This window comes from Oncorhynchus mykiss, chromosome 23, assembly GCF_013265735.2.
Source record: "Oncorhynchus mykiss isolate Arlee chromosome 23, USDA_OmykA_1.1, whole genome shotgun sequence".
In the NCBI taxonomy this organism is placed as follows: domain Eukaryota; kingdom Metazoa; phylum Chordata; class Actinopteri; order Salmoniformes; family Salmonidae; genus Oncorhynchus; species Oncorhynchus mykiss.
In genome coordinates, this window is record NC_048587.1 from 3856878 (window position 1) to 3928966 (window position 72089).

Below are 72089 nucleotides of genomic sequence, written 5' to 3' on the forward strand. Positions count from 1 at the left end.
ACACTACTTTTGATGACTGATGACATAATGCTCCCCTATCCATGTCATTACACTACTTTTGATGACTGATGACATAATGCTCCCCTATCCATGTCATTACACTACTTTTGATGACTGATGACATAATGCTCCCCTATCCATGTCATTGCGTTGTTATTTGAATTTAATTAAGAGGGAAGACAAAACATCCAAACTGAATTTGTGTGAAGTTGACCGCCTGATGTTCACACTGTAGTGTACAGTTGTAACCAACCTGGTTTCAAACCCAGATGTTATCCCACTGAGCTAAAGCCTGATCGTAGCTCTTGAAGCTGCCATGAGTCGTCATGTCTCGGAGGCAGGGTTACATTACCGAGAGTTGTAGTGTACACACGAACCAAAAGCACAAGCCCTGGAGCAGGATGCTAGTTCAGTATCCTCTCTGTGAGGTTAGCTAGCTTTAGCCTGCCCTGTCACCACAGTGCGTAGTGTTGTGTTACAGAGAGACAGGCAGGATGCTAGTTCAGTATCCTCTTTGTGAGGTTAGCTAGCTTTAGCCTGCCCTGTCACCACAGTGCGTAGTGTTGTGTTACAGAGAGACAGGCAGGATGCTAGTTCAGTATCCTCTCTGTGAGGTTAGCTAGCTTTAGCCTGCCCTGTCACCACAGTGCGTAGTGTTGTGTTACAGAGAGACAGGCAGGATGCTAGTTCAGTATCCTCTCTGTGAGGTTAGCTAGCTTTAGCCTGCCCTGACACCACAGTGCGTAGTGTTGTGTTACAGAGAGACAGGCAGGATGCTACGTTTTTCTACAGCATTTCATCTCAGGTGTTGATAAGAAAAAACAACACTCACATCCGGAAAACACGTCCTGTCTTCACAGGTAATGACGCCCCTGTGTTTCTGATATGGACCAACAGAAAGTACCTCATCCATGCATTAAAGCCATCCCTTATGTGAAAAGAATCTCAGGTATGGTGTATGTCATTTAGCAGAAACTGTAATTCACGTTAGGATCGGGGGGCGAGGGGAGGGCTTTGCTGTCATGTCTGCAACACAAACCTCCAAAGAGTTCAAATGGAGACTCTTGCCATAACTTCAGGCAACAGAGATTATGAAGTGTGTTGCCCTTTTAAGGATGGAATGTGTTGCCTTTTTAATGATGGAATGTGTTGCCCTTTTAATGATGGAATGTGTTGCCTTTTTAATTACAGAGTATTTTGCATCTGTTAGCGGTCAGTCAAACTGTGCAAAAAGGGAAATCGAAACGTACTTTAGGCAGTAACACTGAGTGGTTAAGGTCAGGGTTTGGGATAGGGTTAAACTTAAGGTTAGGCAGTAACACTGAGTGGTTAAGGTCAGGGTTTGGGATAGGGTTAAACTTAAGGTTAGGCAGTAACACCGAGTGGTTAAGGTTAGGATTAAGGTTTGCTAGATTGAACCTGCGATGCTCAGAGCCGTAGCTAGCAGTTTAAGTCCATCTTCAACAGGTAACAGGCACTCTTGTTGCCCCTAGTGGATGGTTGGAAATTGCCATGAAAAGAAAATGCCAGGCCATAACATAACTTCACTATTCCAGAAATGTCTGGACAGTGAATAATCCAGCCTTTTTGAGAAGGAAAAGCATCATTTTGAACCAAAAGGAACCAGAGAGGAGAGTTGTTGTGCTTTGCATAGATACAATCTGATTCAACCCTCTCTCTTTCTCTTCCCCTCCCCTCATGCTGTTTATTGACACAGCAGGGTCTCTGCACTGAAGAAGCTGTGACACAGACCTGAGGAGATAGAAGTAGCGGAGAAGACAGACAGACAGACAGACAGACAGACAGACAGACAGACAGACAGACAGACAGACAGACAGACAGCTAGCTCTTGATGAAAGCCACAGACTCAGGTAGCATAGCAGAATTTCTCAGCAACTCAGTCATCAAAGAGAAAGCGAAAAAGAGTGAAGCAGATGAGAGTAGGAGTGCCGATCTAGGATCAGGTCCCCCCCCCTGTTCACATCATCTTATTCATTATGATCTAAAGGACACAATTGATCCTAGATCAGTACACAACTTCAAGACTCTTTGTGAATATGGGTAAACACATTATAATAGCAATGATTTAAAAGGCAAAACTGATCCCAAATCAGCTACTCTGAACTTTGTGAATACAGGCCCTGACCTGACTCAACCTCTCCTCAGGGGAAGGGGTGGGCGAGGGAGATGTATGTGACACGGGAAAGAACACCATTTTGTGTTGACATCATCACAATCTCGATGTGTTTGAATCATCACTCTAGGCCCTACAAAACATTTTGTGACATTAGCCAGGTTTTCATACAATTGGCAACAGATATTCTTTCAAATAATAAAAAAAATATGCGCATTTCCACTAAACGGACTTCTTGCAGATAAAAATCAGTGCGTGATGATGTAGGTCACACAAAATGTACTTTTTTCGCTTAAGTTTTCATGTACCGAATAACAATCTAACTTTCAATGTGTTTCCATCACATTTTGTTACAGAAAAACGTCTGTGCAAAATATCAAAGGTGCTTCTGCCTACTCTGTCTGGGTATGTGAGTTCTAGCCAGGGTAGGCTCTGTGGGTAGGCTCTGTGGGTAGGCTCCATGGGTAGGCTCCGTGGGTAGGCTCCGTGGGTAGGCTCCGTGGGTAGGCTCCGTGGGTAGGCTCCGTGGGTAGGCTCCGTGGGTAGGCTCTGTGGGTAGACTCCGTGGGTAGGCTCTGTGGGTAGGCTCGTCTACATGAAGACATTATGGATAAGAGCAAGAATGTATTTATTTGTCTAAACGGCAGTCAAGCATCGATCCTCATGCCACCATTGATCCTCATGCCACCATTGATCCTCATGTCACCATTGATCCTCATGTCACCATTGATCCTCATGTCACCATTGATCCTCATGCCACCATTGATCCTCATGTCACCATTGATCCTCATGCCACCATTGATCCTCATGCCACCATTGATCCTCATGCCACCATTGATCCTCATGCCACCATTGATCCTCATGCCACCATTGATCCTCATGCCACCATTGATCCTCATGCCACCATTGATCCTCAAGCCACCATTGATCCTCATGCCACCATTGATCCTCATGCCACCATTGATCCTCATGCCACCATTGATCCTCATGCCACCATTGATCCTCATGCCACCATTGATCCTCATGCCACCATTGATCCTCAAGCCACCATTGATCCTCAAGCCACCATTGATCCTCATGCCACCATTAATCCTCAAGCCACCATTGATCCTCAAGCCACCATTGATCCTCAAGCCACCATTGATCCTCAAGCCACCATTGATCCTCAAGCCACCATTGATCCTCAAGCCACCATTGATCCTCATGCCACCATTGATCCTCATGCCACCGGTATAAGAACCTCAGCATTGATTGGAAAGGAGCATCAAGCTCCTACTGTGTCCTTCCACCACCCTGAGAAGTTCATTATACCTTATTTCATATGTAGCCTAATTTAAACTGTATGGTTTCCAGAGTGGTAGTGGGACAATGTCATCACATGACACCACGTTTACTTCGATATGATGGTTATTATATCAATAATTGCGCATAAAAATCCTTTCCACTGTCAATTCCCGCATAATACATTTGACCTATACAAAAAGATCCCACCATGTCAAACGAACAAAATTATCTGTTGGCATTTATATAATTGTACTGAAAATTCATGGTTCCCATCACAGCTGTGCTGATTATGTTTTTTTATAAGGTATGACTTTAGTCGCATAAAAACTGTGGATGGAAACGTCTTCCAGTCAACGATGACAAAATAACCTTAGGGAACTGAGGCTAGCCTAGGGGATGACTTTGGCAACAGTATTTAATAGAAAGCATTATGGGAAAGCTTTATGTTGAGTCATTTTACATTGGATTATGGTGCCTCATTTTTTACGTTTAAAAATGTAAAAACAAATTCTTATTTACAATGACGGCCTTCCAGGGAACAGTGGGTTAACTGCCTTGTTCAGGGGCAGAACGACTGTTAACCCACTGTTCCCTGGAAGGCCATCATGGTAAATAAGAATTTGTTTTTAACTGACTTGCCTCGTTAAATAAAGGTTACATTTTTAAACGTAAAAAATGAGGCACCATAATCCAATGTAAAATGACTCAACATTTAAACGTTCTTATTTACAATGACGGCCTAGGAACAGTGGGTTAATTGCCTTGTTCAGGGGCAGAAGGACAGATTTCTACCTGCCCAACGCTCTAACCACTAGGCTACCTGCTGGTTACTGGCTCAACGCTCTAACCACTAGGCTACCTGCTGGTTACTGGCCCAACGCTCTAACCACTAGGCTACCTGCTGGTTACTGGCTCAACGCTCTAACCACTAGGCTACCTGCTGGTTACTGGCTCAACGCTCTAACCACTAGGCTACCTGCTGGTTAATGGCCCAACGCTCTAACCACTAGGCTACCTGCTGGTTACTGGCCCAACACTCTAACCACTAGGCTACCTGCTGGTTACTGGCCCAACGCTCTAACCACTAGGCTACTGGCCCAACGCTCTAACCACTAGGCTACCTGCTGGTTACTGGCCCAACGCTCTAACCACTAGGCTACCTGCTGGTTACTGGCCCAACGCTCTAACCACTAGGCTACCTGCTGGTTACTGGCCCAACGCTCTAACCACTAGGCTACCTGCTGGTTACTGGCCCAACGCTCTAACCACTAGGCTACCTGCTGGTTACTGGCCCAACGCTCTAACCACTAGGCTACCTGCTGGTTACTGGCCCAACACTCTAACCACTAGGCTACCTGCTGGTTACTGGCCCAACGCTCTAACCACTAGGCTACTGGCCCAACGCTCTAACCACTAGGCTACCTGCTGGTTACTGGCCCAACGCTCTAACCACTAGGCTACCTGCTGGTTACTGGCCCAACGCTCTAACCACTAGGCTACCTGCTGGTTACTGGCCCAACGCTCTAACCACTAGGCTACCTGCTGGTTACTGGCCCAACGCTCTAACCACTAGGCTACCTGCTGGTTACTGGCCCAACGCTCTAACCACTAGACTACCTGCTGGTTACTGGCCCAACACTCTAACCACTAGGCTACCTGCTGGTTACTGGCCCAACGCTCTAACCACTAGGCTACTGGCCCAACGCTCTAACCACTAGGCTACCTGCTGGTTACTGGCCCAACGCTCTAACCACTAGGCTACCTGCTGGTTACTGGCCCAACGCTCTACCACTAGACTACCTGCTGGTTACTGGCCCAACACTCTAACCACTAGGCTACCTGCTGGTTACTGGCCCAACGCTCTAACCACTAGGCTACCTGCCGCCGGTCGGTGTTCCTTCCAGTAACATTAGTTAGGCAATAATGGATTGGATATTCATTAGCGGGAAATAGCCTCTTATCACATAGACAGAAGGGTCATAGGTCATGTACAGTCACATCTAATAAAAACAAAACACTAAAGACTTCAGAACTGTTTTGTAATTGTTCTTCAATATAAGCTACCAGAATAGAGGAACCTGTCTAAGTCTTGAATCAACCCACAACCACAATGTGGAAGCCAGACAGCTACATCATGTTTGTGTTGTAAATTGCACCCTATTCCATATCAGTGGTGTAAAGTACTTTAGTAAAAATACTTTTTGGGGGGTATCTGTACTTTACTTTACTATTTCTATTTTTGACAACTTTTACTTCACTACATTCCGAAATAAAATATTGTACTTTTTATTCCATACCTTTTCCCTGACACCCAAAAGTACTCATTGTGTTTGAAATGCTCAGCAGAACAGGAAAGTGGTCCAATTCACACACATATCAAGAGAACATCCCTGGTCATCCCTACTGCCTCTGATCACCGAGGTAAAGCTAGTTTCAGATTGGATATTCAACGGATATTCGCCTGTAGTTTTCCTTACGTTCACCAACAGCAGTTAGGGACCGTCAATATAGTGACAAACACATTTTTCACATTTCAATAGCTCTTTCACCATTATTCCTAAAACTTTAAAAACTGGATCTAGCTAACCCAATGGCATAGACACACATTGCGCTCACTTGTTTTTGTCGATTTACATCTCGCATAATTTTAAATTATTTATTAAATTTTTTGAATTTCAATAGCTCTTTTGTCATATGATCTACTGACTTCCAACAGGGTTCAGAATGTCCACACAGTGGGCCTACACATTGTACATCCTTTAGTTTGTCCATTTTCCTCTCACACGTTTCTACGTTAATTTTTCAGACTTTCAATTTTCAATAGCTCCTTGGTCATGTAACCTACTGTCTTCAAACACGGTTCAGAATGTTTCACTGACTACCCTTATATAGTCAGTGGACTATAGTTATTCCATTGTACTGGATCTAATACCTATGAGCATTTTACATACATTCATAAGTGTAATAATTTGTTATGACATACTGTGAAAAACTCTCTTGGCTGCTGACTCTGTCACTTTCAGACATGCGCAGAGCAGACTGAAAGGGGAAGGGTAGCTCTTGACTTGAACCACAGGGGTTCTCTGTAAAGAGAGAGTAATCCAAAAGGCACAGACACACCCCTTGACTTTCAAGGGGCACCATTGACCTGTATGTATTCTCTCCTGATTGGTCTCCGTGGTGCTTAGCCAATGGGAACACCGTTGCCGGCCCCATCATAACGTATTTACACAGTCTGACAGTCTGACTAAAGTGCCAGATGTATGAGGAGAGACTAGAGGTCGACCGATGAATTGGCATGGCCTATCAACTCCCGAGATTAGGCTGGTAATACTAAAGTGCCTATAGGAAGATCCAATAGTCAAAGGTACTGTATAGGAAACACAAATGGTACTGAGAGACATAGTCGACGCGTTATAATTCCTATAATAACTACAACCTAAAACTTAACTGGGAATATTGAAGAACTGGGAATATTGAACCACCAGCTTTCATATGTTCTCATGTTCTGAGCAAGGAACTTAAACGTTAGCTTTTTTACATGGCACATATTGCACTTTTACTTTCTTCTCCAACACTTTGTTTTTGCATTATTTAAACCAAATGGAACATGTTTCATTATTTATTTGAGACTAAATAGATTTTATTTATGTATTATATTTAGTTAAAATAAAACTGTTCATTGTTCATTCAGTATTGTTGTACTTGTCATTATTACAAATATACATATAAAAATCAGCCGATTAATCGGTATCGGGGTTTTTTGGTCCTCCAATAATCGGTATCGGTATCGGCGTTGAAAAATCATAATCGTCTGACCTCTAGGAGACACATTCTCCTTTGTATTTATGGGAACAAACATTTCCTGACACTTTGGATCCTATTCTTGGGCAGTTAGAAGACACAATACTTTGCCCTTTTCCTTTAAGGTTGATATTAACGATGAAAGGAGATATTATCTGTCTCTCTCCTATTGTGTACCGCTGTTAAATACTGTGGCAAAATAAAAAACGGGGAAAATAAGTACTTAGAACTACCAATTATTATGGATAAATACTAAAGAAAAGGGTTAAACACAACACTGGACTGAACCCCTTAATTGTCAAACTAATATTCATGTACAACAATATAGAAGATACATGACTAGAGGTTATGCAATATGGGTGTATATCCACTGCACGCTTCTTAGGTGTGTAATTGACATGACCAAAAAAAGACGTTACACTGCATGATTTTACAGTACACAAACAAGAGTGTGCAATATATAAGGCTAGTCCGTGGACATTCTGAAGTTTGTTTGAGTCCAGTAGGTCACATGACCAAGGAGCTATTGAAGTTTTAAATTCTGAAAAACGAATGTAAAATCGAGTGAGATGAAAATGGACAATCTGAAGTGTGTGCAATGTGTATGGCCCACCGACTGTACCTTCTGAACCTTGTTTGAAGTCAGTAGGTCACATGACCAAGGAGCTATTGACATTTTTAAGTTTGAGAAATTCATGTAAAAATGTGTGAGATGAAAGGGAACAAACTAAAGGGTGTGGAATATAGAAGGGTAGTCAGTGGACATTCTGAACCTTGTGTGGGGCAAGTAGGTCACATGACCAAGGAGCTATCGAAATTCAAATGTAGAAAAAAAGTTTGTACTTTGTTTACGCTCCCTAACTAATTCAACTAGGAATACAAAATGCTGCTCACATTTCCACGTTTATTAGCTTTGGAAAGTGATTTAATGTCCAAATCGTGAAAATAAGACCTGTGCAATGTTGTGCACAATTTTTCCAACATCATGACACTTATTTGGAGTCTGTGGCTCAGGTGGTTTGAAAGCTATTGAGGTTTGAAAGTGCGAATATCTGTTGAATATCCAACTTAAAACTGTCTTTACCTCGGTCCTCTGATCTGACTCACTAAACACAAATGCTTTGTTTCTAAATTACGTCTTGAGTGTTGGAGTGTGTTCCTGCCTATCTGTAAATTACGTCTGAGTGTTGGAGTGTGTTCCTGCCTATCTGTAAATTACGTCTGAGTGTTGGAGTGTGTTCCTGCCTTTCTGTAAATTACGTCTGAGTGTTGGAGTGTGTTCCTGCCTATCTGTAAATTACGTCTGAGTGTTGGAGTGTGTTCCTGCCTATCTGTAAATGATGTCTGAGTGTTGGAGTGTGTTCCTGCCTTTCTGTAAATTACGTCTGAGTGTTGGAGTGTGTTCCTGCCTATCTGTAAATTACGTCTGAGTGTTGGAGTGTGTTCCTGCCTATCTGTAAATTACGTCTGAGTGTTGGAGTGTGTTCCTGCCTATCTGTAAATTACGTCTGAGTGTTGGAGTGTGTTCCTGCCTATCTGTAAATTCCGTCTGAGTGTTGGAGTGTGTTCCTGCCTATCTGTAAATTACGTCTGAGTGTTGGAGTGTGTTCCTGCCTATCTGTAAATGATGTCTGAGTGTTGGAGTGTGTTCCTGCCTATCTGTAAATTACGTCTGAGTGTTGGAGTGTGTTCCTGCCTATCTGTAAATGATGTCTGAGTGTTGGAGTGTGTTCCTGCCTATCTGTAAATTACGTCTGAGTGTTGGAGTGTGTTCCTGCCTTTCCGTAATGTAAAAAATAAACAAGAAAATGGTGCCGTCTGGTTTGCTTAATATAAGCAATTTGAAATGATTTCTACTTTTACTTTCGACAAGTACATTTGAGCAATTACATATACTTTTGATACTTAAGTATATTTAAAAGCAAATCCGTTTAGACTTTTACTCAAATAGAATTTTACCGGGTGACTTTCACTTTTACTTGAGTCATTTTCTATTAAGGCATCTTTATTATTACTCAAGTATGACAACTGGGTACTTTTCCCACCACTGTGTACTCCTTTTGACCAGAGTCCAACGAGGCTTCAACTCTATAGGGCCCTGGTCAAAAATAGTGCACTACATAGGGAATAGGGTACCATTTGGGATGCATGCCAAGAAAAGAAGAAGAAGAAAGTGTTTGAAAAAGCATGACTGGATATTTGGACAGTGGGGTGGTTAAAAACACCGTATCCATTTACCAGAACATCAGGCATTGCATCACCACAGATGACTATTGCCCCATCCAAAGACTGGAATGGTGAACACTGGTTTACTGTAAATCATGCAATAGGCAACTTATAAGGTAAACAAGAAAAAAAAGTGAGCATGAATATAACCACAGTAGAGCTACGGGATTGGCTGTCTGGCCTCCAGAAAGGACAGACTCACGAGGACAACATCTTGCTATTGGTAAAAGATACTGTCAACATTGTTACATTAGGGCCGACATGTAACGATCTTTCCTATTTCATATCTTAGATCAAAGGAGAAGTTGCACTTTAAATTATTAGGCTCAAATGTCATTCAAAAGGTACAAGAACAAGGGCAAATATATGTATATATGCAAATATAATATGTATATATGCAAATATAATATGCATATATGCTAATATAATATGTCGCCTGACACAATTAAGTAATGTTTTTGTTTCAGAGATTATGGCAAATATGAAATACTGATTATTTAGTCCACTGGGAATGAGCACTAAGTATGTTGTTTCCCATTCGATACAATCAATTGCAAACTTGTCTAGAATAAAATAAAGATTTTTATTAAGAATTAATTGCATAAAACATTTAGGAAAATACCACAGAAACATCATCAGCTTACAAAATGTTGTTCATGAAAATAATAACTTTTTAAGACAAAAACCCATCAACATTTATACACCATACATACAGTATTTATAAACCATACATACAGTATTTGGGTAAATTATGACATGAAAAGTAACTGATGCATTTGATGTGGAACCACGGTCAGCATGCCAAAGTGCACCTTATCCCCTATGCCGTGCACTAGTTTTGATCAGAGCCCTAATATAGTGCACTAGGGAATAGGGTGCCATTTGGGATAGTGTTCCGTAGTGTTGATTACATCACAATGCTCTGAGAACTCTGGGATAGATAGCACACGTGATTATTAATATGACATAGCCATTACCAGGGAATACCACAGTGCTACCTACCACTGGTCCTGTTGAAATACTGCAGAAATGCATTCTTCCTTCCTACCTCACCTGAAGTCATCACGGATCTCAAATGGTTGGATTGGTGGAAGTAATAAGGTGGTCACCTTGCTTTCAGATATACTATCACTTGTAGCTCAGTGAGTGACAGGATAGGTCAAGGAAACAAGGAGGCATCTCTGAAGTATTCCAACAGTGACTGACTGGACACTCCCAGAATCTTCCTCTGAGGGAATCTGAGTACCTCGCCACTCTTCAGAGCTATAGCATTTGTAGAGATTGAACACGCTAAACTCTCAACTGGCTTTATTGTAGATGTACAGGACATAGAACACTTTACCCAAAGTGGACTTGTCATAGTACCTTTATGATGCTGTTATAACAGCTGACGTAACAGGTCATGACAGTTTTTTATGCTCAACCTTGATAAATGTTTTTAGATTTTTGGGGTATTTTTACCTCTTTTTCCTCCCCAATTGGTAGTTACAGTCTTGTCCCATCGCTGCAACTCTCGTACGGACTCGGGAGAGGCGAAGGTCGAGAGCCGTGCGTCCTCCTAAACACGACCCAGCCAAGCCGCACTGCTTCTTGACACAATGTCCGCTTAACCCAGAAGACAGCCGCACCAATGTGTCGGAGAAAACACAAGTGTCACCTGGCGACCGTGTCGGCGTGCATAGCGCCCGGCCCGCCACAGGAGTCGCTAGAGCGCGATGGGACAAGGACATCCCAGCCGGCCAAACCCTCCCCTAACCCAGACGACGCTGGGCCAATTGTGCGCCGCCCCATGGGTCTCCCGGTCGCGGCCGGCTGCCGACAGAGCCTGGACTCAAACCAGGATCTCTAGTGGCACATCTAGAACAGTGTCTTAGACCACCGGGCCACTCTGGAGGCTCTATGACCAACATTACACTGTAACATAACACTGTCACGGAACACGGAACACGGAACATGGAACACGGAACATGGAACAGTAGACCGTTGAATCGGGACATTAGAACTACAAGGTTCTATCTGATAAAAGATCCTCCTGAGATCGTCGGCTTTAAAGTTCTGAACCCTCATTGGTTTGAATGGTGTGAACCATGTGTTCTTTTTAACCTAACAACATGATGTGGGGTCATTTCATGGAAGGTGTAATGACATTCTTGCTTCTGTATGGGTTAGTAAGGCCATTATAACAGCCCACTTCAAGTAAAGTGTTAACAAAAACATACTATCACGTGTTTATCTTAACCTTTATCCGCCTTTTCCTCAAAAGCATATTCATCATGTTAAAACCACAAAGCATTGATTACTTCTGTTGGCAGAGAACTCAACTCATCTAACTCTGAGACTGATTGAGTGATATAAAAAAAAAAGTACATTCATATCATATTCATATAGCCAGTTGAGTTACCTTTGCCCTGAAAATATCTCTGTCTGTTCACAAGTTCTGACCACATTCTTGCACAGACAAGATGACTAAGCATTTGCTCACTGAGACTGCCAGAAGCATTTCCCACAGGCTGAGAATGTGCCAAGTCACTGCGGTGGAGTGAAAAAGGCCCAGGCAGCCAAGGAGTCAAAATGGGCACCTTCTTGCCCCATTCCATTGGCTGGGGTAAAGGGGTTCTGTAAGTTCTTGAGGGCCTGGATGTTGTTGGAGTTGCTATTGGTGCTTTCATGCCTTGCTGTCTCCATGGTGATGCCGTTGCTGTTACTCATAGGCCGGGGAAGGAGGTTGGCGTACGACTGCTGCTGCTGGCCGTCCGAGGCGGAGAAGGAACAAGAGGCGGTCATCTGGCCCTCCTGTCCCCCAGTTAGGGGCTCCTGCTTCAGTTGGAAGGTGGCCTGAGGGCCCCCTCCTCCCACCAGGCCCTGGATGATCTCATCACTCTCCACGCTATCCAGGAGGAAGCCTAACCCCAGGGACCCCACTTCGCCACCGTTGTTCCAGGGTGCCTGGAGGCCCAGGGTCTGGGTCTGACTCCCCTGGATCTGCCCTTCCTGGCTCCCCATGCCCTGGGTAAAGGATGGCCCTTTCCTCTGGTGGAGCTGCTGCTGTCTATGCTGTTGGAAGTGCTGCCGCTGGTGAGGGTGCTGGGGGTGAGGCTGCTGGTGGTGGAGCTGGAGATCAGGCCCACCGGGCAGGGCATGACTGGCCGAAGGACCCTGGAGATTGGACTCCAGACCCAGACATTGCAGGTCCCCCATGGTGAGTTGGGGCAGGATGTTACCACCACCACCACCGCTACCACTACCGCTGCTCTCCCCTCCATGAAGGTACCCAGAGGTAACACAGTGGTTCACCTGCTGTTGCTGCATACCGTTACCCTGGTTACTACCGGTGCTCGAGGGGTTAATTCTGATGGTCTCCAGGGACAAAGTCGGGTTGGGTTGGGGCCACATCTGGTTGATGGATGTCATCATTGTGCGCTGCTGAGGGCTATGTTGTTGGTAATGTTGGTTGGCGTGGTTGTACATGGTAGGAGGGGTTTGACGCATCATAGCGGGAGAGGGCTGTTTCATGTACATGTTGTTGATGTCTGGTAAAGAGGAGGTTTGGAGATTAGTGTTGTTGTGTATATAGAAATACATCTCTACAACAAGGCTTAAATACAGCCTGGTCTCAGAGCAAAACAATACATCTCTACATCAAGGCTTAAATACAGCCTGGTCTCAGAGCAAAACAATACATCTCTACATCAAGGCTTAAATACAGCCTGGTCTCAGAGCAAAAACGTAAAATATTTTCCTAAAATCCAAGCCACTCTATTTAGTGTGATATGTATAACGTGAACGTGGAGCTAGCGACTCAAATGTTGTGAGTTCGAATCTCATCACGGACAAGTTTAGCGTTTTAGCTAATTAGCAATTTTGCAACTACTTATTTCTTTTTAGCTACTTTTGCAACTACTTAACATGTTAGCTAACCCTTCCGCTAACCCTAACCTTTACCATTTAACCTAACTCCTAACCCAAACCTTAACGTAATATATCATACTAAACTAGTCGAACCTCATACTTAAAAAAATAAATATATTATTTAACGAGGCAAGTCAGTTAAGAACAAATTCTTATTTACAATGACGGCCTACACCGGCCAAACCCTCCCCTTACCCGGATGATGCTGTGCCAATTGTGAGCCACACTATGGGACTCCCGATCACGGGCCGGTTGTGATACAGCCCGGGATCGAACCAGGGTCTGTAGTGATGCCTCTAGCACAGCGATGCAGTGCCTTAGACCACTGCACCACCCGGGAGCCCAAAAACACTAAACGAATGTAATACATCATATTAAACGGGTCAAACGCGATCAAGGTGTAGGATTCTATACGTCCTGCAATTCGTATTATATTGTACGACCGCTATTACATTGGTAGGCCAATGTAATGTAACCTAATGTAAAGCAACATATCATGCTAAATAGAATGGCATGGATTTCGTAAAATATAATATGTTTTGCTCTGAGACCAGGTTGTTAAATAAAGTTCCATCAATATCACGACTTTTGTGCGTTTATTTCAGTGGGAGATTTTATGTGTGTGTGTGTGTGTGTGTGAGTGTGCATTCCACAGACAGACACAGATAAAGAGAGGTAGCAGGTGGTTTAAGATAAGAGGATCAGTGTCTGGGCCTAGGTCGGGGTTGGTTAAGTGTGTGTGTGTGTGTGTGTGTGTGTGTGTGTTCTCTTACCTTTTCTCATGGACTGGGCCATGGGACTGTGTGGTACTGCCTTCGGTCTGTTCATGGGATTCATTCCACCTAAAGGTAGGAACCCGGGTAAGGCTTTCATCAGGTGCTCTCTTCTCCTCTTCTTCTCCTGGCAACCATAGGGATCTGTAGCCAACACACAGATGCTATGTTAAAGTGTCAGCCTAGCGGAAACCAACATTCACATGGTATGTTCCTGATTTATAGCGCAGTCAACATGAATGAGTAAACTATGATTACAACAGGGAGAGAATAAATATAAAAAATGAGATGGCTTCCTCACCCTTGTCGTCGGGTAGATATCTGAACTCCATGGGCTCGCTGACTTCCTGGTCGGTGGGACGGCGTAACTGCATGTGCACAGTGACCGGGCCGGTGATGGAAGTGTCGTAGTAGGGCGGGCTCTTAAAGACGATGGCCACCTGGCGGTGAACGTCAGCCTGGGAGAAGGAGCCCTTAGCCTCCCAGCCAGGAGTGAAGAAACGCACCTCAATGTCATCTGGACACGAGCAGGGAATGGGAGGGATGGAGGGATGAGGAGATGAAGGAATGAGTGAATAGGACAGAAGAGACAAGGACTATGACTAAGGAAGTGCATGGATGGATGGATGGATGGATGGATGAATGGATGGATGATGGATGAATGGATGGATGGATGGATGAATGGATGGATGGATGGATGGATGAATGGATGAATGGATGGATGGATGAATGGATGGATGGATGAATGGATGGATGGATGGATGAATGGATGATGGATGGATGAATGGATGAATGGATGGATGGATGGATGAATGGATGAATGGATGGATGGATGGATGAATGGATGGATGGATGATGGATGGATGGATGGATGAATGGATGGATGGATGGATGGATGGATGATGGATGGATGGATGGATGAATGAAAAGAGACACATATAGCATCACAACCGGCCCGTGATCGGGAGTCCCATAGCAGTACATTGTGATCCATGGAAGGGAAGGTGAGAATACATATTTTCAATTTCTTTACACTCTGTGGACATACTGTACCTTTCTGGACTTTATCACACAGCAGAAAGATCTCGTCTCCTCCCTTCACACAGCCACTGTTCCTGTTGACCCGACAGATACGCAGCTCAGCCGTGTTCGGAGCCCCTTGGTGACAAAGGTTACAGGAGAGGAGATGACAAAGGTTACACGGTGTGTGTGTGTGTGTGTGTGTGTGTGTGTGTGTGTGTGTGTGTGAGCAAGCATGCCATGTATGTATATTGTGAGTGAAATCTCTTTAACCCTACACTCTTGTCAGGTATAAAGAATAACTTTCACCAGTTTCAGTCAAGGCAGTTTAACACCAGAGCACTAGGGACAGACGACAGGGGCATTAAGTTATTTTGGAGTGCTCTCTAACGAGATAGAGAATCACATGCATGCTTTCATATGAGGAAGTGAACCACGGCAACAGTGAACCACGGCAACAGTGCTGCTTAAAACATTCATGTTAATGTTGAGTTTGTGGTCTGCTTGCTTCCTCTTTGTCTATAAACAGAAGGGGTGCAATGTCAGACAGAGAATGTAGCCAGGTCGTCATAAGATAGCATTAGCGTAGTAGTCACTGGTTTGGTTGGTTCTACTCACTGTTGTCTTAGATGAGGTTGGTGCTAGCTAGCTTTAGCCCGGCTAGGTTTAGTCCTAGCTAGTGCTAGCCTGGCTACAGCGCTCACTGGTAATGTATATAGAGGTCTGTAAGCAAGCTAGGGTTAGCCTAGCTACTGGATACTCTCTGTTGCTGTAGATGGGGGTGGTGCTAGCGAGCATTAGCCTGGCTAGCGTTGGTGCTAGCATTAGCCTGGCTATTTTACGGTTATCGTATATGGAGTTATTTTAGCTAGCTAGCATTAGCATAGCTATACTCACTGTTGTCGTAGATGGGCTTGTGCTAGTGTTAGTCTGGCTATTCACTGTCAAGGCCAGCTAGTGATAGCCTAGATCTACTCACTGTTGTCATAGATGAGGTTTGTGCTAGTGTAAGCCTGACTATTGAACGTCAAGCCTAGCTATACTCACTGTTGTCATAGATGGGGTTTGTGACAATGGGGTTGAGCGCACGGTTGTAGTGTCCGCTGTCGTCCTGTAGGAACACCTGCAGACAGAGTCGCACCACGTTCAGGTCGTACTCCTCGGTCTGTAACAGCTGCTCCCGTGGCACTGTGGGGACATCAATCAGTCAGTCAGCCAATCAAACGACAAGTAAATATACATGCACACACACACACACACACACACACACACACACACACACACACGCGCACACACACACATGACCTTGTTCAGTAGTTGAATACGTGAGTAGTAAACAGGCTACTTGTTTCCACGTAGTTGAAACACTATTGGCCACAATAGGAAAGAGAAACATCATCTCTTTTCAAAAAAGTTAAAATACGATAGACAGAGAAGGAAAGGGAGACTGGGCTGCACAGAGATCTAAGAGAGAGCGGTAGGGCATGAAAGAGAGAGAGAGGGAAAGAGAGAGGGAGGGAGAGAGAGAGAGAGAGAGAGAGAGAGAGAGGGAAAGAGAGAGGGGGAGAGAGAGAGAGAGAGAGAGAGAGAGAGCGAGAGAGAGAGAGAGAGGGACAGAGAGAGGGAGGGAGAGAGAGAGAGAGAGAGAGAGAGAGAGAGAGAGGGAGAGAGAGAGAGAGAGAGAGAGCGAGAGAGAGAGAGAGAGGGACAGAGAGAGGGAGGGAGAGAGAGAGAGAGAGAGAGAGAGCGAGAGAGAGAGGGAGAGAGAGAGAGAGAGAGAGAGAGAGAGAGAGAGAGAGTGTGCGGCCCTAAACAGAGAGTACACAGTGGCAGAATAGCTGACCACTGTGACTGACCCAAACTTAAGGAAAGCTTTGACAATGTACAGACTTAGTGAGCATAGCCTTGCTATTGAGAAAGGCCGCCGTAGACAGACCTGGCTCTCAAGAGAAGACAGGCTATGTGCTCACTGCCCACAAAATGAGGTGGAAACTGAGCTGCACTTCCTAACCTCCTGCCCAATGTATGACCATATTAGAGAGACATATTTCCCTCAGATTACACAGATCCACAAAGAATTCGAAAACAAATCCAATTTTGATAAACTCCCATATCTACTGGGTGAAATTCCACAGTGTGCCATCACAGCAGCAAGATTTGTGACCTGTTGCCACGAGAAAAGGGCAACCAGTGAAGAACAAACACCATTGTAAATACAACCCATATTTATGCTTATTTATTTTATCTTGTGTCCTTTAACCATTTGTACGTTGTTAAAACACTGTATGTATGACATAATATGACATTTGTAATGTCTTTATTGTTTTGAAACTTCTGTATGTGTAATGTTTACTGTTAATTTGTATTGTTTATTTCACTTTTGTATATTATCTACCTCACTTGCTTTGGCAATGTTAACACATGTTTCCCATGCCAATAAAGCCCTTGAATTGAATTGAATTGAGAGAGAGAGAGACAGAGAGAGAGAGAGTGTGTGAAAGAGAAAGAGAGAGAGGGAGAGAGAGTGAGAGAGAGGGAGGGAGTGAGTGAGTGAGAGAGTGAGAGAGGGGGAGAGAGAGAGCGAGGGAGAGAGTGAGAGAGAGGGAGGGAGTGAGTGAGTGAGAGTGTGAGAGAGGGGGAGAGAGTGAGAGAGAGGGAGGGAGTGAGTGAGAGAGTGAGAGAGAGTGAGTGAGGGGGAGAGAGAGAGAGGGAGGGAGTGAGTGAGTGAGAGAGTGAAAGAGTGAGAGAGAGTGAGTGAGAGAGTGAGAGAGAGTGAGAGAGGGGGAGAGAGAGAGCGAGGGAGAGCGTGAGAGAGAGGGAGGGAGTGAGTGAGAGAGTGAGTGAGAGATGTGCAGTAGTGCGTTGGAGCGCATCTTACAAGACAGTTACCCTTAACACCTTCTCTGTAGTCCATAGTAGCAGAGTGTTTGGGCTCTGACATGGGGCACGTGGGAGGTTCCCCTAGCCTCACACACAGGTAGTGCTTAGATAGGGTGGTTAGAAACGTCACAGATACAACCCACAGACTCTTAGACCTACTCATCCACACACAGAGATATAGGTCTCTCCCTCCCCCCCCCACACACACACACATATACACATGCATTAACGGTTTTGACAGCCCAAAAGTGTCACACCCCCACACACACGTACGTACGGTGACCATGTTTCATATCAGCCCACACTTTCTCTCTTTCTGCCTCTCTCTTTCTCTTTCTGTCTCTCTAGCTCTCTCTCTCTCTGCCCCCCTCTCTATCTCTCTCTCTCTCTCTGCCCCCCTCTCTCTCTCTCTCTCTCTCTCGTGGGTTGTATTTATAAATGGTGTTTGTTCTTCACTGGTTGCCCTTTTTTTGTGGCAACAGGTCACACATCTTGCTGCTGTGATGGCACACTGTGGTATTTCACCCAATAGATATGGGAGTTTATCAAAATTGGGTTTTCATATTCTTTGTGGAATCTGAGAAAAATATGTGTCTCTAATATGGTCATACATTTGGCAGGAGGATAGGAAGTGCAGCTCAGTTTCCACCTCATTTTGTGGGCAGTGAGCACATAGCCTGTCTTCTCTTGAGAGCCGGATCTGCCTACGGCGGCCTTTCTCAATAGCAAGGCTATGCTCACTGAGTCTGTACATAGTCAAAGCTTTCCTTCATTTTGGGTCAGTCACAGTAGTCAGGTATTCTGCCGCTGTGTACTCTCTGTTTAGGGCCAAATAGCATTCTAGTTTGCTCTGTTTCTTTGTTAATTCTTTCCAATGTGTCAAGTAATTATCTTTTTGTTTTCTCATGATTTGATTGGGTCTAATTGTGCTGCTGTCCTGGGGCTCTGTGGGGTGTGTTTGAGTTTGTGAACAGAGCCCCAGGACCAGCTTTCTTAATGGACTCTTCTCCAGGTTCATCTCTCTCTAGGTGATGGCTTTGTTATGGAAGGTTTGGGAATCACTTCCTTTTAGGTGGTTGTAGTATTTAATGTCTCTTTTCTGGATTTTGATAATTAGTGGGTATCGGCCTAATGCATTATTTGGTGTTCTACGTTGTACACTGAGGATATTTTTGCAGAATTCTGCATGCAGAGTCTTAATTTGGTGTTTGTCCCATTTTGATAATTCTTGGTTGGTGAGCGGACCCCAGACCTCACAACCATAAAGGGCAATGCGTTCTATAACTGATTCAAGTATTTTTAGCCAGATCCTAATTGGTATGTTGAAATTTATGTTCCTTTTGATGGCATAGAATGCCCTTCTTGCCTTGTCTCTCAGATCGTTCACAGCTTTGTTCTCTCTCTCTCTGGGTTCTCTTTCTCTCTCTCTGGGTTCTCTACCTCTCTCTCTCTGGCTTCTCTCTAGGTTCTCTCTCTCTGGGTTCTCTCTCTCTCTCTGGGTTCTCTTTCTCTCTCTGGGTTCTCTTTCTCTCTCTCTGGGTTCTCTCCCTCTGGGTTCTCTCCCACTCTCTCTCTCACTGGGTTCTCTCCCTCTGGGTTCTCTCCCACTCTCTCTCTCTCTGGGTTCTCTCTCTCTCTCTGGGTTCTCTTTCTCTCTCTGGGTTCTCTTTCTCTCTCTCTGGGTTCTCTCCCTCTGGGTTCTCTCCCACTCTCTCTCTTTCTGGGTTCTCTCTCTCTGGGTTCTCTCTAGAGGTTATCCCTCCTACAGCATCACCATTGTGACGCCTAGTGATGTCACCGCAGGTGGAAATATCAGTGTGTGTATAAGTGTGTATGTCTGTGTGTGGGTGTGGGTAATGCAGACTTAAGAAACAAGACTGTCGGGGCACCAATGACGACTTCTGACTTGAAAGAGAGAGGGGGAGAGAGAAGAGAGGAGAATTGACGTAGACAGCAGCCCTGGTAAAACCACAATGACCAGACAGAGCAAGGGGAAGGAGATAGGGTCCACTACTGTATGCATTAAACTGTGTATGACTTGAAGTCCAACAGGCAAGCTGAGAGGGTGGCAGACATCAGCACCTCTAATAGAAGTGGAAATAGACGTTCTCACACTTGTGTGTGTGTGTGCCGGCCAGACACCGATAGGCAGACAGGCTGACAGACAGACAGGCAGACAGACATGCAGACAGACGGACAGGCGGACAGACAGACAGACAGACAGACAGATAGGCAAGCAGACAGATCGGCAAGCAGACAGGCAGGCAGGCAGACAGACATACGGACAGAAAGACAGGCAGGCAGACGGACAGACAGGCAGACTGACAGACAGACAGATAGGCAAGCAGACAGATAGGCAGGCAGGCAGACAGACAGACAGACAGACAGACAGACAGACAGACAAACAGACAGGCAGGCAGGCAGGCAGGCAGGCAGGCACGCAGGCAGGCAGGCAGGCAGACAGACAGGCAGACATCTAGAGAGGTCTGGGTTTGGAGCTGGGTTGATTAGCTGGTACTGTAGGTAGGTACTTTGAGAATGAGGAAGAGTGAGAGAGGGGGAGGCAGAGTGGCAGGTGTGTGTGTGTGTGTGTGTGTGTGTGTGTGTGTGAAAGAGAGAGAGAGAGAGAGAGAGACAGCCACAGATCAAGAGAGGTTAAGCAGGTGGAGGGTTGAGAATGTAAAAGGCTGAGAGGGACTGAGACCGGGAAGCTGAATCTTGTCCCCCTTATGAATAATCTCTTTGGTTGTCAAGAAACCACCTTCAAATCCATTGATTAACCCTCGTCCCAACCTGTCTAGAAACCACCTTCATATCCATTGATTAACCCTCGTCCCAACCTGTCTAGAAACCGCCTTCATATCCATTGATTAACCCTCGTCCCAACCTTCATATCCATTGATTAACCCTCGTCCCAACCTGTCTAGAAACCACCTTCATATCCATTGATTAACCCTCGTCCCAACCTGTCTAGAAACCACCTTCAAATCCATTGATTAACCCTCGTCCCAACCTGTCTAGAAACCACCTTCATATCCATTGATTAACCCTCGTCCCAACCTTCATATCCATTGATTAACCCTCGTCCCAACCTGTCTAGAAACCGCCTTCATATCCATTGATTAACCCTCGTCCCAACCTGTCTAGAAACCGCCTTCACATCCATTGATTAACCCTCGTCCCAACCTGTCAAGAAACCACCTTCAAATCCATTGATTAACCCTCGTCCCAACCTGTCAAGAAACCACCTTCAAATCCATTGATTAACCCTCGTCCCAACCTTCATATCCATTGATTAACCCTCGTCCCAACCTGTCTAGAAACCACCTTCAAATCCATTGATTAACCCTCGTCCCAACCTGTCTAGAAACCACCTTCATATCTATTGATTAACCCTCGTCCCAACCTTCATATCCATTGATTAACCCTCGTCCCAACCTGTCTAGAAACCACCTTCATATCTATTGATTAACCCTCGTCCCAACCTTCATATCCATTGATTAACCCTCGTCCCAACCTGTCTAGAAACCACCTTCATATCCATTGATTAACCCTCGTCCCAACCTTCATATTCATTGATTAACCCTCGTCCCAACCTGTCAAGAAACCACCTTCATATCCATTGATTAACCCTCGTCCCAACCTGTCTAGAAACCACCTTCAAATCCATTGATTAACCCTCGTCCCAACCTGTCTAGAAACCACCTTCAAATCCATTGATTAACCCTCGTCCCAACCTGTCTAGAAACCACCTTCATATCCATTGATTAACCCTCGTCCCAACCTGTCTAGAAACCGCCTTCATATCCATTGATTAACCCTCGTCCCAACCTGTCTAGAAACTACCTTCATATCCATTGATTAACCCTCGTCCCAACCTGTCTAGAAACCACCTTCAAATCCATTGATTAACCCTATGTCGAATATTGGCCTGTTGGAAACTACAACTCCCTACTACATGGCACAGTTCAGGCTGGATCTGATTTATCTTTAGAGAAACTACAACTCCCTACTACATCACACAGTTCAGGCTGGATCTGATTTATCTTTAGAGAAACTACAACATCACACAGTTCGGGCTGGATCTGATTTATCTTTAAGGGAAACTACAACTCCCTACTACATCACACAGTTCAGGCTGGATCTGATTTATCTTTAAGGGAAACTACAACTCCCTACTACATCACACAGTTCAGGCTGGATCTGATTTATCTTTAAAGGAAACTACAACTCCCTACTACATCACACAGTTCGGGCTGGATCTGATTTATCTTTAAAGGAAACTACAACTCCCTACTACATCGTACAGTTCAGGCTGGATCTGATTTATCTTTAAGGGAAACTACAACTCCCTACTACATCACACAGTTCGGGCTGGATCTGATTTATCTTTAAAGGAAACTACAACTCCCTACTACATCACACAGTTCAGGCTGGATCTGATTTATCTTTAAAGGAAACTACAACTCCCTACTACATCACACAGTTCGGGCTGGATCTGATTTATCTTTAAAGGAAACTACAACTCCCTACTACATCACACAGTTCAGGCTGGATCTGATTTATCTTTAAAGGAAACTACAACTCCCTACTACATCACACAGTTCAGGCTGGATCTGATTTATCTTTAAAGGAAACTACAACTCCCTACTACATCACACAGTTCAGGCTGGATCTGATTTATCTTTAAAGGAAACTACAACTCCCTACTACATCACACAGTTCAGGCTGGATCTGATTTATCTTTAGAGAAACTACAACATCACACAGTTCAGGCTGGATCTGATTTATCTTTAAAGGAAACTACAACTCCCAACTACATCACACAGTTCAGGCTGGATCTGATTTATCTTTAAAGGAAACTGCGCATTGAGCTCACAGGAACAAAAAATGAATAAAATGGAATTCCATTTTTTTAAATGATGTCAGCCATTTTCCCATGTAGAAGCAGACCTAGTGGTCTGTATACTTAAACGGAAGGGGGGCTGTGTGTGTGTGTGTGTGTGTGTGTGTGTGTGTGTGTGTGTGTGTGTGTGTGTGTGTGTGTGTGTGTGTGTCTGTCTGTATCTCTCCCTGTACAGGAAGCAGCTGTGTTTCACTGCAGAAGTGAAATGTTATTCTCTTGCCTTGCCATTCGACCATCGCCGCGACAACTCGCCACCGACCGTCACCACGGAAACAACGACCTGGACTGGAAACTCTAGTTATTCTACACTGCAGGTGTCAAACACATTCCACGGAGGGCTGAGTGTCTGTGGGTTTTCTCTCCTCCCTTGTACTTGATTGGTGAATTAAGGTCACTGATTAGTAAGGAGCTTCACTCACCGGGTTGTCAAGGTCTTAATTGAAAGGAAAAACCAAAAAACCTGCAGACACTAGTCCCTCCGTGGAATGAGTTGGACCCTTATGCTCTACAAGGTGCTCTTGTTTTCTCAATTCCAATCAAATTCCTCCAAACTCAAACCCTGCCAAGTGTGTTGTCTGTAAAAACCTGTTGTCTGTCTCCATCCCAGGATTTATTTACGTGTTTCATTTCTCCTTTTTTGAAACCACACAACAAAGTTGTTTCACATGGATCCATAAGGGCCAGATAAACAGGGCTATTCACGATGCTACATTTGAGAAGAACAATCTCAATCTCAGTCTCAGTCTAGATACACATGTTGTTACCGCCGTTTTGTTTAGACCGTCGATCCGTAAAGAGTAGCGGACATGATGAGGTAAAACAGTCGAGGGGAGTTGAGAGGAAGTGGTGTAACAGAATTGGTACAAAGTTTAGTAACAGAACTGCTGTGTGTTATTCACATCGATGAATAATGACTCCTACTTCCTTTTAACAACACACAAGTTCTGTATGGCCAAACGGTGACCAGATTTCCTCATTTGCTATTGACAAATAGCACTCCAACCCTGTTCCGGGAGAGCTAACATCCTGTAGGTTTAAATTCCAACCCTGTTCCGGGAGAGCTAACATCCTGTAGGTTTAAATTACAACCCTGTTTTTGGAGAGTTACTGTCCAGTAGGTTATAACTCCAACCCTGTTCCTGGAGAGCTAACATCCTGTAGGTTTAAACTCCAACCTTGTTCCTGGAGAGCTACTGTCCAGTAGGTTTTAACTCCAACCCTGTTCCTGGAGAGCTACTGCCCAGTAGGTTATAACTCCAACCCTGTTCCTGGAGAGATACTGTCCAGTAGGTTTTAACTCCAACCCTGTTCCTGGAGAGCTACTGTCCAGTAGGTTATAACTCCAACCCTGTTCTTGGAGAGCTACTGTCCAGTAGGTTATAACTCCAACCCTGTTCTTGGAGAGCTACTGTCCAGTAGGTTATAACTCCAACCCTGTTCTTGGAGAGCTACTGTCCAGTAGGTTATAACTCCAACCCTAATCTAGAGAACCTGGAGGTATCTCTCCAGGAACAGGGCTGGACAGAAAACCTACAGGACGGTATCTATATACCATTACAATGGCTTGTATAGTAGTACTGCCCAATCAGTACAATGGCTTGTATAGTAGTACTGCCCAATCAGTACAATGGCTTGTACGGTAGTACTGCCCAATCAGTACAATGGCTTGTATGGTAGTACTTCATGTTTTCAATGTTATCAGAGGCTGCACACCTTCAGCACAAACACACACACACACACACACACACACACACACACACGCGCACACACACACACACACACACATCCCCCTCTCTCACGTGGTATCCAGCACTACAACTGTGTGTTATGAAAATGGGGAAGCAGGTTAGCTCTTGTCTTGTAATGGAGACAACAACGACACTTTGCTGCAGAGACCCGGGGATAGAAGTTCTAGGAGGAAATTGACAGATCTATCTCCGTCCACTTGTGGTTAGGACAGCAGTAGCCCATGTATATATATCTACTTCTCACTCTAAATGAATATGTCAGAAAGTAAATGTGAAAGAGGGGGGGGAGAGAGGAAGAGAGGGGGGGGAGAGAGAGGAAGAGAGGGGGGAAGAGAGGCGGGAGAGAGAGGAAGAGAGGGGGGGAGAGAGAGAGGAAGAGAGGGGGGAGAGAGAGAGGAAGAGAGGGGGGAGAGAGAGGAAGAGAGGGGGGGAGAGAGAGGAAGAGAGGGGGTGAGAGAGAGAGGAAGAGGGTGGAGAGAGAGAGGAAGAGGGGGGAGAGAGAGAGGAAGAGAGGGGAGGAGAGAGAGGAAGAGAGGGGAGGAGAGAGAGGAAGAGAGGGGGAGAGAGAGGAAGAGAGGGGGGAAGAGAGGGGGGAGAGAGAGAGGAAGAGGGGGGATAGAGAGAGGAAGAGAGGGGGGACGAGAGGGGGGGAGAGAGAGAGGAAGAGAGGGGGGAGAGAGAGGAAGAGAGGGGGGAGAGAGAGAGGAAGAGAGGAGGGAGAGAGAGAGGAAGAGGGGGGAGAGAGAGCGGAAGAGAGGAAGAGAGGGGAGGAGAGAGAGGAAGAGAGGGGGGAGAGAGAGGAAGAGAGGGGGGAAGAGAGAGAGGAAGAGGGGGGAGAGAGAGAGGAAGAGAGGGGGAGAGAGAGAGGAAGAGAGGGGGGGGGAGGAGAAAAGCCTGAGAGACTGTAGCTGAGAGAGAAACCCACCATTGAATGGGTTGATCCCTCTGGTCATCCTCTGCACGATGGAGTCCTTTACCTCTCTCCTCCTCACACACTGGATACCCAGATTCTGGAAGCTGTGGATACGAAGCATAGGGAAGTCAGAAACTCAGGGTCCTGGGGCATAAAATGGTCTCCATGTATAACCCAAGCGGTTACACAGATACATAGACAAAGTGATATTATCTGGGGAATTCCCTCAGCACTGTGGTTTTGCAAAGTGAGGGGCCATCCATTTGGACTAGTGTGTGTGTGTGTGTGTGTGCGTGTGCATGCGTGCCTGTGTGTGTGCGTGTGTGTGTGCGTGTGTGTGATCACATCATCACATGCAAAACAACTGGAGGAACTCCCACAACATGACTCTGCCCTTGACAAGGGGGTGGTGATGCAAATGACAGTGAAAAGGGTGATGATGATGATGGTGATGATGATAGTGATAGTGACTAAAAGTGGAAAATAATGATGATGGTGGTGACTGTGTTTATTATAATGATGATGATGATGATGATAATGGTAACCGTGTGTGTGAGATAAACTCAAGTGGATGATGACGATGGGGTAAAGTGATGAAGGGTGACTCACGCGAAGACCTTGCGCTCTGGGCCAAACTCAGCTTCGTAGAATCCCTCCTTGCAGTCCTTGCCCACCAAGTCATGGGGGTGGGGCCTAAAGGGCTCGTTCTTGGTTACCAGGGAAACGCGCACTTTGCCCTTCCCACAGTAGTTCAGAATCTGATGGGGAAAGAGAGGAGGGGTAAACATTTAAAGAAGGAAGTGAATACAGGGCGTTCAGGTCGTTATTGTAAAAGAGATTACTTACCGGGTTTAATAAAGGATAAACACACTAATAAAAGAGGAACATAGAGAAGAGAAGAGAGAGGAGAAGAGAGAGGAGAGAGAGGAGAGGAGAGAGAGGAGATAGGAGAGAAGAGAAGTGGAGAGAGGAGAAGAGAGAGAGGAGAAGTGGAGAGAGGAGAAGAGAGAGAGGAGAAGTGGAGAGAGGAGAAGAGAGAGAGGAGAGAGAGAAGAGAGAGGAGAGAGAGGAGATAGAAGAGAAGTGGAGAGAGGAGAAGAGAGAGAGGAGAAGTGGAGAGAGGAGAAGAGAGAGAGGAGAGAGAGGAGAGAGGAGAAAAGAGAAGTGGAGAGAGTAGAAGAGAGAGAGGAGAGAGAGGAGAGAGGAGAAAAGAGAAGTGGAGAGAGGAGAAGAGGGGAGAAGAGAAGAGGAGAAGGGGGAGAAGAGGAGAGGAGAAGAGGGGAGAAGAGGAGCGGAGAAGAGGGGAGAAGAGGAGAGGAGAAGTGGAGAGAGGAGAAGAGAGGAGAAGAGGAGAAGTGGAGAAGAGAAGAGAGGAGAAGAGAAGAGGAGAAGTGGAGAAGAGAAGAGAGGAGAAGAGAAGAGGAGAAGTGGAGAGAGGAGAAGAGAGGAGAAGAGGAGAAGTGGAGAGAGGAGAAGAGAAGAGAAGAGAGGAGAAGAGAAGAGAGAGGAGAGAGAGGAGAAGTGGAGAGAGGAGAAGAGAGAGAGAGGAGAAGATAGGAGAAGAGGAGAAGTGGAGAAGAGAAGAGAGTAGAAGAGAAGAGGAGAAGTGGAGAGAGGAGAAGAGAAGAGAGGAGAAGAGGAGAAGTGGAGAGAGGAGAAGAGAAGAGAGGAGAAGAGAAGAGAGAAGGGCGGAGAAGAGCAGAGATGAGAAGAGATGAGAAGATAGAAGAGGAGAATATAAGAGAAGAGAAGTGGAGAGAGGAGAAGAGGAGAAGTGGAGAAGAGGAGAGAGGAGAAGAGAAGAGAAGAGGAGAAGTGGAGAGAGGAGAAGAGAAGAGAGGAGAAGTGGAGAGAGGAGAAGAGAAGAGAGGAGAAGAGAAGAGAGAAGAGCGGAGAAGAGCGGAGATGAGAAGAGATGAGAAGATAGAAGAGGAGAATATAAGAGAAGAGAAGTGGAGAGAGGAGAAGAGAGAAGATAAGAGGAGATAAGATAACAGAAGAGAAGAGAGGGGAGAGGAGAACAGAGGAGAAGAGATGAGAGGAGAACAGAGGAGAAGATATGAGAGGAGAAGAGGAGAGGAATCAATAACATGGACAACATCAGTGAAAGTTGTTAGTAGACCAGAGAGTCTAGAATACTAGTAATGACATCACAAATCATTAAATCTCTTTATCATTTCATCACAGCTGTCTGTGAGTGGTTTTCACAGGGCTGGAGCAGGAAGGAGTGGCTAATTGTTCGGATGGGCAGAGAGAGTAGAAACTATTCAAAACAGAGATACCTGCTCATGGGGTCAGAGAGGACTAGATTTAGCGACAAATGCTGGCTCGAAAACTGCAGTACACTAGTGACTAGGATATGGTCCTGTATATACTCCTCAGGGTTAGCGTATTATGATACACTAGTGTATATACTGTAGTATAAGTGTTGAGATGGATATACTGTAGTATTAGTGTTGAGATGGATATACTGTAGTATTAGTGTTGAGATGGATATACTGTAGTATAAGTGTTGAGGTGGATATACAGTAGTATTAGTGCTGAGGTGGATATACTGTAGTATTAGTGTTGAGATGGATATACTGTAGTATTAGTGTTGAGATGGATATACTGTAGTATTAGTGTTGAGATGGATATACTGTAGTATTAGTGCTGAGATGGATATACTGTAGTATTAGTGTTGTGGATATACTGTAGTATTAGTGTTGAGATGGATATACTGGTACTGTAGTATTAGTGTTGAGATGGATATACAGTAGTATTAGTGTTGAGATGGATATACTGTAGTATTAGTGTTGAGATGGATATACTGTAGTATTAGTGTTGAGATGGATATACTGTAGTATTAGTGTTGAGATGGATATACTGGTACTGTAGTATTAGTGTTGAGATGGATATACTGGTACTGTAGTATTAGTGTTGAGATGGATATACAGTAGTATTAGTGTTGAGATGGATATACTGTAGTATTAGTGTTGAGATGGATATACTGTAGTATTAGTGTTGAGATGGATATACTGTTGTATTAGTGTTGAGATGGATATACTGTGGTATTAGTGTTGAGATGGATATACTGTAGTATTAGTGTTGAGATGGATATACTGTAGTATTAGTGTTGAGGTGGATATACTGTAGTATTAGTGTTGAGGTGGATATACTGGTACTGTAGTATTAGTGTTGAGATGGATATACTGTAGTATTAGTGCTGAGATGGATATACTGTAGTATTAGTGTTGAGATGGATATACTGTAGTATTAGTGTTGAGATGGATATACTGTAGTATTAGTGTTGAGATGGATATACTGTAGTATTAGTGTTGAGATGGATATACTGTAGTATTAGTGTTGAGATGGATATACTGTAGTATTAGTGTTGAGATGGATATACTGTAGTATTAGTGTTGAGATGGATATACTGTAGTATTAGTGTTGAGGTGGATATACTGTAGTATTAGTGTTGAGGTGGATATACTGTAGTATTAGTGTTGAGATGGATATACTGTGGTATTAGTGTTGAGATGGATATACTGTGGTATTAGTGTTGAGATGGATATACTGTAGTATTAGTGTTGAGATGGATATACTGTAGTATTAGTGTTGAGATGGATATACTGTAGTATTAGTGTTGAGATGGATATACTGTAGTATTAGTGTTGAGGTGGATATACTGTAGTATTAGTGTTGAGATGGATATACTGTGGTATTAGTGTTGAGATGGATATACTGTGGTATTAGTGTTGAGATGGATATACTGTGGTATTAGTGTTGAGATGGATATACTGTAGTATTAGTGTTGAGATGGATATACTGTAGTATTAGTGTTGAGATGGATATACTGTGGTATTAGTGTTGAGATGGATATACTGGTACTGTAGTATTAGTGTTGAGATGGATATACTGTGGTATTAGTGTTGAGATGGATATACTGGTACTGTAGTATTAGTGTTGAGATGGATATACTGTAGTATTAGTGTTGAGATGGATATACTGTAGTATTAGTGTTGAGATGGATATACTGTAGTATTAGTGTTGAGATGGATATACTGTAGTATTAGTGTTGAGATGGATATACTGTAGTATTAGTGTTGAGATGGATATACTGGTACTGTAGTATTAGTGTTGAGATGGATATACTGTAGTATTAGTGTTGAGATGGATATACTGTAGTATTAGTGTTGAGATGGATATACTGTGGTATTAGTGTTGAGATGGATATACTGGTACTGTAGTATTAGTGTTGAGATGGATATACTGTAGTATTAGTGTTGAGATGGATATACTGTAGTATTAGTGTTGAGATGGATATACTGTAGTATTAGTGTTGAGATGGATATACTGTAGTATTAGTGTTGAGATGGATATACTGTAGTATTAGTGTTGAGATGGATATACTGGTACTGTAGTATTAGTGTTGAGATGGATATACTGTAGTATTAGTGTTGAGATGGATATACTGTAGTATTAGTGTTGAGATGGATACACTGTAGTATTAGTGTTGAGATGGATATACTGTAGTATTAGTGTTGAGATGGATATACTGTAGTATTAGTGTTGAGATGGATATACTGTAGTATTAGTGTTGAGATGGATATACTGTAGTATTAGTGCTGAGATGGATATACTGTAGTATTAGTGTTGAGATGGATATACTGTGGTATTAGTGTTGAGATGGATATACTGTAGTATTAATGCTGAGGTGGATTTCCTGTAGTATTAGTGTTGAGATGGATATACTGTAGTATTAGTGTTGAGGTGGATATACTGTAGTATGTATTAGTGTTGAGGTGGATATACTGTAGTATTAGTGTTGAGGTGGACATACTGTAGTATTAGTGTCGAGATGGATATACTGTAGTATTAGTGTTGAGATGGATATACTGTAGTATTAGTGTTGAGGTGGATATACTGTAGTATTAGTGTTGAGATGGATATACTGTAGTATTAGTGTTGAGATGGATATACTGTAGTATTAGTGTTGAGGTGGATATACTGTAGTATTAGTGTTGAGGTGGATATACTGTAGTATTAGTGTTGAGGTGGATATACTGTAGTATTAGTGTTGAGGTGGATATACTGTAGTATTAGTGTTGAGATGGATATACTGTAGTATTAGTGTTGAGGTGGATATACTGTAGTATTAGTGTTGAGGTGGATATACTGTAGTATGTATTAGTGTTGAGATGGATATACTGTAGTATTAGTGCTGAGATGGATATACTGTAGTATTAGTGTTGAGATGGATATACTGTAGTATTAGTGTTGAGATGGATATACTGTAGTATTAGTGTTGAGATGGATATACTGTAGTATTAGTGCTGAGGTGGATATACTGTAGTATTAGTGTTGAGATGGATATACTGTAGTATTAGTGTTGAGGTGGATATACTGTAGTATTAGTGCTGAGGTGGATATACTGTAGTATTAGTGTTGAGATGGATATACTGTAGTATTAGTGTTGAGATGGATATACTGTAGTATTAGTGTTGAGATGGATATACTGTGGTATTAGTGTTGAGATGGATATACTGTAGTATTAGTGCTGAGGTGGATATACTGTAGTATTAGTGTTGAGATGGATATACTGTAGTATTAGTGTTGAGATGGATATACTGTAGTATTAGTGTTGAGATGGATATACTGTGGTATTAGTGTTGAGATGGATATACTGTAGTATTAGTGCTGAGGTGGATATACTGTAGTATGTATTAGTGTTGAGGTGGATATACTGTAGTATTAGTGTTGAGATGGATATACTGTAGTATTAGTGTTGAGATGGATATACTGTAGTATTAGTGTTGAGGTGGATATACTGTAGTATTAGTGTTGAGATGGATATACTGTAGTATTAGTGTTGAGGTGGATATACTGTAGTATTAGTGTTGAGATGGATATACTGTAGTATTAGTGTTGAGATGGATATACTGTAGTATTAGTGTTGAGATGGATATACTGTAGTATTAGTGTTGAGATGGATATACTGGTACTGTAGTATTAGTGTTGAGATGGATATACTGTAGTATTAGTGTTGAGATGGATATACTGTAGTATGTATTAGTGTTGAGATGGATATACTGTAGTATTAGTGTTGAGATGGATATACTGTAGTATTAGTGTTGAGGTGGATATACTGTAGTATGTATTAGTGTTGAGATGGATATACTGTAGTATTAGTGCTGAGATGGATATACTGTAGTATTAGTGTTGAGATGGATATACTGTAGTATTAGTGTTGAGATGGATATACTGTGGTATTAGTGTTGAGATGGATATACTGTGGTATTAGTGTTGAGATGGATATACTGTAGTATTAGTGTTGAGGTGGATATACTGTAGTATGTATTAGTGTTGAGATGGATATACTGTAGTATTAGTGCTGAGATGGATATACTGTAGTATTAGTGCTGAGGTGGATATACTGTAGTATTAGTGCTGAGGTGGATATACTGTAGTATTAGTGTTGAGATGGATATACTGTAGTATTAGTGTTGAGATGGATATACTGTGGTATTAGTGTTGAGATGGATATACTGTGGTATTAGTGTTGAGATGGATATACTGTAGTATTAGTGTTGAGGTGGATATACTGTAGTATGTATTAGTGTTGAGATGGATATACTGTAGTATTAGTGCTGAGATGGATATACTGTAGTATTAGTGCTGAGGTGGATATACTGTAGTATTAGTGCTGAGGTGGATATACTGTGGTATTAGTGTTGAGATGGATATACTGTAGTATTAGTGTTGAGATGGATATACTGTAATATTAGTGTTGAGATGGATATACTGTAGTATTAGTGTTGAGATGGATATACTGTGGTATTAGTGTTGAGATGGATATACTGGTACTGTAGTATTAGTGTTGAGATGGATATACTGTAATATTAGTGTTGAGATGGATATACTGTAGTATTAGTGTTGAGATGGATATACTGTAGTATTAGTGTTGAGATGGATATACTGTTGTATTAGTGTTGAGATGGATATACTGTAGTATTAGTGTTGAGATGGATATACTGTAGTATTAGTGCTGAGATGGATATACTGTGGTATTAGTGTTGAGATGGATATACTGTAGTATTAGTGTTGAGATGGATATACTGTAGTATTAGTGTTGAGATGGATATACTGTAGTATTAGTCATCATCTCATCTCAGGCAGTAACAGTGTCAGCCAGGCCATCTAATGTTATGTTCTCTCCATACTGTACTGTCGTCATCCTGTTTAGCTATGCTAGCCTGCCTAAATATACTGCAGAGCTGTCTGTAGTCATCCTGTTTAGCTAGGCTAGCCTGCCTAAATATACTGCAGAGCTGTCTGTAGTCATCCTGTTTAGCTAGGCTAACCTGCCTAAATATACTGCAGAGCTGTCTGTAGTCATCCTGTTTAGCTAGGCTAGCCTGCCTAAATATACTGCAGAGCTGTCTGTAGTCATCCTGTTTAGCTAGGCTAACCTGCCTAAATATACTGCAGAGCTGTCTGTAGTCATCCTGTTTAGCTAGGCTAGCCTGCCTAAATATACTGCAGAGCTGTCTGTAGTCATCCTGTTTAGCTAGGCTAACCTGTCTAAATATACTGCAGAGCTGTCTGTAGTCATCCTGTTTAGCTAGGCTAACCTGCCTAAATATACTGCAGAGCTGTCTGTAGTCATCCTGTTTAGCTAGGCTAACCTGCCTAAATATACTGCAGAGCTGTCTGTAGTCATCCTGTTTAGCTAGGCTAACCTGCCTAAATATACTGCAGAGCTGTCTGTAGTCATCCTGTTTAGCTAGGCTAACCTGCCTAAATATACTGCAGAGCTGTCTGTAGTCATCCTGTTTAGCTAGGCTAGCCTGCTTAAGTATGCTGCCGAGTTGTCTGACAAAATCCTTTCACTACTAGCTCTTCAAAGTAGATAAGGCATACTTTCATGAACTCTCTATCCCACTCTATCTCATCGTTGTGTTGTGTACATTCCTCTCTCATGCGATGGCGTATGCGGTCTGTGTGTATCTAACCTAACTTAGCAGGCATAAAAGTGTATCCATCTGTGTCAGAGCCGGAAAAGAACAGGCGCAATGGATTCTGGTCATTGTAGTAATTACGCAGTCCCTGCGCTGAACTAGGTTGAATATTTGCTTCATGAAAACTACAACTCCCTTCAGCCCAGCGTCCCATATAGTTCTTGATTTGATTTCTCTCCAGAGAAACGACGCGTTGGACTAAATGGAATTGAAGTAATTGAACCGATCTCGGTGAATTAGTTTTTTAATAACCGCGCCCCCCCGAATATTCGGTTAATCGTTCAACACTATGTAGTATATAACTACAGTAGGACAGTAGGTTCAATTCCCAGGACCGTATGTAAAATGTACGCACACATGACTGTAAGTCAGATAAAAGTGTCTGTTAAATGGCATATGACTATGATATTATTTGCTTACCTGTATTGTGGGGTATGACCTGTTGTTGTCAGAGCTCCTCTCTCCAGGGATGCTGCCTGCAGAGCGGCCTTCGCACTTGTACCTGAAGCGCATGCCCCTCTGTTTGGGCTGCTCAAAGATCTGAACACTGGGCTCTGCCACTGGACAACAACACAGGGAGAGAGGGTTATATATGGTCCCCTGTAGCTCAGTTGGTACAGCATGGTGCTTGCAAGGCCAGGATAATGGGTTAGATTCCCGGGACCACCCATATGAAACATTTATACACAAACGACTGTTAGTCGCTTTGAATAAAAGTGTCTGTTAAATTATATATACAGTACCATTACTATACATTGAGTATACCAAACATTAAGAACACCTTTCCTAATATTGAGTTAGACCCCCTCCAAAAAAAAATATTTTCCACCTTAATTTGCAGATAAATTCATTAAAAATCCTACAATGTGATCTTCTCGATTTTTTTCTCATTTTGTCTGTCATAGTTGAAGTGTACCTATGATGAAAATTACAGGCCTCTCTCATCTTTTTAAGTGGGAGAACTTGCACAAGAACTTGCACAATTGGTGGCTGACTAAATACTTTTTTGCCCCACTGTAGTTTACTATTCCATATAGTTTAGTATTCTATATAGTTTAGTATTCCATATAGTTTAGTATTCCATATAGTTTAGTATTCCATATAGTTTAGTATTCCATATAGTTTAGTATTCCATATAGTTTAGTATTCCATATAGTTTAGTATTCCATATAGTTTAGTATTCCATATAGTTTAGTATTCCATATAGTTTAGTATTCCATATAGTTTAGTATTCCATATAGCTTAGTATTCCATATAGTTTAGTATTCCATATAGTTTAGTATTCCATATAGTTTAGTATTCCATATACCTTAGTATTCCATATACCTTACTATTCCATATAGTTTAGTATTCCATATAGTTTAGTATTCCATATAGTTTAGTATTCCATATAGCTTAGTATTCCATATAGTTTAGTATTCCATATAGTTTAGTATTCCATATAGTTTAGTATTCCATATAGCTTAGTATTCTATATAGTTTAGTATTCCATATAGCTTAGTATTCCATATAGTTTAGTATTCCATATAGCTTAGTATTCCATATAGCTTAGTATTCCATATAGTTTAGTATTCCATATAGTTTAGTATTCCATATAGCTTAGTATTCCATATAGCTTAGTATTCCATATAGCTTAGTATTCCATATAGTTTAGTATTCTATATAGTTTAGTATTCCATATAGTTTAGTATTCCATATAGTTTAGTATTCCATATAGTTTAGTATTCCATATAGCTTAGTATTCCATATAGCTTAGTATTCCATATAGTTTAGTATTCCATATAGTTTAGTATTCCATATAGTTTAGTATTCCATATAGTTTAGTATTCCATATAGTTTAGTATTCCATATAGTTTAGTATTCCATATAGTTTAGTATTCCATATAGTTTAGTATTCCACCCCCCACCCTCCTATTTGTTAAAGGGTTGATGGTTAGAGTTAGGGGAAGGGTTAGGGTTAGAGTTAGGGGAAGGGTTAGAGTTAGGGGAAGGGTTAGGGTTAGAGTTAGGGGAAGGGTTAGAGTTAGGGGAAGGGTTAGGGTTAGAGTTAGGGGAAGGGTTAAGGTTAGAGTTAGGGGAAGGGTTAAGGTTAGAGTTAGGGGAAGGGTTAAGGTTAGAGTTAGGGGAAGGGTTAAGGTTAGAGTTAGGGGAAGGGTTAAGGTTAGAGTTAGGGGAATGGTTAAGGTTAGAGTTAGGGGAAGGGTTAAGGTTAGAGTTAGGGGAATGGTTATCTGAAAGGGTTAAGGTTAGAGGAAGGGTTAGCTGAAAGGGTTAAGGTTAGGGGAAGGGTTAGCTGAAAGGGTTAGGGTTAGGGGAAGGGTTAGCTGAAAGGGTTAGGGTTACGGGAAGGGTTAAGGTTAGGGTTTGGGGAAGGGTTAGCTATCATGCTAAGTAGTTGCAAAGTAGCTTAAAAGTATTATGTAGTTGAAAAGTAGCTAGAAGTAACCATCTGTCTTGTGTAACAATACCAAACATACCATATGAGCGTCCACACAACTGATTGGCTCAAACGCATTAAGAAGGAAAGAAATTCCACAAATTAACTTTTAACAAGGCACACCTGTTAATTGAAATGCGTTCCAGGTGACTACCTCAAGAAGCTGGTTGAGAGAATGCCAAGAGTGTGTAAAGCTGTCATCAAGGCAAAGGATGGCTATTTGAAGAATCTCATTTATAAAATATATTTTGATTTGAACACGTTTTTTGGTTACTACATGTGTTATTTCATAGTTTTGATGTCTTCACTATTATTTTACAATGTAGAAAATAGTAAAAATAAAGAAAAACCCTTGAAATTAGAAGGTGTTCTAAAACCTTTGACCGTTAGTGTACATATGTATTTATACTATAGATGACAAGACACACTCAAATACTATACAACTATAGTGCAAAAGGCAGTCATCAAAGGTTCTGAATAGTCACTTAGAAACAAAGGCTATGGGTAGATAATGTATTGGATAGATAATGTATTGGGTAGATAATGTATTGGGTAGATAATGTATTGGGTAGATAATGTATTGGATAGATAATGTATTGGGTAGATAATGTATTGGGTAGATAATGTATTGGGTAGATAATGTATTGGATAGATAATGTATTGGGTAGATAATGTATTGGGTAGATAATGTATTGGGTATATAATGTATAGGATAGATAATGTATTGGGTAGAAAATGTATTGGGTAGGTAATGTATTGGATAGATAATGTATTGGGTAGATAATGTATTGGATAGATAATGTATTGGGTAGATAATGTATAGGATAGATAATGTATTGGGTAGATAATGTTTTGGGTATATAATGTATTGGGTATATAATGTATTGGATAGATAATGTATTGGGTAGATAATGTATTGGGTAGATAATGTATAGGATAGATAATGTATTGGGTAGATAATGTATAGGATAGATAATGTATTGGGTAGATAATGTTTTGGGTATATAATGTATTGGGTATATAATGTATTGGATAGATAATGTATTGGGTAGATAATGTATAGGATAGATAATGTATTGTGTAGATAATGTATTGGGTATATAATGTATGAGATAGATAATGTATTGGGTAGATAATGTATTGGGTAGATAATGTATTACTTATCAAATATGTAGACAAATCCTGAGAAATTGGCTCCATATTTACCGGCTCATTAACAATTCTGGTTGGTGAGTTTTGTAACAAACGTTGGAGCAGGGAAGCGAACCCAGGTCACTGGTGTGAAAGACAAACACCCAAAGGCATTGTGCCAATAAGGGTTAAGCCGCTTGGTGGGAATTGTAACGTGGCTCATATAGCAAGGATCGGTACAGTATGTTAGTACATGGGGAACTCATTGACAGTCAACCACACATTGACTTCTCATAAACCCAACCTAAACCTAACCAGAGACACGCGCGCGCGCGCGCGTGCACACACACACACACACACACACACACACACACACACACACACACACACACACACACACACAGCTATGCTTTAGCAATTCTTCCTAATGAGACACCTGAAGCATGTACACTTGCCTCCCCCCTCTCACCCTTTCACATTCTCACGCTACCTACAAACCACCTTACCAACTCAGACCTTCTCTCCACCACCTGCTGCTGAGCCTTGGTCGGTCTGTCTGTCTGTCTGTGTCCGTCTGTCTGCCTGCCTGTCTGCCTGTCTGTCTACACATTCACATTCTCTAGCAAAAATATGACTGACATCTCTGCCAACCCAAGAATACAATTGAGGAAGTGAATGGGGAGGAACGTTATCACGCCCAAGCTGCTCACACACACGCACACACACACGCGCACACACACACGAGAGTGAGTAACCAAATGAATTAAGTTATCAATGAAAGAATGTGAAAACAGGAGGAATGAGTGACAGCTATACCAAACTAGATATTCACAATAGTTGTTCTCAGGCTATTAGATGAGACACGTTCTGCAACCCGTGCCAAATTTCAAGTAAATAACAGACACTTCCTCCTAACACATCGTGCACAGTGGCTATATAGACCATTATCAGTATATGGGAACCAAGTGCTTTTATATAATTTAGTCTACAAAGTTTTGGCTTGTTTTTAAAGAAAAGTTTCTAAAGAAAACCCAATCTGAAAACTATCACGCGCAAATAGACAAGCACTTGAACCTTCTTTCCGTGCCGGTGATCAGTGTTGATTCTAAGACTAGTCATTTTTGGCATATGTTAGGCAACAGTTAGCAATGTTGACCAAAAATAAACAGGTTAAACATTTAATAATAACGTGTAAGCAAACCATAGAAATTGTTGAATTTCTTATTTTTCACAAAAATACTTCTCAGATCATCACGTCAATGACGAACCACATTAAAAAAAAACGTAAAATAATAATTACATGTGAAGCCTGAATGTGTTGTAGAATCCTGCTGAAATACCATTTTTAGCAGTCGCCTCATAATATTAATAATATCTGTAGAGACTTACCATCCATGGTGTTGGTGTGCACAACCTTATCACGGGTTGTTGTCTGAATGAGAAGCTCCAGCTGGGAGAGAGAGAGAAAGTGTGTGAGAGACAGAGCGAGACAGACAGAGAGAGAGAGAGAGAGAGAGAGAGAGAGAGTCGCCTGGGAATTCCCCGGTGTCTCCGCCCAGAATATCACAGCCTCAGATGCGCGAACGAATGTGCTGCTGTGTAAATATGGATGGGAACGCTAAAAACACATTTATCGATAGATCAATTAGCTATTCCTCTGAAAAGCACATAACTTTCGCATTTACGTTTTTAACTTGGGACGACTTTAAACGAAAACGTGTGATCGGTAGGAATGCACAGTGAGATCAGATGACATAGGCTAAGGGAATTCACCCAAATGAATTAAACGTACAGATTACGTTGATAATAGACTAGTCTACACTTGCGGAGATTTTGCCTATGCGTTGTCTACCAATAATGTATTGAACATTACACGAGAGTAATATCATTTGGTTACCTGTAAACATGTCTGTATTTGAGCGGCATTCTCAGTGTTGAGTTGGGGTAATCCCCTCGAGACGTTGAACGCCCACAATTCAGTGGGAATCTCCCAACTAATACAGAACAAGGAAGTAGATGAAACAACAAGACTTATTTCCTATCTATATTTTATTCATACTGATGTAATCATTTATATTATATTTGAGCAAATGTACACATGATGAGTAAAACAATCTGAAGCTACCATCTCGCATGGTTTTATTATGAGTATAAAAGGGGCGCACAACAAGAATGTTTACATTTTTCTAATGACAAACGTGGAGGTAATTGGTCATTGTGTGTCATTGATTTTGGGGATTACAGAAGCATATTTGCTCACAATGCTGTCGAACTCTGGTGAGGTACTGTGCGCCAGTGACGTACAGTCAGTGTAGGAGGGTAGGCAGTGTTCACCCTGTGATAATGTCATACAAAAAAGCTGTTATGAAAAGACAAATGATAAATAATTGTCATGTTCTTTTGATATCTAATGTTTTTCTCAATGATTCTGGTGGTTTTTATGCTCATAATATATATATAATATAAACTCAGGAAAGGTATAAACTCAGGAAAGGTATTATCGCCCTTCTTTCCATCCATTCAAATCTTTGACGCACACAGCGGTTAATGCAGTTCTGCTCCTGGCCTTTCTGCCGCCCCTACAAGAATAGTCACTGTGAGTAAAATGAAGGTGAAAAGACGTCTAAAATGTAAAAACAAATTCTCCAGCCGTTGAAGGTATTCAATTTAGGTTCTGAGTGAAAGTTGAACATGTGTATTTTCTGTACGTTGAAATCAGGTTCATTTTCGGTTTTGAATGAAAGTTGAAAATATGAAATTTAGAGACGTCAATGTTTGGGCCATTTGAAGTCACCAGACCTGGGATTTCGGGTGTTTAGCCCCGAATGATTTTGTCTCAGCCCTGAGAGTCTTTTTCCCTGCTGGGATGGTGTAAAACCAACGAGTCTACACTGTATTTCACACCGCAATGAATACTCCAATCATGAATGAACCTGTCCTGCCCTTTTTAGTGCTGCCTAAAAGCAGCATTTCTGTGTAAGGTGGCACTTTAGGAGGCGGAGTCAAAGTGCTTTTCCAAGACATTTATGATTCATCCAAAGAAATGTCGGCACGCGCACGCGACTGTTCGTTCTCTGAGGGAGAGAGCGCAAAGATGGAGAACTGGAGGTAAACTGTGTTCTCTTGCTACTGTAACGGATGTGAAACGGCTAGCTTAGTTAGCGTGGGCGCTAAATAGCGTTTCAATCAGTGACGTCACTTGCTCTGAGACCTTGAAGTAGTAGTTCCCCTTGCTCTGCAAAGGCCGCGGCTTTTGTGGAGCGATGGGTAACGATGCTTCGAGGGTGACTGTTGATGTGTGCAGAAGGTCCCTAGTTCGCGCCCGGGTATGGGCGAGGGGACGGTCTACTTACACTACTACTGTAAACACATTTTGTTAGCCCATGTTGATGCTATTCAGAGTTATTGACCTCACAGTAAACCAGATTAGAATAATTTACATTTCAACATGTTGACTCAAAACCGTACTGACAGATAACATTAAACTATATCAAATCAAATTTTATTTTTCACATACATGTGTTTAGCGAAATGCTTGTGTTTATAGCACCAACAGTGCAGTAATATCTAACAATACACACAATCTAAAGTCAAGGAATGTAATTAAGAATATATAAATATTTGGATGAGCAATGTCAAAGTGGAATGTTAGGGACTACACAGTCCAGCTAGCAGTGCTGCTAACATTAGCTACCTAGCCAATTTTATGAGCAGGGTTTTGACAGTAATTGATTATCTGGACACTGAATCCAACTTTTGGAGCTATGTTCACCATTCGACAAGTATCACTGACTAACCAACAAGTATCACTGACTAACCAACAAGTATCACTGACTAACCAACAAGTATTACTGACTAACCAACAAGTATCACTAACTAACCAACACGTATCACTAACTAACCAACAAGTATCACTAACTAACCAACAAGTATCACTAACTAACCAACAAGTATCACTAACTAACCAACAAGTATCACTAACTAACCAACAAGTATCACTAACTAACCCCCCCCCCCCCCCACACACACACTCTACAGTTATATTCCATGCCTTCTGCTAATCTGAGTTTATACAATTCCATCATAATCAAGGTTGGCAGCCTACAATCCCAATCCTGCTATATTGCACCTAACTACAACATTATTTAATGCAAAACATTAATTTGTGGTCTAGGCTGCCACCTGTTGGATGGTTTTGGAACTGCACATTGTGCGCAGCATTGACTAGCTCACGTTAGTTAGCAGTGATGTGACCAACATCAACATGAGGCTTTTTCTTAATATTGCCAATAAAATATTGGACATGGTTAATGAAAACATTGCAACAAAAACGATACAAATACTTTTCCCAACAATTATTCTTAATGGAAAATTACAATATAGTTATGCACTTGTAATTTGTACTTGCTAATATATTTGTATGTACATTTTATTAACACCATATTCCATGGGTTTACTGACCACGATCTGTTGAATTAATATGAACTAGTGTTGATTATTTGACTCCAGTCACTGTTAATGGACATGACGGATGATTGGCTGAGAGATATTGATGATAAAATTATTGTGGGGGCTGTCTTGTTAGACTTCAGTGAAGCTTTTTCACATTATTGATCATAGTCTGCTGCTGGAAAAACGTATGTGTTATGGCTTTACATCCCCGGCTATAATGTGGATAAAGAGTTACTTGTCCAACAGAACACAGAGGGTGTTCTTTAATGGAAGCCTCTCAAATATCATCCAATTAGAATCAGGAATTCCCCAGGGTAGCTGTTTAGGCCCTTTTCTTTTTTCTATTTTTACTAACGACATGCAACTGACTTTGAGTAAAGCCAGAGTTTCTATGTATGCGGATGACTCAACACTATACACGTCAGTTACTACAGCGACTGAAATAACTGCAACACTCAACAAAGAGCTGCAGTTAGTTTCAGAATGGGTGGCAAGGAATAAATTGGCCCTAAATATTTCTTAAACTGAAAGCATCTGTATTTGGAACAAAACATTCACTAAACCCTAAACCTCGACTTAAATTTGGAAATTGAGCAAGTTGAAATGTTAGATTGTAAACTGTCATGGTCAAAACATATTGATACAACAGTATCTAGGATGGAGAGAAGTCTGTCTATAATAAAGCGCTGCTCTACCTTCTTAACAACACTATCAACAAGGCAGGTCCTACAGGCCCTAGTTTCTACCTTCTTAACAACACTATCAACAAGGCAGGTCCTACAGGCCCTAGTTTCTACCTTCTTAACAACACTATCAACAAGGCAGGTCCTACAGGCCCTAGTTTCTACCTTCTTAACAACACTATCAACAAGGCAGGTCCTACAGGCCCTAGATTCTACCTTCTTAACAACACTATCAACAAGGCAGGTCCTACAGGCCCTAGTTTCTACCTTCTTAACAACACTATCAACAAGGCAGGTCCTACAGGCCCTAGTTTCTACCTTCTTAACAACACTATCAACAAGGCAGGTCCTACAGGCCCTAGATTCTACCTTCTTAACAACACTATCAACAAGGCAGGTCCTACAGGCCCTAGTTTCTACCTTCTTAACAACACTATCAACAAGGCAGGTCCTACAGGCCCTAGATTCTACCTTCTTAACAGCACTATCAACAAGGCAGGTCCTACAGGCCCTAGTTTCTACCTTCTTAACAACACTATCAACAAGGCAGGTCCTACAGGCCCTAGATTCTACCTTCTTAACAACACTATCAACAAGGCAGGTCCTACAGGCCCTAGATTCTACCTTCTTAACAACACTATCAACAAGGCAGGTCCTACAGGCCCTAGTTTCTACCTTCTTAACAACACTATCAACAAGGCAGGTCCTACAGGCCCTAGATTCTACCTTCTTAACAACACTATCAACAAGGCAGGTCCTACAGGCCCTAGATTCTACCTTCTTAACAACACTATCAACAAGGCAGGTCCTACAGGCCCTAGTTTCTACCTTCTTAACAACACTATCAACAAGACAGGTCCTACAGACCCTAGTTTCTACCTTCTTAACAACACTATCAACAAGGCAGGTCCTACAGGCCATAGTTTCTACCTTCTTAACAGCACTATCAACAAGGCAGGTCCTACAGGCCATAGTTTCTACCTTCTTAACAACACTATCAACAAGGCAGGTCCTACAGGCCATAGTTTCTACCTTCTTAACAGCACTATCAACAAGGCAGGTCCTACAGGCCATAGTTTCTACCTTCTTAACAACACTATCAACAAGGCAGGTCCTACAGGCCCTAGATTCTACCTTCTTAACAACACTATCAACAAGGCAGGTCCTACAGGCCCTAGATTTGTTGCACCTTGACTACTGTTCAGCCGTGTGGTCAGGTGCCACAAAAAAGGACTTAGGAAAATTGCAATTGTCTCAGAACAGGGCAGCACGGCTGGCCCTTGGATGTACACAGAGAACTAACATTAATAATATGCATGTTTATCTCTCCTGGTTTAAATTGAAGGAGAGATTGACTTCATCACTACTTTTATTTATTGCGTTGTGAATTATTCAGATGAAATGTGTCAATATGTTTCTCTTTTAGTGAGGAGGGAGCCATGGAGAGAGAGAGAGAGAGAGAAAGCTAAGAATTTCGGAAAAAAAAAAATATTTGCAACTCTTTCCATTAACGTTGCCCTCATAAAGGGTTTATGAAGGATTTATACTTAGTTCATCAACTGTTAATAAAACACAATGTAAAGACACAAATAATTCATAAACAGTTGTAAGAAAACTCATGGGTTTAAAATTGTGATATAGTCATAAAGAAACCAACGCATGGACAAGTATTAAAGTCTTGAGAATCCTCCAAACACATAATTAATAAATATCCACGGCAGTAATACAGTTGATAAACATGACTTTATTCAGTTATTCATGTGTATTTGATTGACAGGAGTCATTCATGTCTATCAGAAATTAACCAGCGGCGTGATTCATCCCAGATAGAGGTTTGATGAGGGTAGGCTGTAAGGCTTATGAGTCAATCACAGATCACTGATAGACAGACTTATGAGTCAATCACAGATCACTGATAGACAGACTTATGAGTCAATCACAGATCACTGATAGACAGACTTATGAGTCAATCACAGATCACTGATAGACAGACTTATGAGTCAATCACAGATCACTGATAGACAGACTTATGAGTCAATCACAGATCACTGAAAGACAGACTTATGAGTCGATCACAGATCACTGATAGACAGACTTATGAGTCGATCACAGATCACTGATAGACAGACTTATGAGTCAATCACAGATCACTGATAGACAGACTTATGAGTCGATCACAGATCACTGATAGACAGACTTATGAGTGGATGACAAGACGTTGTGGATAGGAGGATGAGGTCACCATGGTGTAAATGTAGGCTGGGGAGGTAGATGGATCGATACAGACAGAACCTTTATTATTTTTATTTTTTTTAAATCATCAGTTCATCTTTTGAAATTAAAATCATCACAATTCTATCTTAAGCCTTGACCAGCTCTGCACTCTCAGCAACCAGCTTGGGTGCCTGTAGGAGAAAACAAGGTGATCAGTTGTTAGAATCAATTAATGTTCTCTCTTTACTGTTCTGTACCACCTCTCTTAATGAAACATGATGTTCTCTCTCTACTGTTCTGTACCACCTCTCTTAATGAAACATGATGTTCTCTCTCTACTGTTCTGTATCACCTCTCTTAATGAGACATGATGTTCTCTCTCTACTGTTCTGTACCACCTCTCTTAATGAAACATGATGTTCTCTCTACTGTTCTGTATCACCTCTCTTAATGAGACATGATGTTCTCTCTCTACTGTTCTGTATCACCTCTCTTAATGAAACATGATGTTCTCTCTCTACTGTTCTGTACCACCTCTCTTAATGAGACATGATGTTCTCTCTACTGTTCTGTACCACCTCTCTTAATGAAACATGATGTTCTCTCTCTACTGTTCTGTACCACCTCTCTTAATGAAACATGATGTTCTCTCTCTACTGTTCTGTATCACCTCTCTTAATGAAACATGATGTTCTCTCTACTGTTCTGTACCACCTCTCTTAATGAGACATGATGTTCTCTCTCTACTGTTCTGTGCCACCTCTCTTAATGAAACATGATGTTCTCTCTACTGTTCTGTATCACCTCTCTTAATGAAACATGATGTTCTCTCTCTACTGTTCTGTATCACCTCTCTTAATGAGACATGATGTTCTCTCTCTACTGTTCTGTACCACCTCTCTTAATGAAACATGATGTTCTCTCTCTACTGTTCTGTACCACCTCTCTTAATGAAACATGATGTTCTCTCTACTGTTCTGTATCACCTCTCTTAATGAGACATGATGTTCTCTCTCTACTGTTCTGTACCACCTCTCTTAATGAAACATGATGTTCTCTCTCTACTGTTCTGTACCACCTCTCTTAATGAAACATGATGTTCTCTCTACTGTTCTGTATCACCTCTCTTAATGAGACATGATGTTCTCTCTACTGTTCTGTACCACCTCTCTTAATGAAACATGATGTTCTCTCTACTGTTCTGTACCACCTCTCTTAATGAGACATGATGTTCTCTCTCTACTGTTCTGTACCACCTCTCTTAATGAAACATGATGTTCTCTCTACTGTTCTGTATCACCTCTCTTAATGAGACATGATGTTCTCTCTACTGTTCTGTACCACCTCTCTTAATGAGACATGATGTTCTCTCTCTACTGTTCTGTACCACCTCTCTTAATGAAACATGATGTTCTCTCTACTGTTCTGTATCACCTCTCTTAATGAGACATGATGTTCTCTCTACTGTTCTGTACCACCTCTCTTAATGAAACATGATGTTCTCTCTACTGTTCTGTACCACCTCTCTTAATGAGACATGATGTTCTCTCTCTACTGTTCTGTACCACCTCTCTTAATGAGGATGAAAGGGTTTGAACCGTGTTGAGCGGTGAGTGTTTACCTCCTCAGTGAAGCATGCTGCTTGGTCCTCAGCAGCACAGCACTTCTCCTTCATACTGTGATATTTAGTAGAGATGGACTTCAGCTGCTCCTCAGTGATGGTGGTCTTATGTCTGACCACACCATACAGTAGTCTGAGGACACACACACACACACACACACACACACACACACACACACACACACACACACACACACACACACACATTAATTTTTGTTGTTGTTGGAGTGTGTGTATGTGTGAGCTCGTGTGTGTGTGTGTTAGTTTCATGCCTACGTGTGTTTAATTTGTGCCCACGTGTTTATTCACAGTGCGTTGGTAATATATCTCACTTCTTCCCAGAGAGCAGCAGCTCCTTGCTGTCCTTGGTGCAGAGCTCAGGGCCCATGTGGAAGTTGCTGGCATCCAGCTCTGGGGGCATGAACTCCGTGTCAGGCTGGATGGCCAGGATACAGGGTCTCCTCATGGAGTAGGACTGGTTGCAGCAGTGGGCGATGCGGGGGTTAATGCTGGAGGGGTCGTAGTCCTCACATGTGGCGTCGATGGCATCGGTCAGCTGTGGAGAGGACACATGGGTAATGCAGAGTAGAGGAGAGGACACATGGGTAATGCAGCGTGGAGGAGAGGACACATGGGTAATGCAGAGTAGAGGAGAGGACACATGGGTAATGCAGGGTAGAGTAGAGGACACATGGGTAATGTAGAGTAGAGTAGAGGACACATGGGTAATGCAGCGTAGAGGAGAGGACACATGGGTAATGCAGAGTAGAGGAGAGGACACATGGGTAATGCAGCGTAGAGGAGAGGACACATGGGTAATGCAGAGTAGAGGACACATGGGTAATGTAGAGTAGAGTAGAGGACACATGGGTAATGCAGCGTAGAGGAGAGGACACATGGGTAATGCAGAGTAGAGGAGAGGACACATGGGTAATGCAGAGTAGAGTAGAGAACACATGGGTAATGCAGAGTAGAGTAGAGGACACATGGGTAATGCAGAGTAGAGTAGAGGACACATGGGTAATGCAGAGTAGAGGAGAGGACACATGGGTAATGCAGCGTAGAGGAGAGGACACATGGGTAATGCAGCGTAGAGGAGAGGACACATGGGTAATGCAGAGTAGAGGACACATGGGTAATGTAGAGTAGAGTAGAGGACACATGGGTAATGCAGCGTAGAGGAGAGGACACATGGGTAATGCAGAGTAGAGGAGAGGACACATGGGTAATGCAGAGTAGAGTAGAGAACACATGGGTAATGCAGAGTAGAGTAGAGGACACATGGGTAATGCAGCGTAGAGTAGAGGACACATGGGTAATGCAGAGTAGAGGAGAGGACACATGGGTAATGCAGAGTAGAGTAGAGGACACATGGGTAATGCAGAGTAGAGTAGAGGACACATGGGTAATGCAGAGTAGAGTAGAGGACACATGGGTAATGCAGAGGAGAGGAGAGGACACATGGGTAATGCAGAGTAGAGGAGAGGACACATGGGTAATGCAGAGTAGAGGAGAGGACACATGGGTAATGCAGAGTAGAGGAGAGGACACATGGGTAATGCAGAGTAGAGGAGAGGACACATGGGTAATGCAGAGGAGAGAAGAGGACACATGGGTAATGCAGCGTAGAGGAGAGGACACATGGGTAATGCAGAGTAGAGTAGAGGAGAGGACACATTGGTAATGCAGAGTAGAGGAGAGGACACATGGGTAATGCAGAGTAGAGTAGAGGACACATGGGTAATGCAGAGTAGAGTAGAGGACACATGGGTAATGCAGAGTAGAGTAGAGGACACATGGGTAATGCAGAGTAGAGGAGAGGACACATGGGTAATGCAGCGTGGAGGAGAGGACACATGGGTAATGCAGAGTAGAGGAGAGGACACGTGGGTAATGCAGAGTAGAGTAGAGGACACATGGGTAATGCAGAGTAGAGTAGAGGACACATGGGTAATGCAGAGTAGAGTAGAGGACACATGGGTAATGCAGAGTAGAGGAGAGGACACATGGGTAATGCAGCGTGGAGGAGAGGACACATGGGTAATGCAGAGTAGAGTAGAGGACACATGGGTAATGCAGAGTAGAGTAGAGGACACATGGGTAATGCAGAGTAGAGTAGAGGACACATGGGTAATGCAGAGTAGAGTAGAGGACAGTACAGTAGAGTAGAGAAGAGCACAGTACAGTAGAGGACAGTAGAGCACAGTACAGTAGAGGACACATGGGTAATGCAGAGTAGAGCACAGTACAGTAGAGTAGAGAAGAGCACAGTACAGTAGAGGACAGTAGAGTACAGTATAGTACAGTAGAGTAGAGTACAGTAGATTACAGTACAGTAGAGTACAGTAGATTACAGTACAGTACAGTAGAGTACAGTAGAGTAGAGTACAGTAGATTACAGTAGAGTACAGTAGATTACAGTACAGTAGAGTACAGTAGAGTAGAGCACAGTACAGTAGAGGGCAGTACAGTAGAGTACAGTACAGTACAGGAGAGTACAGTAGAGTACAGTATAGTACAGTAGATTACAGTAGAGTAGAGTACAGTAGATTACAGTACAATAGAGTACAGTAGAATACAGTACAGTACAGTAGAGTACAGTAGAGTAGAGTACAGTAGATTACAGTAGAGTACAGTAGATTACAGTACAGTAGAGTACAGTAGATTACAGTACAGTACAGTAGAGTAGAGTACAGTAGAGTACAGGAGAGTAGAGTAGAGTACAGCAGATTACAGTAGAGTACAGTAGATTACAGTACAGTAGAGTACAGTAGATTACAGTACAGTACAGTAGAGTAGAGTACAGTAGATTACAGTAGAGTACAGTAGATTACAGTACAGTAGAGTACAGTAGATTACAGTACAGTACAGTAGAGTAGAGTACAGTAGAGTACAGGAGAGTAGAGTAGAGTACAGCAGAGTACAGTAGAGTATATGGTGTTGGTCAGCTGTGGTGACAGAAACAGAAAGGGGAGGGGTCAACACTGGGAAGAGCAGAGTGATTTAATATGAGAGGATGTGACATATCTAGAGAGACGTGGAGGGAGGGGGTAGTGGAGGGAGGGGGTAGCGGAGGATAAGGTAGGGAGGATGTAGTGGAGGGAAAGAGGGTGTAGTGGAGGGAAAGGTAGGGAGGGGGTAGTGGAGGGAGGGGGTAGTGGAAGGAGGGGGTAGTGGAGGGAGGGGGTAGGGAGGATGTGTGTGTGTGTGTGTGTGTGTGTGTGTGTGTGTGTGTGTGTGTGTGTGTATGTGTGTGTGTGTGTGTGTGTGTGTGTGTGTGTGTCAGACCTTCTCCTCTGCACAAGGCAGGATGAAGTGGCCTGGCTCGTCCTTGCAGCAGTCATGGAGAACATCATGCACCCTCTCTGACACTATGTGGAGCTGGTCGAAGGAGGCCTGGGGCATTATCCTGGTGTAGTGCACCATCATACTGAAGGAGGAGGTGGAGGAGGTGGTAGAGGAGGAGGTGGAGGAGATGGAGGAGGTGGTAGAGGAGGAGGAGGTGGAGGAGGTGGTAGAGGAGATGGAGGTGGAGGAGGTGGTAGAGGAGGTGGAGGAGATGGAGGAGGTGGTAGAGGTGGAGGTGGTGGAGGAGGTGGTAGAGGAGATGGAGGAGGTGGAGGAAGAGGAGATGGAGTAGGTGGAGGACGTGGAGGAGGTGGAGGAGGAAGAGGAGATGGAGGAGGTGGAGGAGAAGGTAGAGGAGGAGGAGGATGTGGAGGTGGAGGAGATGGAGGAGGTGGAGGTGGTAGAGGAGGAGGAGGTGGTAGAGGAGGAGTAGGATGTGGAGGTGGAGAAGGAGTGGGAGGAGGTGGTAGAGGAGGAGGAGTAGGTGGAGGGGGTAGAGTAGGAGGTGGAGTGGGAGAAGGTGGTAAAGGAGGAGGAGTAGTAGGTGTAGTGGGAGGAGTAGGAGGTGGAGTGGGAGGAGGAGGAGGTGGTAGAGGAGGAGGAGGTGGAGGTGGTAGAGGAGGAGTAGGATGTGGTGGAGGAGGAGGAGTAGGAGGAGGTGGTAGAGGAGTAGGAGTTGGAGGTGGTAGAGGAGGAGTAGGAGGTGGAGTGGGAGGAGTAGGAGGTGGAGTGGGAGGAGGAGGAGGTGGTAGAGGAGGAGGAGGTGGAGGTGGTAGAGGAGGAGTAGGATGTGGTGGAGGAGGAGGAGTAGGATGTGGTGGAGGAGGAGGAGTAGGAGGAGGATGGTTAGAGGAGGAGGAAGAGGAGGTAGAGGTGGAGGAGGAGGAAGAGGAGCATGAGTTGATTGTTAATCAGTCATTAAGTAGTAATGTATTAAAAATAAACCATTCATAAATGATTAGTAAGCCATAAAGTAAGGATCAATTCACCCATAAGTTGTTAGGCCTAAGTGTGATGTTTCAGATCTCATACCACATGAATCTCATCTGACCGTTAATATCTCATACCACATGAATCTCATCTGACCGTTAATATCTCATACCACATGAATCTCATCTGACCGTTAATATCTCATACCACATGAATCTCATCTGACCGTTAATATCTCATACCACATGAATCTCATCTGACCGTTAATATCTCATACCACATGAATCTCATCTGACCGTTAATATCTCATACCACATGAATCTCATCTGACCGTTAATATCTCATACCACATGAATCTCATCTGACCGTTAATATCTCATACCACATGAATCTCATCTGACCGTTAATATCTCATACCACATGAATCTCATCTGACCGTTAATATCTCATACCACATGAATCTCATCTGACCGTTAATATCTCATACCACATGAATCTCATCTGAACGGTAATATCTCATACCACATGAATCTCATCTGAACGTTAATATCTCATACCACATGAATCTCATCTGACCGTTAATATCTCATACCACATGAATCTCATCTGAACGGTAATATCTCTGTGTTAAAGCGTGACCCCTCACCTCTTCTCAAAGGCGTTATTGTTCATGCCAGTCTCAACAGCACACATCTTCTTGTAGTAGTCAGTCTCATCAGTGATCTTCTTATCAATATCACTTCCTGCCAGCTGGGGACAGAACCGTTCATACAGTTGGCATGATGCCACATAACAGGGCAGAGGCCATTATTATGGTCTAAAAATACTAGGAATTCAGTGCTAGCCTGCTGTGTTAAAGCCAACAACTATCTGCTATTAGCTCAGGGGAGCTAATGCAAGTATTCAGGTCAAGGCAAGGTTACACATCATAGACTGATATATAGTATAACTAGCTAGGTTACACATCACAGACTGATATATAGTGTAACTAGCTAGGTTACACATCACAGACTGATATATAGTGTAACTAGCCAGGTCTTCTGATAAGAGAAGACAAGACACCTCCCTTTTGTCCCCAAAGGGAATTGGTCTTGGGTTGGGGTTAGTGTGGAAATCTTTGTTGTCCCCAAAGGGAATTGGTCTTGGGTTGGGGTTAGTATGGAAACCACACATGGCTAATACATACAGCGGTTCTGACACACTCTGCATGGTCCTCCTTGTCACAGCACTGGAGCAAGGCCTGCTCAGCCTCCTTGGCGAACCTCAGAATCACCTGCTGAGACGACTCAGGGTGACGCACTGAGATCTCATACACCAACCTGCCGATCAGGACAGACCATATACAGAGAGTCAGTAGTCAGACAGCCAATCAGAACAGACCGTACACAGTCGTTTAGCCAATAGCAACACCCCATACAAAGTCAGAATTGTGTGTATAGGCAGCTTTTCCAGGTGTGTGTGTGTGTGTGTGTGTGTGTGTGTGTGTGTGTGTGTGTGTGTGTGTGTACATACTTCCCCATGGCTACATCCGGGGTCTTGGTAAAGGTCTGGCAGACTGCTGCTATGTCAGCGTGAACGTCGTAGTGCTCAGACAGACCGTCTGGCTTAGAGTCTGGCTTCATGGCCTCAACACAGGACCCTCTGTGTACTGCATCCTCCTTACAGCATGCAGACAGACCCGCCGCGCGAGACAACACACTCTTATCAGCACACACCTCATCCACCAGGGCCTTCTGTTTGGGGGGATACACACACAGGCAGGAAGAGTCTGGGACACAAATACATGTATATGCAGACACACATCCAATAGAAAGAGGCTGAGAGGCGAGAGGCTGAGAGTGAGAGGTGAGAGGCTGAGAGGTGAGAGGCTGAGAGGTGAGAGGCTGAGAGTGAGAGGCTGAGAGGTGAGAGGCTGAGAGGCTGAGAGGCGAGAGGCTGAGAGTGAGAGGCTGAGAGGTGAGAGGCTGAGAGTGAGAGGTGAGAGGCTGAGAGGTGATAGGCTGAGAGGTGAGAGTGAGAGGTGAGAGTGAGAGGTGAGAGGCTGAGAGGTGAGAGGGTGAGAGGCTGAGAGGTGAGAGGCTGAGAGGTGAGAGTGAGAGGCTGAGAGGTGAGAGGCTGAGAGTGAGAGGTGAGAGGCTGAAAGAGTGAGAGCTGAGAGGCTAAGAAGTGAGAGGCTAAGAGGTGAGAGCTGAGAGGCTTAAGAGGTGAGAGGCTGAGAGGTGAGAGGCTAAGAGGTGAGAGGCTAAGAGGTGAGAGGCTAAGAGGTGAGAGGCTAAGAAGTGAGAGGCTAAGAGGTGAGAGCTGAGAGGCTTAAGAGGTGAGAGGCTTAAGAGGTGAGAGGCTGAGAGGATGAGAGGTGAGAGGCTAAGAGGTAAGAGGCTAAGAGGTGAGAGGATGAGGTGAGAGACTGAGAGGCTAAGAGGTGAGAGGTTGAGAGTTTAGAGACAGAGTGAAAGTTTAAAGGGTAAACAGAGAGGAAATGAAAGAGTTTTAAAAGAGAGGAGGAACTAAAAGAGCAATCCACCAATAAAAAGAGAGGAATAGAGAGAAGACATAGTTTACCCTCTCCTTCATGCATGTGACCATGTCTCCGCTGCAGCAGGGGGCAACAGTCGCTACGATCTTGTCTACCATGCCTCCCATCTCCTGGAAAGAGGCCTGAGGCATCTTCTGACTGTACTGGATCAGCTTCCTGTTAGAACAGACAGACACACGCGTCAACCAATGGGACTGGCCCAAGGGCGGGCTCACCTGGCTCTCAGCCAATTTAGAACCATAGAATTTTAGATTGACGTGTCCTACTTGGCCTTGACAACGCGGTCTCCATATTTCTTGTGGACGATGCACAGGGCCCTGAGTTCAGTCACGCGTTTCCCGACGGCGCGTTGGAAAGTAGCTTTCTGGAAAAGAGAGAGAGAGAATGTTTACGTTGGCTATATAGGTGCTTTATCTGTCCATGCCAATAAATATTATTGAAATGAATTGAGAGAGAGACTGCGTCCTGAATGGCACCCTATTCTCTCATAAGTAGAGTACTGTATAGAAAATAGGGTGCGATCTGATGCCTCCTGACCTTGGTGTCGAAGCAAGTCTGGGCCTCAGCCTCTCCACAACAGCTAGTCAGAACCTCTCCATAAGCTTTGGCGATAGCCAGGATCACATGTGGTTGTAGCATCGTGTTACTCTTGGAGAACTTGAAGATGAACCTGAAACACACACACACACACACACACACACACAGTAAATTCCAGAAAAACACTCCATACTGCTCAGCGGCCTAACACAGTATTTTAGCTGGTGTGGTCTCAAGTCGATGGTCTCTAGTCGATGGTATGGTCTCTAGTCGATGGTATGGTCTCTAGTCGATGGTCTGGAGTCAATGGTGTAATCTCTAGTCGATGGTGTGGTCTCTGGTCGATGGTGTGGTCTCTAGTCAATGGTGTGGTCTCTAGTCGATGGTGTGGTCTCTAGTCGATGGTGTAGTCTCAAGTCGATGGTCTCTAATCGATGGTGTAGTCTCTAGTCGATGGTATGGTCTCAAGTCGATGGTCTCTAATCGATGGTGTGGTCTCTAGTCGATGGTGTGGTCTCAAGTCGAGTGTGGACACTTACCTCCCAACAAAAGCCTTGTGGTCCTTCTTGAAGTCTTCACACTGGTCTGCAGCGGGCAGCTCAGCTTTGAGGGACAGGTCCCGAGGAATCTACAATCAATCAATCAATCAATCAACCACTCAATCAATCAGTCAAATGTATCCATAAAGCCTTTTTGACTTCCAGTAACCCGGTCTACACCCCAAAGAGCAAGCAGAAGGAAGAAACCTAGATAGGAAACCTGGCTCAGAGGGAGGGATGGTCCATTCTACCTTGGCCTTGTGGTCCAGGAAGCAGTGTGTCCTCTCAGCGGCAGTCTTCTCACAGCACATCTTCAGATGGTTCTTCTCCACCAGGGTCTCAGAGGAACACACCGCACTCTGGAACAGGTCCGCCTGCACACACACACACGCACGCACGCACGCACGCACGCACACACACACACACACACAAATAGGAGTACACCGTTTAGCCAACTATTATATCAGAACAGTTTCAACTGAAAGACTGAAACTGGAAACATTAGTCACTAATGCCCAACTCCATACCTACCCATACTTCTGTCCCCTACCTACCCCTGGCCAGGCTGGACAAATGTTAAATGTAAAGTTGATGAGGTGTGATAAGGATGATGAGATGTGATAAGGATGATGAGGTGTGATAAGGATGATGAGGTGTGATAAGGATGATGAGGTGTGATAAGGTTGATGAGGTATGATAAGGATGAGATGTGATAAGGATGATGAGGTGTGATAAGGTTGATGAGGTATGATAAGGATGATGAGGTATGATAAGGATGATGAGGTGTGATAAGGATGATGAGGTGTGATATGGATGATGAGGTGTGATCAGGATGATGAAATGATAGGTGTCTCTCACCACATCTCTGTCGCAGTCCTCTGGAGGAGTGTCTGAGCAGCATTTGACGCCCATGGCTAAGGCCTCCGCGATGAGAGGCACCAAGTCACCCAACGTACTATCGGGAAGATTCTGAGCCAGCCCTACAAGGATCCTACACGCACGCACAGTCAGTCAGATGGTGCATTAAACCAAAACATGGACACACAGTGCAGTTTACTGACTGAACTCATTGTTATTTGTGGTTAGAGCATTGGGCCAGTAACCGAAAGGTTGCTGGATCGAATCCCCGAGCTGACAAATCTTTCGTTCTGCCCCTGAACAAGGCAGTTAACCCACCTTTCTGTCATTGTAAAGAAGAATTTGTTCTTAACTGACTTGCCTAGAAAAATGTTTTCTTATACTTGTTCTCCCTACCCTTCCGTCCCGGACAACAATACTTCTACTGCTACTTACAGCTAAGGTTTTAATCAGCAAAAATGCAAAGAGCTCTTAAACATAGGACGGTCCTCTCTCAGGAGCTTGCTAAAAAACCAATTTGGATTTAGAATTTTCGGGGGTACAATGGAGGCTTTAAGAGAGAGGTTTAATGCCTTAATATTGAATAGTTTTAACCCTCCAAACTGATGTTTGTTATGTACATATGCTCATTTAATTTGATCTGGTTTGCCATTCCAAATAAAGGGAAATATTATTTTCTCGCATGATTTGAAGAATGATTCCCTTGGAGTCAATAAGTCCATTAATAAATATGTAAACTGCGACTGTCCCCAGTCCACCTGGCCGTGCTGCTGCTCCAGTTTCAACTGTTCTGCCTTATTATTATTCGACCATGCTGGTCATTTATGAACATTTGAACATCTTGGCCATGTTCTGTTATAATCTCCACCCGGCACAGCCAGAAGAGGACTGGCCACCCCACATAGCCTGGTTCCTCTCTAGGTTTCTTCCTAGGTTTTGGCCTTTTCTAGGGAGTTTTTCCTAGCCACCGTGCTTCTACACCTGCATTGCTTGCTGTTTGGGGTTTTAGGCTGGGTTTCTGTACAGCACTTTGAGATATCAGCTGATGTACGAAGGGCTATATAAATACATTTGATTTGATTTGATATGACTAGAGAATTTATCAGGGTAATCTTCCCGTAAACGGATGGCTGTTTCCACAGTTTCAAGATTCTATATATTTTGCTGTTTTTGATCAAAGTTAATAGTTGCAAAGATCCCTCAACTTTTCCCGGGGATATGTACACCAAGCACATCGACTTCACCAAACTTTAAAGTTTGCATCTTTTAGAGACCCAATCCTTAATATAGTATTATCATATTATCACTTATCATAGTTGGGTTTATTATCCAGGTCCTCAATGTGGCCCTTCAAGGTTGAAGATTGAGGACTCAAAGAGAATCATCAGCGTACATTGATCATTTTGTCTCTAATCCCTTCATTTATTTGCCCCTTAATAATGTTATCATTTAGATCTGATTTTTAAAGCAATTCAATGGCCATAATAAATAGGTATGGTGACACAGGACAACCTTGTTTTATGCCTCTTGACAATTCAAAATTCTCAGAGAAGTAACCGTTATTTATCATTTTACTGTACATGACTTCTACCCATTTTATGAGACATTCTATAAAGTAGAAAAAATCCAGGCACTTATAAACAGATTCTAGGCGTACTGTATGAAATGCTCTCTCAAAATCTGCTCTACAGATTATACTTAGTTTCCCTGCATTCTCATAGTTTTCTAATGTTGTCTCTCCAATATATCTTTATTTTCAGAATCGCGTCTGATCGTGATTGGCCTCCTTGCCCTCCTTGCTTGCGCACGCTTTTTTTTTCAGTTCTGCACACACCTTGTCAATAGGATTGAGGTCAGGGCTTTGTGATGGCCACTCCAATACCTTGTCCTTAAGCCATTTTGCCACAAGTTTGGAAGCATGCTTGGGGTCATTGTCCATTTGGAAGACCCATTTGTGACCAAGCTTCAACTTCCTGACTGATGTCTTGAGATGTTGCTTCAATATAGCCACATAATTTGCCTCAAAGCTACCACTGCAGTATGAGGCATATCTACTACTGCAATGTGAGGCATCCTACTAATGAAATATAAGGCATGGCAACTACTGCTGCAATTTGAGGCATATCTACTACTGCAATGTGAGGCATATCTACTACTACTGCAGTATGAGGCATATCTACTACTGCAATATGAGGCATATCTACTACTACTGCAGTATGAGGCATATCTACTACTGCAGTATGAGGCATATCTACTACTGCAATGTGAGGCATATCTACTACTACTGCAGTATGAGGCATATCTACTACTGCAATATGAGGCATATCTACTACTACTGCAGTATGAGGCATATCTACTACTACTGCAGTATGAGGCATATCTACTACTGCAATATGAGGCATATCTACTACTGCAATATGAGGCATATCTACTACTGCAGTATGAGGCATATCTACTACTGCAATATGAGGCATATCTACTACTGCAATATGAGGCATATCTACTACTGCAGTATGAGGCATATCTACTACTGCAATGTGAGGCATATCTACTACTACTGCAGTATGAGGCATATCTACTACTGCAATATGAGGCATATCTACTACTGCAATATGAGGCATATCTACTACTGCAGTATGAGGCATATCTACTACTGCAGTATGAGGCATATCTACTACTACTGCAGTATGAGGCATATCTACTACTGCAATATGAGGCATATCTACTACTGCAATATGAGGCATATCTACTACTGCAATATGAGGCATATCTACTACTGCAATATGAGGCATATCTACTACTACTGCAATATGAGGCATATCTACTACTGCAGTATGAGGCATATCTACTCCTGCAACATGAGGCTGCACTACTCACAAAGATTTGAATCCATCTTCCTTGGCCTCCGTGAAGATGGTACAGATCTGGTTCTGAGCCTGAGACCGGGCTGACACACTCAGCAGCACCAACAGGCTGCAGACAGACAACCACTGCATGATGAAAGGACAGGCGCACGGACGGAGGGATGGATGGAGAGAAGGAGGGATGGATGGAGGACGGGATCTAGCGATTGAGCCGAGGAATGGAGAAATGCAGGGCTCCTTTATACTATTGTGGAATCTGTCAATCATTAGCTGACCTCTCTCTCTCTCTCTCTCTCTCTCTCTCTCTCTCTCTCTCTCTCTCTCTCTCTCTCTCTCTCTCTCTCTCTCTCTCTCTCTCTCTCTCCCCACCTCTCTCTCTCTCTCCCCACCTCTCTCTCTCTCTCTCTCCCCACCTCTCTCTCTCTCTCTCTCCCCACCTCTCTCTCTCTCTCTCTCCCCACCTCTCTCTCTCTCTCTCTCCCCACCTCTCTCTCTCTCTCTCTCTCTCTCTCTCTCTCTCTCTCTCTCTCTCTCTCTCTCTCTCTCTCTCTGCCTCTCTTTCATTTGGACCTGGGACTGTGTTTCACAACTGGTCTTTGCACACAGTGATCTGTCAGTAAATAAAGGTCTGAAAGACAAAGTCCACTGTCCGTTGTGCCTCCAAACTGTCCACATGCTAACCCACCATCTAACCAGGTAATATGTCTCCAAACTGTCCCCATGATAACCTGCACCATCTAACCAGGTAATATGTCTCCAAACTGTCCCCATGATAACCCACCATCTAACCAGGTAATATGTCTCCAAACTGTCCCCATGATAACCTGCACCATCTAACCAGGTAATATGTCTCCAAACTATCCCCATGGTAACCTGCACCATCTAACCAGGTAATATGTCTCCAAACTGTCCCCATGCTAACCTGCACCATCTAACCAGGTAATATGTCTCCTAACTGTCCCCATGCTAACCTGCACCATCTAACCAGGTAATCTGTCTCCAAACTGTCCACATGGTAACCCACCATCTAACCAGATAATATGTCTCCAAACTGTCCCCATGCTAACCTGCACCATCTAACCAGGTAATCTGTCTCCAAACTGTCCCCATGCTAACCTGCACCATCTAACCAGGTAATCTGTCTCCAAACTGTCCCCATGATAACCTGCACCATCTAACCAGGTAATATGTCTCCAAACTGTCCCCATGCTAACCTGCACCATCTAACCAGGTAACATGTCAAATCAAATCAAATCAAATGTTATTTCTCACATACACATGGTTAGCAGATGTTAATGCGAGTGTAGCGAAAATGCTTGTGCTTCTAGTTCCGACAATGCAGTAATAACCAACAAGTAATCTAGCTAACAATTCCAAAACTACTACCTTATAGACACAAGTGTAAGGGGATAAAGAATATGTACATACAGATATATGAATGAGTGATGGTACAGAGCGGCATAGGCAAGATACAGTAGATGGTATTGAGTGCAGTATATACATATGAGATGAGTATGTAAACAAAGTGGCATAGATAAAGTGGCTAGTGATACATGTATTACATAAAGATGCAGTAGATGATATAGAGTACAGTATATACATATACATATGAGATGAATAATGTAGGGTATGTAAACATTATATTAGGTAGCATTGTTTAAAGTGGCTAGTGATATATTTTACATCATTTCCCATCAATTCCCATTATTAAAGTGGCTGGAGTTGAGTCAGTGTGTTGGCAGCAGCCACTCAATGTTAGTGGTGGCTGTTTAACAGTCTGATGGCCTTGAGATAGAAGCTGTTTTTTAGTCTCTCGGTCCCAGCTTTGATGCACCTGTACTGACCTCGCCTTCTGGATGATAGCGGGGTGAACAGGCAGTGGCTCGGGTGGTTGTTGTCCTTGATGATCTTTATGGCCTTCCTGTAACATCGGGTGGTGTAGGTGTCCTGGAGGGCAGGTAGTTTGCCCCCGGTGATGCGTTGTGCAGACCTCACTACCCTCTGGAGAGCCTTACGGTTGTGGGCGGAGCAGTTGCCGTACCAGGCGGTGATACAGCCCGACAGGATGCTCTCGATTGTGCATCTGTAGAAGTTTGTGAGTGCTTTTGGTGACAAGCCAAATTTCTTCAGCCTCCTGAGGTTGAAGAGGCGCTGCTGCGCCTTCTTCACGATGCTGTCTGTGTGGGTGGACCAATTCAGTTTGTCTGTGATGTGTATGCCGAGGAACTTAAAACTTATTACCCTCTCCACTACTGTTCCATTGATGTGGATAGGGGGGTGTTCCCTCTGCTGTTTCCTGAAGTCCACAATCATCTCCTTAGTTTTGTTGACGTTGAGTGTGAGGTTATTTTCCTGACACCACACTCCGAGGGCCCTCACCTCCTCCCTGTAGGCCGTCTCGTCGTTGTTGGTAATCAAGCCTACCACTGTTGTGTCGTCCGCAAACTTGATGATTGATTTGGAGGCGTGCGTAGCCACGCAGTCGTGGGTGAACAGGGAGTACAGGAGAGGGCTCAGAACGCACCCTTGTGGGGCCCCAGTGTTGAGGATCAGCGGGGTGGAAATGTTGTTGCCTACCCTCACCACCTGGGGGTGTTCCGTCAGGAAGTCCAGTACCCAGTTGCACAGGGCGGGGTCGAGACCCAGGGTCTTGAGCTTGATGACGAGCTTGGAGGGCACTATGGTGTTGAATGCCGAGCTGTAGTCGATGAACAGCATTCTCACATAGGTATTCTTCTTGTCCAGATGGGTTAGGGCAGTCTGGTTGCGATTGCATCGTCTGTGGACCTATTTGGGCGGTAAGCAAATTGGAGTGGGTCTAGGGTGTCAGGTAGGGTGGAGGTGATTATGGTCCTTGACTAGTCTCTCAAAGCACTTCATGATGACGGAAGTGAGTGCTACGGGGCGGTAGTCGTTTAGCTCAGTTACCTTAGCTTTCTTGGGAACAGGAACAATGGTGGCCCTCTTGAAGCATGTGGGAACAACAGACTGGGATAGGGATTGATTGAATATGTCCGTAAACACACCAGCCAGCTGGTCTGGCATGCTCTGAGGGCGCGGCTGGGGATGCCGTCTGGGCCTGCAGCCTTGCGAGGGTTGACACGTTTAAATGTTTTCCTCACGTCAGCTGCAGTGAAGGAGAGTCCGCATGTTTTAGTTGCGGGCCGTGTCAGTGGCACTGTATTGTCCTGAAAGCGGGCAAAAAACGTTATTTAGTCTGCCTGGGAGCAAGACATCCTGGTCCGTGACTGGGCCGGTTTTCTTTTTGTAGTCCGTGATTGACTGTAGACCCTGCCACATACCTCTTGTGTCTGAGCCGTTGAATTGAGATTCTACTTTGTCTCTATACTGACGCTTAGCTTGTTTGATTGCCTTGCGGAGGGAATAGTTACACTGTTTGTATTCGGTCATGTTTCCGGTCACCTTGCCCTGATTAAAAGCAGTGGTTCGGGCTTTCACTTTCACGCGAATGCTGCCATCAATCCACGGTTTCTGGTTTGGGAATGTTTTAATCGTTGCTATGGGAACGACATCTTCAACGCACGTTCTAATGTTCTAACGTTCTAAAGCCCTGCTATAGGAGAAAGCCCTGCTTATTCCAGACCCATCCCCAGTTTACCTGGTGGGCAGGGATACCTTTCTCTGAGTATGAACACACACACACACACACACACACACACACACACACACACACACACACACACACACACACACACACACACACACACACACACACAAACTATAGAACTTTGAGATTATTTTTCAATGAACAGTGCGTTACAAATTCAATGTATTGTTATTATTTCATATTAAATTACAACCCTCATTCAGCCATACATTTATGACACAAAAACATTTTTGCAGACCTATGGACTTGAAATGCCAAGATAGATAACCCCTGTCACGTTACACAAACAACCCCTCTTGGACTGTCAACAGATCTTCAGCCCACACACACAGCCCACCCACGTACGCACACAGACGTGGGCACACAGCCACCACATTAGAACACACACACACACACACACACACACACACACACACACACACATACACACACACACACACACACACACACACACACACCCAACCCTGTAACACACCCCTCCCTGCATCATGTTTTTCAATGAACAGCGAGTTACAAACTCAATGTTTTGTTATTATTTAGTAATAAACTTCAACCCTCGTCCAGCCATACGCTTATTACAAAACAAACACATTTTCAATTGACATGTTTGTAGAACCCTGCTTACTGGAGAAATGTGTCACTTTGGTAATTAGGTCCGTAGAGATGTAAACACCAAGGCATAATATTGTGGCCCTTTGTTATAAATAGCCATACGAAAGTACATCCTTGCAATGCTATAATAATATTTATTATAGGCATATCCCTTAATATTAGCGACTACTGCTGCTGTGACAGTTACACACTGGTATCAGGTGAGGTTATAAAGCACAAACTGTTATCTACAGAACACACACACCTCCCACACACACCCAATGCACACACACCCAATACACACACACCCAATACACACACACACACACCACACAGCTCCGACACACACCCCACACATACCCCCCACACACACCCACCCCACACACACCCAACACACCTCCCACACACACCTACCCCACACACACCCAACACACCTCCCACACACACCCACCCCACACACACCCAACACACCTCCCACACACACCTACCCCACACACACCCAACACACCTCCCACACACACCCACCCCACACACACCCAACACACCTCCCACACACACCCAACACATACCCCCCACACACACCCACCTACCTCCCATACAAACCCACCCCAAACACACCCAACACACCTACCACACACACCTCCCACATGCACCCAATACACACACACCGAATACACACACACCCCACACACCTCCCACACACACCTAACACATACCCCCCCACACACACCCAACACATACCCCCCCACACACGCACCCACCTCCCACATGAACCCAATACACACACACCCTACACACTTCCCATACAAACCCACCCCACACAAAACACACCTACTACACATACACCCCCCCCCAAACACACCCACCTCCCACACACACAAACACCCCACACACAACACACCTACCACACATACCCCCCACCCACACACACCCACCTCCAACACACACACACCCCACACACAACACACCTACCACACATACCCCCCACACACACACCCACCTCCCACTCACACACACACAACCCACACACACAACACACATTTCCACATACACCCCACATCTAGTTACTGTAACACACCCCACCCTGCCCCATCTAGTTACTGTAACACACCCTGCCCCATCTAGTTACTGTAACACACCCTGCCCCATCTAGTTACTGTATCACACCCTGTCCCATTTAGTTACTGTAACACACCCTGTCCCATTTAGTTACTGTAACACACCCTGCCCCATCTAGTTACTGTAACACACCCCACCCTGCCCCATCTAGTTACTGTAACACACCCTGCCCGATCTAGTTACTGTAACACACCCCACCCTGCCCCATCTAGTTACTGTAACACACCACGCCCCATCTAGTTACTGTAACACACCTCACCCTGCCCCCATCTAGTTACTGTAACACACCCTGCCCCATCTAGTTACTGTAACACACCCCACCCTGCCCCCATCTAGTTACTGTAACACACCCTGCCCCATCTAGTTACTGTAACACACCTCACCCTGCCCCCATCTAGTTACTGTAACACACCCCACCCTGCCCCCATCTAGTTGCTGTAACCCACCCTGCCCCATCTAGTTACTGTAACACACCCCACCCTGCCCCATCTAGTTACTGTAACACACCCCACCCTGCCCCCATCTAGTTACTGTAACACACCCTGCCCCATCTAGTTACTGTAGCACATCCTGCCCCATCTAGTTACTGTAACACACCCCACCCTGTCCCATCTAGTTACTGTAACACACCCTGCCCCATCTAGTTGCTGTAACACACCCCACCCTGCCCCATCTAGTTACTGTAACACACCCCACCCTGCCCCCATCTAGTTACTGTAACACACCCCACCCTGCCCCCATCTAGTTACTGTAACACACCCCACCCTGCCCCCATCTAGTTACTGTAACACACCCTGCCCCATCCAGTTACTGTAACACACTCCACCCTGCCCCCATCTAGTTACTGTAACACACCCTGCCCCATCTAGTTACTGTAACACACCCCACCCTGCCCCATCTAGTTACTGTAACACACTCTGCCCCATCTAGTTACTGTAACACACCCCACCCTGCCCCATCTAGTTACTGTAACACACCCCACCCTGCCCCATCTAGTTACTGTAACACACCACGCCCCATCTAGTTACTGTAACACACCTCACCCTGCCCCCATCTAGTTACTGTAACACACCCTGCCCCATCTAGTTACTGTAACACACCCCACCTGCCCCCATCTAGTTACTGTAACACACCCTGCCCCATCCAGTTACTGTAACACACCCTGCCCCATCTAGTTACTGTAACACACCTCACCCTGCCCCCATCTAGTTACTGTAACACACCCCACCCTGCCCCCATCTAGTTGCTGTAACCCACCCTGACCCATCTAGTTACTGTAACACACCCCACCCTGCCCCCATCTAGTTACTGTAACACACCCTGCCCCATCTAGTTACTGTAGCACACCCTGCCCCATCTAGTTACTGTAACACACCCTGCCCCATCTAGTTGCTGTAACACACCCCACCCTGCCCCATCTAGTTACTGTAACACACCCCACCCTGCCCCCATCTAGTTACTGTAACACACCCCACCCTGCCCCCATCTAGTTACTGTAACACACCCTGCCCCCATCTAGTTACTGTAACACACCCTGCCCCATCTAGTTACTGTAACACACCCCACCCTGCCACATCTAGTTACTGTAACACACCCCACCCTGCCCCATCTAGTTACTGTAACACACTCTGCCCCATCTAGTTACTGTAACACACCCCACCCTGCCCCATCTAGTTACTGTAACACACCACGCCCCACCTAGTTACTGTAACACACCCCACCCTGCCCCCATCTAGTTACTGTAACACACCCTGCCCCATCCAGTTACTGTAACACACCCTGCCCCATCTAGTTACTGTAACACACCTCACCCTGCCCCATCTAGTTACTGTAACACACCTCACCCTGCCCCCATCTAGTTACTGTAAAACACCCCACCCTGCCCCATCTAGTTACTGTAACACACCCCACCCTGCCCCATCTAGTTACTGTAACACACCCTCTCCCCATCTAGTTACCGTAACACACCCTGCCCCATATAGTTACTGTAACACACCCTGCCCCCATCTAGTTACTGTAACACCCCCCACCCTGCCCCCATCTAGTTACTGTAACACACCCTGCTCCATATAGTTACTGTAACACACCCTGCCCTGCCCCATCTAGTTACCGTAACACACCCTGCCCCATATAGTTACTGTAACACACCCTGCCCCCATCTAGTTACTGTAACACACCCCACCCTGCCCCCATCTAGTTACTGTAACACAGCCTGCCCCATCTAGTTGCTGTAACACACCCCGCCCTGCCCCATCTAGTTACTGTAACACACCCCACCCTGCCCCCATCTAGTTACTGTAACACACCCTGCCCCATCCAGTTACTGTAACACACTCCACCCTGCCCCCATCTAGTTACTGTAACACACCCTGCCCCATCTAGTTACTGTAACACACCCCACCCTGCCCCATCTAGTTACTGTAACACACCCTGCCCCATCTAGTTACTGTAACACACCCTGCCCCATCTAGTTGCTGTAACACACCCTGCCCCATCTAGTTACTGTAACACACCCTGCCCCATCTAGTTACTGTAACACACCCCACCCTGCCCCATGTAGTTACTGTAACACACCCTGTCCCATCTAGTTACTGTAACACACCCCACCCTGCCCCATCTAGTTACTGTAACACACCCCACCCTGCCCCCATCTAGTTACTGTAACACACCCCACCCTGCCCCATCTAGTTACTGTAACACACCCCGCCCCATCTAGTTACTGTAACACACCCTGCCCTGCCCCCATCTAGTTACTGTAACACACCCTGCCCCATCTAGTTACTGTAACACACCCTGCCCCATCTAGTTACTGTAACACACCCCACCCTGCCCCCATCTAGTTACTGTAACACACCCTGCCCCATCTAGTTACTGTAACACACCCTGCCCCATCTAGTTACTGTAACACACCCTGCCCCATCTAGTTACTGTAACACACCCTGCCCCCATCTAGTTACTGTAACACACCCTGCCCCATCTAGTTACTGTAACACACCCTGCCCCCATCTAGTTACTGTAACACACCCTGCCCCATCTAGTTACTGTAACACACCCTGCCCCCATCTAGTTACTGTAACACACCCTGCCCCATCTAGTTACTGTAACACACCCTGCCCCATCTAGTTACTGTAACACACCCCACCCTGCCCCATCTAGTTACTGTAACACACCCTGCCCCATCTAGTTACTGTAACACACCCTGCCCCCATCTAGTTACTGTAACACACCCTGCCCCATCTAGTTACTGTAACACACCCCACCCTGCCCCCATCTAGTTACTGTAACACACCCTGCCCCATCTAGTTACTGTAACACACCCTGCCCCCATCTAGTTACTGTAACACACCCTGCCCCATCTAGTTACTGTAACACACCCTGCCCCCATCTAGTTACTGTAACACACCCTGCCCCATCTAGTTACTGTAACACACCCTGCCCCCATCTAGTTACTGTAACACACCCTGCCCCATCTAGTTACTGTAACACACCCTGCCCCATCTAGTTACTGTAACACACCCCACCCTGCCCCCATCTAGTTACTGTAACACACCCTGCCCCATCTAGTTACTGTAACACACCCTGCCCCCATCTAGTTACTGTAACACACCCTGCCCCATCTAGTTACTGTAACACACCCTGCCCCCATCTAGTTACTGTAACACACCCCACCCTGCCCCATCTAGTTACTGTAACACACCCCACCCTGCCCCATCTAGTTACTGTAACACACCCCGCCCCATCTAGTTACTGTAACACACCCTGCCCCATCTAGTTACTGTAACACACCCTGCCCCCATCTAGTTACTGTAACACCCCCCACCCTGCCCCCATCTAGTTACTGTAACACACCCTGCTCCATATAGTTACTGTAACACACCCTGCCCTGCCCCATCTAGTTACCGTAACACACCCTGCCCCATATAGTTACTGTAACACACCCTGCCCCCATCTAGTTACTGTAACACACCCCACCCTGCCCCCATCTAGTTACTGTAACACAGCCTGCCCCATCTAGTTGCTGTAACACACCCCGCCCTGCCCCATCTAGTTACTGTAACACACCCCACCCTGCCCCCATCTAGTTACTGTAACACACCCTGCCCCATCCAGTTACTGTAACACACCCCACCCTGCCCCCATCTAGTTACTGTAACACACCCTGCCCCATCCAGTTACTGTAACACACTCCACCCTGCCCCCATCCAGTTACTGTAACACACCCCACCCTGCCCCCATCTAGTTACTGTAACACACCCTGCCCCATCTAGTTGCTGTAACACACCCTGCCCCATCTAGTTACTGTAACACACCCTGCCCCATCTAGTTACTGTAACACACCCCACCCTGCCCCATGTAGTTACTGTAACACACCCTGTCCCATCTAGTTACTGTAACACACCCCACCCTGCCCCATCTAGTTACTGTAACACACCCCACCCTGCCCCCATCTAGTTACTGTAACACACCCCACCCTGCCCCATCTAGTTACTGTAACACACCCCGCCCCATCTAGTTACTGTAACACACCCTGCCCTGCCCCCATCTAGTTACTGTAACACACCCTGCCCCATCTAGTTACTGTAACACACCCTGCCCCATCTAGTTACTGTAACACACCCCACCCTGCCCCCATCTAGTTACTGTAACACACCCTGCCCCATCTAGTTACTGTAACACACCCTGCCCCATCTAGTTACTGTAACACACCCTGCCCCATCTAGTTACTGTAACACACCCTGCCCCCATCTAGTTACTGTAACACACCCTGCCCCATCTAGTTACTGTAACACACCCTGCCCCCATCTAGTTACTGTAACACACCCTGCCCCATCTAGTTACTGTAACACACCCTGCCCCCATCTAGTTACTGTAACACACCCTGCCCCATCTAGTTACTGTAACACACCCTGCCCCATCTAGTTACTGTAACACACCCCACCCTGCCCCATCTAGTTACTGTAACACACCCTGCCCCATCTAGTTACTGTAACACACCCTGCCCCCATCTAGTTACTGTAACACACCCTGCCCCCATCTAGTTACTGTAACACACCCTGCCCCCATCTAGTTACTGTAACACACCCCACCCTGCCCCATCTAGTTACTGTAACACACCCCACCCTGCCCCATCTAGTTACTGTAACACACCCCGCCCCATCTAGTTACTGTAACACACCCTGCCCCATCTAGTTACTGTAACACACCCTGCCCCCATCTAGTTACTGTAACACACCCTGCCCCCATCTAGTTACTGTAACACACCCCACCCTGCCCCATCTAGTTACTGTAACACACCCCGCCCTATCTAGTTACTGTAACACACCCCGCCCCATCTAGTTACAGTAACACACCCTGTCCCATCTAGTTACTGTAACACACCCTGCCCCATCTAGTTACAGTAACTAGGACAGGATTTGTTACAGTAACACAAAGCTAATATTAGGTGTAAACAATCTTTAATCAATGCCAATATGATAACATTTCACATGATCACTAGTACTGACTTTTCAATATGGTAGCACCACTGAATTATTCGTAAAAAAACAAAAACATAAGTTCATTTTATTTCACATCCAGAAAGAATTTAGTGTACAAATATGCAAATATAAATAAGTGATAAGAAAAAAACCTTAATGGAGACAATAATCCTTTTAAATACACAGAACAACCTAAATGGCACCCTAATCCCTACATAATGTATTACTTTTGACCATATCTCTTTATCTGACTTAAATAAAGGTTAAATAAAATTAACAAAAAAAATGTATAAACTATACAGAATGTCTTTGTTCTGAAGTTCACCATCCTCTTTACAGAATATCTTTGTTTTGATTACCTGCTGAAGTAATCATCCTTTATAGAATGTCTTTGTTTTGATTACCTGCTGAAGTAATCATCCTTTATAGAATGTCTTTGTTTTGATCATGTTGAAGTTTAGCATCCTTTATAGAATGTCTTTGTTTTGATCATGTTGAAGTTTAGCATCCTTTATAGAATGTCTTTGTTTTGATCATGTTGAAGTTCACTATTGTTAACATAATATCTTTGTTGTGATCACCTGTTGTGGTTGACCATCCTTAAATGATTGTCCGGCTTCCAGGTTTTATCCATGGAATGGATGTGCTCCTTAGCCTTCAACTTCAGTGCTGTGATGCTGGAACCATGTTCCAGGTCCTTAGCAGAGGGTACTTATTATTGAAGCTGCAGGGGCACTGGTAGAGTGGCGGGGCCACAGACTGCATCTCCTGTACCATCCCTTGGTGCACCATGCCATGTCCTGGGGGGCTGTCGAGGAAGCTGTGGCTGTGAGAGTGGGAGTGGCTGGGGTAGGCAGGCTGAAAGTGAGGGCCCTGCCCTGGGCCTGCATATCCGGGGATAGTGTGCATTGGGTTGCCGCTGGACATGGACGATGCCAGCCAGGGGTCCAGGGGTAATGGGTTGGACATGAGACCCACATTGGAGGGCATGGGCGACCGGTTGAAAGACAACATGGGGGAGTGGCGGAGCTTTGTTGAGTTGGAGTCCATCTTCTCCTGACGTCTCCACTTAGCCCGACGGTTCTGGAACCACACCTGGACACGGAAGAGAGGATACCGTAGTATTAGTCTACAGTAGTCACTCAGCAGTGCACACTACATCGATGTAGTGCACACTACATCACAATAATGGTAGTAATAATAGTATTTGTAGATGTTGATGTTTTGCTTAAAAATTTTTTTTTAAATGGCCTGGACTAAATTATTCAGAATTCAAATGAATTTGGTTAGAGGCTGTGTAATTTGGTTAGAGGCTGTGTAATTTGGTTAGAGGCTGTGTAATTTGGTTAGAGGCTGTGTAATTTGGTTAGAGGCTGTGTAAGAGGCTTTGTAATTTAGTTAGAGGCTGTGTACTTTAGTTAGAGGCTGTGTAATTCAGTTAGAGGGTGTGTAATTCAGTTAGAGGGTGTGTAATTTAGTTAGAGGGTGTGTAATTTAGTTAGAGGCTGTGTAAGAGGCTGTGTAATTCTGTGTAATTTATTTAACCTGTGGTAAGCTACTGGTGCCCACTACTACTACTACTACTACTACTACTACTAGTAGTAGTAGTAGTAGTAGTAGTAGTAGTAGTAGTAGTAGTAGTAGTAGTAGTAGTAGTAGTAGTAGTAGTAGCAGCATTGCTGGTAATAGTAGTAGTGGTGGTATTAGTAGTAGTGGTGGTAATAGTAGTGGTGGGGGTGGTAATAGTAGTAGTAGTCATAGTAGTGGTGGGGGTGGTAATAGTAGTAGTAGTAGAAGTGGTGGTAATAGTAGTAGTAGTAGAAGTGGTGGTAATAGTAATAGTAGTAGTAGCAGTAGTAGTAGTAGTAGAAGTGGTGGTAATAGTAGTAGTAGTAGAAGTGGTGGTAATAGTAGTAGTAGTAGTAGTAGTAGAAGTGGTGGTAATAGTAGTAGAAGTGGTGGTAATAGTAGTAGTAGTTGTAGTAGTAGTAGAAGTGGTGGTAATAGTAGTGGTAGAAGTGGTGGTAATAGTAGTAGTAGTAGTAGTAGTAGTAGTAGAAGTGGTGGTAATAGTAGTAGTAGTAGTAGAAGTGGTGGTAATAGTAGTAGTAGAAGTGGTGGTAATAGTGGTAGTAGTAGTAGTAGTAGAAGTGGTGGTAATAGTAGTAGTAGTAGTAGTAGTAGTGGTAATAATAGTAGTATAAGTGGTGGTAATAGTAGTAGTAGAAGTGGTGGTAATAGTAGTAGTAGTAGAAGTGGTGGTAATAGTAGTAGAAGTGGTGGTAATAGTAGTAGTAGTAGTGGTAATAGTAGTAGTAGTAGTAGAAGTGGTGGTAATAGTAGTAGTAGTAGTAGAAGTGGTGGTAATAGTAGTAGAAGTGGTGGTAATAATAGTAGTAGTAGTAGTAGTAGTAGTAGTAGTAGTAGTAGTAGTAGAAGTGGTGGTAATAGTAGTAGTAGTAGTAGTAGTAGTAGTAGAAGTGGTGGTAATAGTAGTGGTAGAAGTGGTGGTAATAGTAGTAGTAGTAGTAGTAGTAGTAGTAGTAGTAGTAGAAGTGGTGGTAATAGTAGTAGTAGAAGTGGTGGTAATAGCAGTAGTAGAAGTGGTGGTAATAGTAGTAGTAGTAGTAGTAGTAGAAGTGGTGGTAATAGTAGTGGTAGTAGAAGTGGTGGTAATAGTAGTATAAGTGGTGGTAATAGTAGTAGTAGTAGTAGTAGTAGTAGTAGTAGAAGTGGTGGTAATAGTAGTGGTAGAAGTGGTGGTAATAGTAGTAGTAGTAGTAGTAGTAGTAGTAGTAGTAGTAGAAGTGGTGGTAATAGTAGTAGTAGTAGTAGAAGTGGTGGTAATAGTAGTAGTAGAAGTGGTGGTAATAGTAGTAGTAGTAGAAGTGGTGGTAATAGTAGTAGTAGTAGTAGTAGTCGTAGTAGAAGTGGTGGTAATAGTAGTAGTAGTAGTAGTAGTAGTAGAAGTGGTGGTAATAGTAGTAGTAGTAGTAGTAGTAGAAGTGGTGGTAATAGTAGTAGTAGAAGTGGTGGTAATAGTAGTAGTAGTAGTAGTAGAAGTGGTGGTAATAGTAGTAGTAGAAGTGGTGGTAATAGTAGTAGTAGAAGTAGTAGAAGTGGTGGTAATAGTAGTGGTAGTAGAAGTGGTGGTAATAGTAGTAGAAGTGGTGGTAATAGTAGTAGTAGTAGTAGTAGTAGTAGTAGAAGTGGTGGTAATAGTAGTGGTAGAAGTGGTGGTAATAGTAGTAGTAGTAGTAGTAGTAGTAGTAGTAGTAGAAGTGTTGGTAATAGTAGTAGTAGAAGTGGTGGTAATAGTAGTAGTAGAAGTGGTGGTAATAGTAGTAGTAGTAGTAGTAGAAGTGGTGGTAATAGTAGTAGTAGTAGAAGTGGTGGTAATAGTAGTAGTAGTAGAAGTGGTGGTAATAGTAGTAGTAGTAGTAGTAGTAGAAGTGGTGGTAATAGTAGTAGTAGTAGTAGTAGTGGTAATAATAGTAGTAGTAGTGGTAATAATAGTAGTAGTAGTA

General features: G+C 43.9%; 3 protein-coding genes across 3 annotated transcripts in view; all 3 read right to left on the reverse strand.

The window, feature by feature from the left end:
* Window positions 1-11178: 11178 nt before the first annotated feature.
* Window positions 11179-38634, reverse strand: rel (v-rel avian reticuloendotheliosis viral oncogene homolog). Its single transcript, XM_036960901.1, has 9 exons — window positions 38555-38634; window positions 34018-34157; window positions 26207-26355; window positions 25610-25701; window positions 16198-16338; window positions 15184-15288; window positions 14432-14647; window positions 14131-14274; window positions 11179-12978 (listed from the first exon to the last, which is right to left on the reverse strand). Exons 1-9 carry the CDS (start codon window positions 38559-38561, stop codon window positions 11975-11977), a joined length of 1998 nt encoding a protein of 665 aa, XP_036816796.1. The 5' UTR covers window positions 38562-38634; the 3' UTR covers window positions 11179-11974.
* A 5390-nt stretch (window positions 38635-44024) lies between these two features.
* Window positions 44025-57981, reverse strand: LOC110531464 (albumin 1). Its single transcript, XM_036960902.1, has 14 exons — window positions 57761-57981; window positions 54884-55016; window positions 54277-54399; window positions 54026-54114; window positions 53487-53619; window positions 53216-53313; window positions 52976-53105; window positions 51926-52146; window positions 51600-51732; window positions 51060-51163; window positions 49424-49565; window positions 46468-46691; window positions 46136-46268; window positions 44025-44705 (listed from the first exon to the last, which is right to left on the reverse strand). The coding sequence occupies exons 1-14, from the start codon at window positions 57877-57879 to the stop codon at window positions 44661-44663; spliced, it is 1827 nt and encodes a 608-aa protein (XP_036816797.1). The 5' UTR covers window positions 57880-57981; the 3' UTR covers window positions 44025-44660.
* A 10462-nt stretch (window positions 57982-68443) lies between these two features.
* LOC110532916 (retinal homeobox protein Rx1-like) overlaps window positions 68444-72089 on the reverse strand; it is a 12607-nt gene continuing 8961 nt past the window's right edge. The window contains exon 3 of the mRNA XM_036960823.1: window positions 68444-69657. Coding sequence (XP_036816718.1) covers window positions 69226-69657 — 432 coding nt within the window. The 3' untranslated portion in view covers window positions 68444-69225. The remainder of the gene's footprint in view (window positions 69658-72089) is intronic.

Bases quoted from the DNA above. Each gene is read 5' to 3' on its own strand.
- rel (XM_036960901.1), bottom strand. The intron at 14,648-15,183 runs GTACAGTATGTC...GCTCGTGTCCAG, and splicing joins GTGTGATAAAGTCCAGAAAG to ATGACATTGAGGTGCGTTTC. The intron at 12,979-14,130 runs GTAAGAGAACAC...CCTCTTTACCAG, and splicing joins GGCCCAGTCCATGAGAAAAG to ACATCAACAACATGTACATG.
- LOC110531464 (XM_036960902.1), bottom strand. From the start codon at position 57,879: ATGCAGTGGTTGTCTGTCTGCAGCCTGTTGGTGCTGCTGAGTGTGTCA. The intron at 55,017-57,760 runs GTGAGTAGTGCA...GCGTGCGTGTAG, and splicing joins GAAGATGGATTCAAATCTTT to GATCCTTGTAGGGCTGGCTC. The intron at 54,115-54,276 runs GTAGAATGGACC...GATTGATTGTAG, and splicing joins TCCTGGACCACAAGGCCAAG to ATTCCTCGGGACCTGTCCCT.